We start from the raw sequence: 72089 nt of genomic DNA on the forward strand, positions 1-72089 counted from the left end.
CCCATCGTACAACTGTCATTCTGAGGGATGGAAAATACACATGGTAGTTGTGGGGAGTTTCTGTGTAACCCACAAATACCCCTAACTCTACTATTGGCTCTAGCTTCTTCCTTGATTCTTTAGAGACATGAAAATATACATATGCTCCAAAGATCCTGAAGTGCGACACATCCATCTTCCTCCTCGAGAAATCCTCCTTTGGTGTGATCATGCCAAGAATCCGATGAGGACTCTTGTTCTACAAATAGACAGTTGTGTTGCATGCTTCAACCCACAATTGTAGAGGTAGGCTTTGGTCATATAATATCTCTCATGATTCTCCCACAATGCTTCGATTCTTCCTCTCAGGAACCCCATTATGTTTTGGGTTGTGGGGTGTTGTCAACTCTTTTCGAATGCCTTATTTTGCACATAATTTTTTGAACTCATTCGACACATACTCACCTCCATTATTTCTCTTGAGAGCCTTCACCTTCTTTACCATTTATTTCTCCATTAGTGGCTTGAACTCTAAGAACTTGGAGAAAATCTCATCCTTCTTCCGCATGAAGAAGATCCAACACTTCTGCGAGTATTCATCAATAAAGATGACAAAATACTTGTGCCTGGTAGTGGAGGCTGTCAAGAAAGGTCCACAAACATCAGAGTGGATCCTTTCAAGGACTGCATGTGCTCTGTTGTCCCGATCATGGAAAGTGGCTTTTGTGTACTTCCCCAAGGTACACCCTTTGCATGTGTCTTGCTGCTCTAGTGCTCCTTTGGGGAGGCTTGTGGTAATATGCCGCATGATATTTAAAGCACCATGATGGAAATTGCCAAGTATTGTATGCCAAAGTTCACCAGCATTGCATCCTTGCACCTTCTTCGCCTTTGTGCTTAATGCAACACAATCCTCCACATCCAACTTGTATAGGTTCTTCACACGAACCCTAATCTGCTTCACCTGTCTCGTGGCAATGCGTATCAGTAATTCCTTTCCTTTGCTGAAGATCACATCGTAACCACGATCTTCCAAAACAACAATGTAGACAAGATTCATCTTTAGACCCAAAACAAACATCACATCCTTGAGCTTGAGAGGGGAGCCCATCTCCCTATGAAATGTGATTGTACCAATCCTGGTCACAATGTACCTTCCATCATCTCCCATATCAATGTGCATCTGGAGATCCTTCTCCTCCAAATCACTGAAAAAATCTCTATTCCCCATCATATGGAATGAGGCACCACTGTCGAGGTACCACATGCTTCCCATCACTGTGTTGGCCATGCATGTAATGAGAGTAAAATCAAGCTCGAACTATGAAGCCAAAGCTTCACCCACTGCTCCTCCTGCAGTCTTCTTGCTTGCCTTCTTATGTGGACACTTCGTGGCATAGTGCCCAAATTCATGATGGTGAAAGTACTTGATTCTGGAAAAGTCTTTCTTTCCCCCTTAACTAGATTATGCTTTGGATTGGGATTTCTTCCCTTTCCCTTTCTTTGCCTTCCATCCAAGGCACATTTCTCCTCATCCTCACCCTTGGATGAAGTCTCATCTTTGGTATTCCACCTTATTTGTTCCTACACCAGGTCAGACCATATGCACTCCCAACTTGGCTTTTTCTCTCTACCATCTACCGAATCTTGATAGTTATGCCAGCCCTTGGGAAGGCCCAAAATGGATAGAAATACCAAGTCTTATTTAGGTACATTAATACCGACCCTACCAAGTTCATCATGAAACTTTGTAAACCTGCATAGATACTGTGAAATTGTGTCATTCTTCTACATCTTGATACTTCAAATCTTGTCCTTGAGTTCCAACTCCCTGTGGTCACTATTATTCTCGAACAATTATGTCAGTTTTTTCCATATGGTGAACGAAGTCTCTTTTCAATCGATATTTGAGACAATATGGTCTCGTACTCCCTCCAATATGATTCTCTTCGATTTAGCCACATCTTTCTTCCACTAAGAAAGATTCTAGGCATTAGATGATTGGGGTTTTGCTACATCTGCCTTGATGTATTCTAGAATCCCATTGTCGTCCAATACTTCCTCCACGCGGTCCTTCTATGCAACAATTTTTGAGGTGTCTTCCAAGGCACATTCAAGCCTAAGTCCATTGAAAGCCATTGTCATGCGGAAAGAGTCGTTAGTGCGGACACAACCGACCTCCCTAGAAGCCTAAGACTTTCTAGTGACAAACAAGACAAATAAGAGCAATCCTTCACTAAATATGCCTTTACAATATGAGAAATCAAGTGTTTAGATCCTACCTGTAACCCAACGCTGTTGTAGTAGTCCAACTTCGTTGATCCGGATGAGCTCCTCCTTCCCTTCGAAACCTGCATTCACTAACAATCAAACGATTAAATAGCACCTGAATATCACATAAAATAAAACATATTTAACATATAGACCAAGGAGTATATGAAACAACTCATAAATAACAAATTGTTGAGAAGAATGGACTAATTTGTATTAAAAGGTAACAAAAGGAACCATTACAACCTGAGCCTTGGTGTTGTGCAGGTCCTTCCCAGGGTCCACAAGAGTTCTCCTTTACTCTGATCAGCTCACCCACTTCCAAATAGAACAAGCAAAGATGGTAATCTCTCCTCACAAGCTTCTACAAGGAAGTCCTAATTCCAGCAACATCTACCCTTAGGAATGTTCAGCTTTCAACCTCTCCTCCCTTTGGCCCAATGCCTGTATTTATAGTGCTCTAGAGGAAGTTATTCAGGTCCACCATCAATGGGATAAGCCCCTCTTTGGATGGGATAGCTCCCCTCTTGATGGGATAAGTTCCTCTTTGGTAGGGATACATGAACCATCTGGAGGCGCTTCATACACGTCGAACAAGCTTCTAGAATGCTCTAGAAATGACCACAAGTAACTTTTTTGGAGTGAAACTTGCGCCTTTTGACCTTTACAGGAGTACGCACCCACCCCTTTATATACAGAGCATACAAGTACGCAGGTATTGTGAACTTGGGTTGCGTACACGCAGGTAAGGCTAACAGAAACTGCATACCCAGAGATATATAGATTTTTAATGACTTTCTCTCTTTCTTGAAGTTTGACATGGAGAGCAGAGGTATGAGGCTTGCCAAGGAGGATAGTATGACAGTTGATGGAGCCATACTAACTGCAAAAAGTCATGGTGACAAATTTTAGTGTAACAGATTTCCCCCTAAAGTGCGAAACCTGTAGTAGATAAGGGTTTCATATCATCTAGGAAGGGTGAAGTACTTTATCATTTCAAGGATTATCTTGTGGAGAGCCCAGTCGGAACCTGCAAGTATTCAACACAAAATACATATATATGATCATATCATCGCTGAGGTAGGCATTCCCATACTCAGATTGAAAACTTTAACTAATTGACTATCTACTGCTCTGATACAGGAATGATTCTGCAGTACATCATAATCATAGACTTTTGTAGACACAGTATGGACGCAACCATCTGTTTATGATTAGTCTACTGTATAATGAATACAAAACTCCTCGCAACCTGGATGGTGGAAACTAGATCCAGGGTCTTCATTTCTACTTCCCGAACAGGTACGATTCTATCCATGTGAATAAATGAGTTGATGTCGAACATGGTAGAAACCACTTGATTACCAGTCAATGATGTAAACTGTTAACAAGCGTGAGAGAGACCACCAGTGATGTCAATGGTTCTCAAAGTACCCAGTACAATCCATGAGATGTGAATGAATGAGTTGATGTCGAACATTTCACGGAATCCTTCGATCAAAAGTCAATGATGTAAACTGTCGTCAAAGGCGAGAAACCTGCCATTGATGCATGCAGATTTCAAGGTACTGACGATTCCTAGGTCATCTTTCTAGATAATGTGCTGATGTCGATAGAAAGTGACCCGTTGTAGGCAAGCCCACAACACGAAATCATAGATCAAGTTGAAGAAATGTAGCTGTAAGGACTGACTCAGGGATGGTCAAAATGGATGACGGGTATTTTGCAGATGAATGTTTATTGCAGAGACCTCTTGAACACATAACGACACGACAGATGGCTTGGTGACATTTGACCCAAAGTTAATACCCGGCTAAAGGCTTTCAATGTGGTTTGATCAACTGTGAGGCAAAGGATTTCCCAACCCAGGTGAATGAAAAGTGTCGTGTTCAAGAGTGGTAATAAGGCTTCTTCTGAGACAAAGGATAACAAATGGGCTCATTTTTCTCTCTTTTCCCCCACCATTTCTGGCAAGTACCTCTTTATTTTTTACAAGCTTGAGGAGGATAACATATGCTTGATTATAAGCTCATCCTTCGGATGAGTCCAACTTAGTTTAGATTCGAACCCTAAGAAGGAGTGGTCCGTTCCTGTTTGTAATCGAACAGGTCCTTTACTGTGAAATTTTAACGAGTCCAGTATAGGAGAAACTCGGCGTTTTTCAATTTTAGAGAGTCTGAAAAACTTAAGAAGACTCCAGGGTTGAACTTTTTCGTAAATTTGTGTCTCCCAAGCCCGAAAAAGTATAAAATAATACTTGAGAGAACCGCTTGATCTTTTACGACCAAGGAGTACTTTCATGATTAGTGTCTCTGATCTGAAAAGTAGAAAGTGATCAAGGACACATCGTTTTATTTCCAATATCGAATTTGAAACGACAAAAATCCGGCAATCTTTTCATGTTTTTATGGTCAGAAAAGGGCTGTAAGAGGACCGTCTTTTAATTCCGTTTTAACGAGTGTAAAAGAAACACTCGGCAATCTTTTCATATCTTGAGAGTCTGAAAAGGGCTTAAAAGAGAACTCCAAGGTTTCACTTTTTCGTAAGTTTTAACGAGTTCGAAAAAATGATAAAAATGTACTCATGGTTTCCATTTTTCGTAAGTTTTAATGAGTTCGAAAAAGGGATAAAAATGTACTCATATGGCCGACTTTCAATTTAATTTATGAGCAGGAAAATACGGAAAGAACTCAGTATTTTCATTTGTTTTACGAGAATGAAAGATAGCAAAATAATCTCGAGATTTTCATGAGTTTAACGAGTCTTGAAAATAACTGAAATTGACTCGAGATAGGTTTCATTTGTACAGAAGCTTGAAACAGAGAAAAACTATGCTTCAAAGTAGTTTCATTTTTTCACAAGCTTGAAACAGAAAGAAAACTGTGCTTGATGCCCCCTAAGCGTAACTGCTAGAGCGGAAAGAGTCGTTAGTGCGGACACAACCGACCTCCCTAGAAGCCTAAGACTTTCTAGTGACAAACAAGACAAATAAGAGCAATCCTTCACTAAATATGCCTTTACAATATGAGAAATCAAGTGTTTAGATCCTACCTGTAACCCAACGCTGTTGTAGTAGTCCAGCTTCGTTGATCCGGATGAGCTCCTCCTTCCCTTTGAAACCTGCATTCACTAACAATCAAACGATTAAATAGCACCTGAATATCACATAAAATAAAACATATTTAACATATAGACCAAGGAGTATATGAAACAACTCATAAATAACAAATTGTTGAGAAGAATGGACTAATTTGTATTAAAAGGTAACAAAAGGAACCATTACAACCTGAGCCTTGGTGTTGTGCAGGTCCTTCCCAGGGTCCACAAGAGTTCTCCTTTACTCTGATCAGCTCACCCACTTCCAAATAGAACAAGCAAAGATGGTAATCTCTCCTCACAAGCTTCTACAAGGAAGTCCTAATTCCAGCATCATCTACCCTTAGGAATGTTCAGCTTTCAACCTCTCCTCCCTTTGGCCCAATGCCTGTATTTATAGTGCTCTAGAGGAAGTTATTCAGGTCCACCATCAATGGGATAAGCCCCTATTTGGATGGGATACCTCCCCTCTTGATGGGATAAGTTCCCCTTTGGTAGGGATACATGAACCATCTGGAGGCGCTTCATACACGTCGAACAAGCTTCTAGAATGCTCTAGAAATGACCACAAGTAACTTTTTTGGAGTGAAACTTGCGCCTTTTGACCTTTACAGGAGTACGCACCCACCCCTTTACATACAGAGCGTACAAGTACGCAGGTATTGTGAACTTGGGTTGCGTACACGCAGGTAAGGCTAAGAGAAACTGCGTACCCAGAGATATATAGATTTTTAATGACTTTCTCTCTTTCTTGAAGTTTGACATGGAGAGCAGAGGTATGAGGCTTGCCAAGGAGGATAGTATGACAGTTGATGGAGCCATACTAACTGCAAAAAGTCATGGTGACAAATTTTAGTGTAACAGATTGCCCCCTAAAGTGCGAAGCCTGTAGTAGATAAGGGTTTCATATCATCTAGGAAGGGTGAAGTACTTTATCATTTCAAGGATTATCTTGTGGAGAGCCCAGTCGGAACCTGCAAGTATTCAACACAAAATACATATATATGATCATATCATCGCTGAGGTAGGCATTCCCATACTCAGATTGAAAACTTTAACTAATTGACTATCTACTGCTCTGATACAGGAATGATTCTGCAGTACATCATAATCATAGACTTTTGTAGACACAGTATGGACGCAGCCATTTGTTTATGATTAGTCTACTGTATAATGAATACAAAACTCCTCGCAGCCTGGATGGTGGAAAGTAGATCCAGGGTCTTCATTTCTACTTCCCGAACAGGTACGATTCTATCCATGTGAATAAATGAGTTGATGTCGAACATGGTAGAAACCACTTGATTACCAGTCAATGATGTAAACTGTTAACAAGCGTGAGAGAGACCACCAGTGATGTCAATGGTTCTCAAAGTACCCAGTACAATCCATGAGATGTGAATGAATGAGTTGATGTCGAACATTTCACGGAATCCTTCGATCGAAAGTCAATGATGTAAACTGTCGTCAAAGGCGAGAAACCTGCCATTGATGCATGCAGATTTCAAGGTACTGACGATTCCTAGGTCATCTTTCTAGATAATGTGCTGATGTCGATAGAAAGCGACCCGTTGCAGGCAAGCCCACAACACGAAATCATAGATCAAGTTGAAGAAATGTAGCTGTAAGGACTGACTCAGGGATGGTCAAAATGGATGACGGGTATTTTGCAGATGAATGTTTATTGCAGAGACCTCTTGAACACATAACGACACGACAGATGGCTTGGTGACATTTGACCCAAAGTTAATACCCGGCTAAAGGCTTTCAATGTGGTTTGATCAACTGTGAGGCAAAGGATTTCCCAACCCAGGTGAATGAAAAGTGTCGTGTTCAAGAGTGGTAATAAGGCTTCTTCTGAGACAAAGGATAACAAATGGGCTCATTTTTCTCTCTTTTCCCCCACCATTTTTGGCAAGTACCTCTTTATTTTTTACAAGCTTGAGGAGGATAACATATGCTTGATTATAAGCTCATCCTTCGGATGAGTCCAACTTAGTTTAGATTCGAACCCTAAGAAGGAGTGGTCCGTTCCTGTTTGTAATCGAACAGGTCCTTTACTGTGAAATTTTAACGAGTCCAGTATAGGAGAAACTCGGCGTTTTTCAATTTTAGAGAGTCTGAAAAACTTAAGAAGACTCCAGGGTTGAACTTTTTCGTAAATTTGTGTCTCCCAAGCCCGAAAATGTATAAAATAATACTTGAGAGAACCGCTTGATCTTTTACGACCAAGGAGTACTTTCATGATTAGTGTCTTTGATCTGAAAAGTAGAAAGTGATCAAGGACACGTCGTTTTATTTCCAATATCAAATTTGAAACGACAAAAATCCGGCAATCTTTTCATGTTTTTATGGTCAGAAAAGGGCTGTAAGAGGACCGTCTTTTAATTCCGTTTTAACGAGTGTAAAAGAAACACTCGGCAATCTTTTCATATCTTGAGAGTCTGAAAAGGGCTTAAAAGAGAACTCCAAGGTTTCACTTTTTCGTAAGTTTTAACGAGTTCGAAAAAATGATAAAAATGTACTCATGGTTTCCATTTTTCGTAAGTTTTAATGAGTTCGAAAAAGGGATAAAAATGTACTCATATGGCCGACTTTCAATTTAATTTATGAGCAGGAAAAGACGGAAAGAACTCGGTATTTTCATTTGTTTTACGAGAATGAAAGATAGCAAAATAATCTCGAGATTTTCATGAGTTTAACGAGTCTTGAAAATAACTGAAATTGACTCGAGATAGGTTTCATTTTTACAGAAGCTTGAAACAGAGAAAAACTATGCTTCAAAGTAGTTTCATTTTTTCACAAGCTTGAAACAGAAAGAAAACTGTGCTTGATGCCCCCTAAGCGTAACTGCTAGAGCGCATGCCCCCCAGCTTCATTTCATTCAACTAAGTACAAGCTGGATGGAAAGAAGGTTGAGTTACGAGATCATTTGAAAGACTCGACCTAAAACTGTAAGAAAATTATGCAAAAAACTGAAATAACTAACCTAAATACTTAACATTTATGAGATCTAGTCAATCTCTCGACTCAAGTAAAGGAGGATTTGTTTCATTTTTTAACGAGCTTGACACAGGAAAAGAACTATGCTCGGATTCAATTTCATGTTTACGCAAGCTTGAAACGAAAAACTATGCTTGTTATAAGTTCACATGCCCCCAACATAATGACGCAAAACGAGGTACATGCCCCCCAAGCTTCATTGCATTCAATGAGGTGGATGGAATGAAGCTTTACTTTCAAGATCTTGGAAAGACTTGTGGGAGTTGTTTCATTTTTTAGTGAGGTTGACACAGGAAAAGAACTATCCTCAAAACTCTTGTTTCATTTTTTAAACGAGCTTGACACAAGATAAGGAACTATGCTCATAACTACTCTCTACAATCTACCTAACAAAAACTCTACTCTAAAAACCTTGATTCATTTTTTAACGAGCTTGACACAAGACAAGGAACTATGCTCTAAAATCCTTGTTTCATTTTTTAATGAGCTTGACACAAGACAAGGAACTATGCTCATGACTACTCTCTACAATCTACCTACTTAACCTACCCTTGTTTCATTTTTTAAAGAGCTTGACACAAGACAAGGAACTATGCTCAAGACTCCTTGTTTCATTTTTTAACGAGCTTGACACAAGACAAGGAACTATGCTCCAGAAGTTCGCATGCCCCAGCACAACGATGCAAAGCGAGGTACATGCCCCCCAGGCTTCATTGCATTCAACCAGATGGATGGAATGAAGGTTTACTTTCAATATTTAACTTGAAAAGGGAGTTGTTTCATTTTTTAAAGAGGTTGACACAAGAAAAGAACTATCCTCATACCTGATTCATTTTTTAACGAGGTTGACACAGGAACAGGAACTATCCTCATGCCTGATTTATTTTTTAATGAGGTTGACTCAGTAACAGGAACTATCCTCAAAATCCTACTTTCTACAATCTACCTACATATCCTAAAATCTACCTGATTCATTTTTTAATGAGGTTGACTCAGTAAAAGAACTATCCTCTTGCTAGCCTGTTTCATTTTTTAACGAGGTTGACACAGGAACAAAACTATCCTCGTACTCACTGATTCATTTTTTAACGAGGTTGACACAGTAAAAGGAACTATCCTCGCAGCAGCCTATTTCATTTTTTAACGAGGTTGATACAGGAAAAAACTATCCTCGCACACACTGATTCATTTTTTAACGAGGTTGACACAGTAAAAGGAACTTTCCTCACAACACCCTGTTTCATTTTTTAACGAGGTTGGCACAGGAAAAGGAACTATCCTCGCACTCACTGATTATGGCTTCCAACTGGAAGAAAGACATGTCAATGGACACACCTTGATCATGGCTTCCAAGAGGTCTTCATCAGAAGGAAGAATAGTTCTCTGGAAGGAACACATGTCAAGGGACTCAAAAGGGATAAGAACATCGTGTTCGAGTAATCCCATAGAGTTTTCCATGTCAATTACCGGATCTAAATCAAAGGAAGATGAGCAAACAGCGGGAGGCTCACTTACATCGGTAACTGAAAACATGGGACCAGTTGCCACATAATTAACCCGTGGTAGGGTAGATACCACTTTAGAATCAGGAACATTTAGGGCTGTCATATTATTGGTAGTTGAAACAGGACTAGGGAACGAAAGATGGTCTACAGTCACAATACTGCCATTGTGAGGGAAAGACATCACGCGAAAGAGTGTCGATACGACAGCTTTCATTGCATAAACATAGTCTCGTCCAAGGAGTAAATTGAAATCCAAGGGACCTCGAACTACCATAAGATCAATACAAACAGTTTTACCTTCCAAGGTAATAGAAAAATTAGGAAGGATCCCTAAAGGTTCACTAATGGTTCTGTTAAAAGCTTTCAGATTCTGCGTAATAGGCGCAAGCTGAGGGGAACCCAAAGCTTTCCAAACAGTTGAGGATAAAATACTGACAGAAGCACCTTCATCTACCTGAGTACGATGTATGTCTCTACTACCAGCCTTGACAATGATTTGGAAAGGGATGGAGGAAGGAAGACGAGGTTCTGACAGTTTATTCCAATCAAAGGAAAAGACCTCAATACTTGGAGGGGGTTCTGTAGAAACAGGTGAAATGCCCCCTGGCATAGAAGAATCTGATGTAACAAGAAGAACCTGAGCGATATGAAGTTCACTCTCTAAAGGGAAAGTGGGATCGACCGAATGTGAAATTGAATCGACCACTTGATCAACTAATGGATCATCAACCTGAGTGACATGAATTTCACTCGCCAATGGGAGAGTGTGATCGACTGTACTTGAATTTAGATCAATCACTCCATCAGTTGACGGAAGGTTGGGAGAAAGTTTACGGTAACCAGTTGGAAATTCTTGCTGTGGAACAGTAAGGTTTTCCAACAATGTTGAGGCTTCATCCATGTGAGGGCAAATGTGAGTTTGATGACTCCCTTTGCATAACTTACAAGGAAACCTAACTTTACCCTTTTTCCCAGGAACCTGACTATCACTGGTTGATGGATCAATGGAAAGTTGATGAGATTTTTCTGACCATAATTCCAAGACCTTTGGAATACCAGGACAATTGACAAGGAAGTGGTCACCCTTACAAAGCTTGCAAGGGTATTTGGGTTTATGGTGCATGTCGGAGTTTTCCTCAATACAACTAACACTTACAGTCATGGTTGGTTGGTTGACTTCTTTCTTATCTTGCTTCTTCTTCTTCCCTTTCTTCTTCTTCTTAGACACCTGGTTACTAGCATCAAGGCTTTTACCAAGCGAAGAGGAAGAAATGGAGGAAGAAAAATTAGGCGAAGAAGGTAAAGGGTCAACAGAAGGTTGGTGATGTTGAGATGGTGAACTCTGTTGAGGTGAAGCATCCGGTTGAGATGGAACAATTGGAGTATTTTGGGCCAACGAAGTTGAAAATAACCATATCGGTAAACCTATTGTAAATCCAGGTAATGACAAAGTAGCCATATAAGGAGGACCAACATTTCCAAAGTAAGGAAAAGTACTAGGATTCTCGTTAGGAGGGGTTCCTAGGTTGGTAAATTCCGGAACGTTTGCCATTATATTCAACTTCAGTGAATTTTATTAACAATTTATAACTAAAATTAACAATTCACAATTCACACCTAACAATTAAAATTCACAATTCACACCTATGGTCTCTAAAAGTAAAAACAAACAAATTAACACGCGCTATCAAATCTAGGAGTCAAACCATACACAAACAGTAACCTTCCGGACCAAAAACACTAGTTGGGGATGAAATCCAACATCGCAGAATTCAGTACAGAAGTGGCGGGTGGAACAGTTACCCCGGCAACCTGGTTAATGAATAGACTGGACCAAGTTCCTCCACTTTAACCGTCTCGAGTGAAGTGAACCCCCCAGAAAATCCAAGTGAGTCTAGCCGACGTCTGCTCCAGGTACAGTGGGATCTTCCCTCCACCGTCACCTTGGGTAGAACCCTAAAGATAAAAGTCACTAAGGTCACCAACAGCAACAAATATACCTGGGGGAACAGTCTACGACCCGATAGCACGCAAGGGCAGAGTAACAAGCTCAATCCCCTTGCCGGCTCCTTGACAATAATCCAAGGTTTACCGACAAGTGACCCCAGGCTCCTCGACAATAATCCGAGGTTTACCGTTTGTAGTACGTGCGTATCTGGCGTCTTTCCCAATGAAGGAGGATTGATCCCCTCACTGGTTCGGACACGGTCTCGTGCTTCTCCTTTAAGAGGAGCTTTCCCAGAGTACAAATGAAACAGTTGGATTTATCCTACCACAAGATGAGCTACTTGTTTGGTTTTACTGTCTTGGAGAGTTAATTACTCTCCTACTCCAAGACACTAGCCTAAGCTATGTTGGTGTATCAGAGCCCTAGAAATGTAAAAATTACTAGATGAATTTTAATTAAGCGCTGTGTTATTAAGGCTGTTTTTACTCAAATGGGTAAATGGATACGAAACCAATGGTGTTATGACCCGACTCAACTGAATGCAATGATAATGCAATCCTTTCAATTCGATGAATCCTAATTAAAGTAAGGAGAGAGTTTCCATTCACTTCCGACAATGCAAAAAATTGATCACTAAGAGAAAATATAACAAATTCTCTAATGCACTAATTTTATCAAGAAAAACTAATGCAAATCAATTCCAAACCATTTTTTTTATTTTTATTTTTGTGTAAATTCAAATCAAAGAAAACTGATCTAAATCTACGATTGATTTTTCAGAATGTAAACTATGCAATTGTAATCTATGCACAATTCACTTGAAAAGTATGCAAATGTAATCTATGCACATTTTTCATTCATATTCTGAAAATGAGAATTCTAATTATGCAAATGTGATCTATGCAAGAGAATTCTCAAACACAAGATGATTCTAATGTAATCTAAGAACCAATCAAGTGCAAGTCGAGAAAATTGGGTGAGAGTTCCAAAGATCAAAAAATAAAAACACTCAAAGGCGATTAACACTCGTACACAATTTAGCCCCCCCCCCCCCCGGCGAATGAGGGGGAATTTTTTTTTGCAAAAACAAGAGCAAAAAGATGCAAAATTGTGAAAAGACTGAGACAAACCTCCAAGTAATGACCAAAGGAAATCAAATTTAGAATTTCTCAAAAAAGAGACTCAAAACACCCAATTGATGAAAGCTTAAAGCAGGAATGCCAATGGAATTAACCAAGGAAAGTTTCTGACAGGTAACCAGTGGATCTGGGCAGCAAAAACAAGCTATAAACAAAATCTAAAAGATAAAAAAGAAAAAATTAAAATTTTCTAGGGTTTTGACAGGGGTACGCAGGCAGCCTGTTTGCACAGGTGCGGGTACGCTCTGTGCACAAAGCTGCAGTGCGTACAGGTACGCACTGTGCTCAACGTAGAGGCTGCGTACTTCTAGCAAAACTAAGAAAATCTAAAATCTAATTTAACCCTAAGCTAGCCCACCCAAAAACACAGTCAAACAGCCAAAAACCAGAAAACAAATGACTTTTCTCAGATCAAAAGTTCATACAAAGGAAAAAACATTCACATCAATGGATTCCCCAGCGGAGTCGCCATTTTGTCATGCGGAAAGAGTCGTTAGTGCGGACACAACCGACCTCCCTAGAAGCCTAAGACTTTCTAGTGACAAACAAGACAAATAAGAGCAATCCTTCACTAAATATGCCTTTACAATATGAGAAATCAAGTGTTTAGATCCTACCTGTAACCCAACGCTGTTGTAGTAGTCCAGCTTCGTTGATCCGGATGAGCTCCTCCTTCCCTTCGAAACCTGCATTCACTAACAATCAAACGATTAAATAGCACCTGAATATCACATAAAATAAAACATATTTAACATATAGACCAAGGAGTATATGAAACAACTCATAAATAACAAATTGTTGAGAAGAATGGACTAATTTGTATTAAAAGGTAACAAAAGGAACCATTACAACCTGAGCCTTGGTGTTGTGCAGGTCCTTCCCAGGGTCCACAAGAGTTCTCCTTTACTCTGATCAGCTCACCCACTTCCAAATAGAACAAGCAAAGATGGTAATCTCTCCTCACAAGCTTCTACAAGGAAGTCCTAATTCCAGCAGCATCTACCCTTAGGAATGTTCAGCTTTCAACCTCTCCTCCCTTTGGCCCAATGCCTGTATTTATAGTGCTCTAGAGGAAGTTATTCAGGTCCACCATCAATGGGATAAGCCCCTCTTTGGATGGGATAGCTCCCCTCTTGATGGGATAAGTTCCTCTTTGGTAGGGATACATGAACCATCTGGAGGCGCTTCATACACGTCGAACAAGCTTCTAGAATGCTCTAGAAATGACCACAAGTAACTTTTTTGGAGTGAAACTTGCGCCTTTTGACCTTTACAAGAGTACGCACCCACCCCTTTACATACAGAGCGTACAAGTACGCAGGTATTGTGAACTTGGGTTGCGTACACGCAGGTAAGGCTAAGAGAAACTGTGTACCCAAAGATATATAGATTTTTAATGACTTTCTCTCTTTCTTGAAGTTTGACATGGAGAGCAGAGGTATGAGGCTTGCCAAGGAGGATAGTATCACAGTTGATGGAGCCATACTAACTGCAAAAAGTCATGGTGACAAATTTTAGTGTAACAGCCATCTTTTCAGTACTGAAGAAAATTTGCAACACTGATCTTCAAATTCAAACCTCCTACAATGACAACTTCGAAATCTCTGTTCTACAGTGATTCCATCTATGATACCATGTAGAAATTAATGTGTAGATTCAATATTGCTCATGAAATTTGCTAAATCACAAGACTTGAAGCTACTCTACTGATCTGTGGAAGTTAATTCACCATCTAGAACAAGAATCATAGACATGCAAAAGGAAATATCACACATACACATAGATTTACCTAGGGGAAAGCAACTGCTCAAAACCCCTTACTATCTATATTACATTAATCAATGAATAGAGATAAAATACGTATGCTTTCTCAAGTCTGATCATATCCTGCAAGTTTATAGTCAATCTCTCTGCCTGAATGGCTGACTTTGGCCAAAAATTAGCAAATTTTCAAGCCCTCCAAGCTCTTATTTCCTTGTGTTGTTCCCTTGGGAAATTGCCCCTATTTTTTAGGAATTTCTCACTATTGAATTGTGCAATTCCATAGGGTCCTTCCTTTGACTGCATGCACCACTTGTACACATTGGAATATGCTACAATTGATAGTACACTACCTTAGAATCTCCATTTCAACTGGGTAAATCAAATTCTCTACATGTAACAATTATTTTAGGTTGATTGATCAGTTAACTAGTTGATCAATGAGTGTGGTTTAAGTTCCAATTCCACAACTTGACCTCGACTAGTTCTTCTGACAGTTAGAACTAGTTAAACTGACAATAACTCAAATTAATTGAAATAGGTTGCTATAAATTAGCAATCAAACATGTTGAACTGAACTCAAGCTTCCCCATATCGAATTAATTGAGTTAACTGAGTGACAAGTGCCATGTCACCTTAGTTAACTACCTCCGAGTATTCTGTTGAAATAGAAATTCGAACTTTCTCTAGTTTGACCAAGGCAAAGTCAAACTAAGATTTTCTTGTTGCATTTTCAACAATGTGCCTAATCCATTTTGAATAAGGTAGTTATTAGCATGGAATTATCCAAGTTCCATATATGGCTAGTTTCATACCCCTATTTGCCTAGTTTGAATCTCCCTAGGTTAGGCACACTAATATATGCCATTGGGATTAGTCTACACCAACAAGTTTCCTAGGGATGCCATTGATTATATAGTGATTCATCCCTTGAGTTTCCAATTGTGTTGAGTCTTGTAGGGTTATTAGTTGCAATGCTAGTGGTTAATATCCTTCCATCCAAAAATTTAAGGGGAGAAAAGGGAGTGCTCTACAAGGTAAGGATTATTAACCTTAGTGACATTGATTATTATTGGGTTGACTAAACTTAACTTTGTTCCTTATATATATATATATATATATATATATATATATATATATATATATATATATATATTAAGATCCTAATTAACCTAGTGGTGTTCACTTTCTGTCATCCTCTTTTGTCCTACACTAAGGTTGATTGGTTTGGCCCTATAATTAAGTGCCAACTCCACTCTCATATTTTCCTCCTTTAGTAATGCATGGGTGCTTTCACAATATTCCATCCTTTCCCTTACCCTATGTACAATAACACAAATAATCTCTCTCTCTCTCTCTCTCTCTCCACACACACACATAACAATCAAATCCAAGTTTAGTCAACCCTATATATATATAGGGTTGATAAACTTGGATTTGATTGTTATGTGTGTGTGGGGAAGGGAGAGAGAGAGAGAGAGAGAGAGAGAGAGAGAGAGAGAGAGATTATTTGTGTTATTGTACATAGGGTAAGGGAAAGGATGGAATATTGTGAAAGCACCCATGCATTACTAAAGGAGGAAAATATGAGAGTGGAGTTGGCACTTAATTATAGGGCCAAACCAATAAACCTTAGTGTAGGACAAAAGAGGATGACAAAAAGTGAACACCACTAGGTTAATTAGGATCTTAAGATCCTATTAATGTTAATCTATATCTGAAGGTGATTAGGTAACTCCATTTAGATTCCAAATTAACTTTTAGATTTCAAACTAATGTTACTATTTAAGTTTTAATTATTTTATTTTAATTATTTTTGTTTTAATTATTTTATTTTAATTTAATTATTCTATCATCATCATCATCAAACTAATGTTACTATTTAAGTTTTAATTATTTTATTTTTATTATTTTTGTTTTAATTTAATTATTCCATCATCATCATCATCATCATCATCATCATCATCATCATCATCATCATCATCATCATCATCATCATCATCATCATCATCATCATCATCATCATCATCATCATCATCATCATCATCATCATCATCATCATCATCATCATCATCATCATCATCATCATCATCATCATCATCATCATCATGTTACTATTTAAGTTTTAATTATTTTATTTTAATTTAATTATTCTAATTTTAATTATTTTAAATAAATAAATTATTAATTCTTAACTAAGGAGAGAAGTAAAACTATTTAATTGGTTTAATTAATTAATTTTAATTTAATTGATTAATTAATTAATTAAATTAATTTATAATTTTTGTTTTGATTACATTTCTTTCTTTTTTTATTCTCTTTTATGTTAATTTTAATTTTATTAATTAATTAATTTAATAAATAAATAAATAAATAAATTTAATTAATTAATTCATTCATTTTATTGATTTATAATTTTTCAAAATTTTCAAATGTTAATTTATAAAACTAATGTTACTATTTCAATTTTAGTTATTTTATTTTTATTATTTTTGTTTTAATTATTTTATTTTAATTTGATTATTCTAATTTTAATTATTTTAAATAAATTAATTATTAATTCTTAACTAATGAAAGAAATAAATTATTTAACTGGTTTAATTAATTAATTAATTAATTTTAATTTAATTGATTAATTTAATTTAATTATTTAATTAATTAATTTATAATTTTTGTTTTGATGATTTTATATTTGTTGAATTGAGGCTTCTGTGATCCATATTAAGTTTATGAGAAAAAGTTTTTCCCCCTAAATCACATGATATTTCATTTGTCTACGCGTTTTGAACCAACCAGTGTTGTTCATCATCAGGACAAGGACAAGCTGAAGAATCAGATCTAGGTTGCATGTTAAATAGTCAGAGCAGAACCTCCAGTGTTGTTCATCATCAGGACAAGGACAAGCTGAAGAATCAGATCTAGGTTGCATGTTAAATAGTCAGAGCAGAACCTCCAACGGCTATATTTTACTAGGCAATGACTATATTGAACTGGTAGGCTAGACCTGCTAACGGCTATATTTGACTAGGAACGGCTAGTCGGACTGGACAAGGGACAAGAATAGGAGAGCATAACTATATTTAAATAATCAATAGGAATTAATCACATATATTTAAGTAAAATAAATAAATATTTAGCTAGTTAATTGAAAGTTAGTTAAAACTAGGTAATATATTAAATAAATAAATAAGTTAAAGTTACAGATTTAATTAATTATTAAATCAATAGTAAGTTAGTTATACTATTATTAAATTAAAAATGAGTTTAAAATTATATAATTAAATCATTAATGGGAAGTTATTTTAAAACAATTAAATAAAGTAACATATGAAATATACACAAGAGTTATATAATTAAACATTTCATATTTATTTAAATATTTAGTTAATTAATCGAAAGTTAGTTTTATATTTAATTACCTCATTGTTGTTAAATCTATTAATGAATCTTATTAATAAAGTTAATAATTTAAGTCTTCAACAATAAAAATAATCTTTTTATGTTTTAATTTTTGAATAAATTATTAGGAATTTACTTTCATATATATATATATTTAAGTCATAGAACATATTATCATGTTAAATTTAAGCCTAAATGTAGATTGAATTTCACTATCAAAATAATTAATTTTCTTTTTCATAATTAAGTTAAATTTGTATATAAATAATTGTTTAAAATAAATTTAAATAATAAAGCCTTCTATTTGGAATAAAATTATTTTAATTTAAGTATCTCAAACTATATAAACTAACCCACTAGAAGAGGATTAACAAGGAAGAAAACCAAAGAGGATTAAAGAACTATGGCAAAAGAGAGCAGGTTAAAGGATAACAAGGGGAAACTTTCTCAAGAGAAAACAAGAACAAGCTATTAAAAGAGGGAGGGGAGGAAGGGAAGGACACGGCTAGGAAGTGAGGGCTGGGACCCAACAACTACTTATCTTCCAATCGTCCTCTCTATTGAGATTGCCAAACCTTTTTTCAAATTCAAGGGCTTCCCTACATTTTCGGTGATGGAATTGCGAAACTCTAGCAATAACATTGGCCTCTTCGATACAAACATGATGTTTGGTCTTCTCTGCATGTTATGCTAGGGTGGAAGACTTGGTTCTCCTATGTTTACGGTCAGCAGCGTGCTCACTAATACTCTAATTAATGGAGCGTCCTGTCTCACCAATACAGGGGGTCCCACAAGAACAAGGAATAATATAGACACCCTTCATGTCCTTAGGGTCGATAGGATCCTTCACTGATCGGAGGGACTTGCGAATGGTGTTAAGGGGTCTAAAAGTCGAGGGAACATTATGTTTCTTAAGAATCCTCACAATCTTATCAGTGGTCCCTTGCACAAATGGTAGATTTTCTCTCTTAATTAATGAATTTTTGGCAAATTTGAGGAAATCCTTCTGACGTAGGTATCTACTATAACCATTTTCAACAAAGACATTAAGGAGATGGGATTTCTCCTTCTCAAAGCTCTTTTCATTAGAGATCCTTAGGGCATGAGTAGCAAGGGTGCTAAGAACGCCCAACTTTTTTCTTCTCTTTTTATGTTAATTTTATTTTTATTAGTTAATTAATTTAGTTAATAAATTAATTTAATTAATAAATAAATTAATTTTGATTAATTAATTTATAATTTTTGTTTTGATGATTTTATTTTTTTTTTTTTTTTTTTTAAATTTTTAATTAATAATTAATAAATGTAATTAATTGATTCATTTGATTTATAATTTTTATAATTTTCCAAATGTTAATTTATAAAACTAATGTTACTATTTCAGTTTTAATTATTTTTGTTTTAAATATTTTATTTTAATTTAATTATTCTAATTTTAATTATTTTAAATAAATTAATTATTAATCTTAACTAATGAGAGAAGTAAACTATTTAATTGGTTTAATTAATTAATTAATTTTAATTTAATTGATTAATTAATTAATTTAATTAATTTATAATTTTTGTCTTGATGATTTATATTTCTTTTCTTTTTTCTTCTCTTTTTTATGTTAATTTTATTTTTATTAATTAATTAATTTAATTGATTTATAATTTTATAAGTTTTCAAATGCTAATTTATAAAACTAAGTAATGTTACTATTTTATTTTTATTATTTTTGTTTTAATTATTTTATTTTAATTTAATTATTCTAATTTTAATTATTTTAAATAAATTAATTATTAATTCTTAACTAATGAGAGAAGTAAGCTATTTAATTGGTTTAATTAATTAATTTTAATTTAATTGATTGATTGATTAATTAATTAATTAATTTATAATTTTTGTTTTGATGATTTTATATTTCTTTTTCTTCTCTTTTTATGTTAATTTTATTTTTATTAATTAATTAATTTAATTAATTAATTAATAAAAATAAGAAGCATAATACTGCGGAGAATCCGGATAATGCTACTTCAAAAAACTGCCACAGAAGCCTAAAGTCTAACATGATTTATAATTTTTATAATTTTTCAAATGTTAATTTATAAAACTATTGTTACTCTTTGTGTTTTAATTATTTTATTTTATTTTTATTTTATTTTATTTTAATTATTCTAATTTTAATTATTTTAAATAAAGTAATTATTAATACTTAACTAATGAGAGAAGTAAACTATTTAATTGGTTTAATTAATTAATGATTTTATATCTCTTTTTCTTTTTTTCTTCTCTTTTTATGTTAATTTTTTTATTAATTAATTAATTTAATTGATTTATAATTTTTATAATTTTTTAAATGTTAATTTATAAAACTAATGTTACCATTTCAGTTTTAATTATTTTATTTTTATTATTTTTGTTTTAATTATTTTATTTTAGTTTAATTATTCTAATTTTAATTATTTTAAATAAATAAATTATTAATTCTTAACTAATGAGAGAAGTAAACTATTTAATTGGTTGAATTAATTAATTAATTTTAATTTAATTGGTTGATTGATTAATTAATTTATAATTTTTGTTTGGTTGATTATATATATATATTTTCTTTTTATGTTAATTTTAATTTAATTAATTTAATTGATTTATAATTTTTATAATTTTTCAAATGTTAATTTATAAAACTAATGTTACTATGAAGTAAACTATTTAATTGGTTTAATTAATTAATTAATTTTAATTTAATTGATTAATTAATGAATTAATTAATTAATTTAAATTAATTTATAATTTTTGTTTCGATAATTTTATATTTCTTTTTTTTTCTTCTCTTTTTATGTTAAATTTTTTTTATTAATTAATTTAATTGATTTATAAGTTTTATAATTTTTCAAATGTTAATTTATAAAACTAATGTTACTATTTCGGTTTTCATTATTTTATTTTTATTATTTTTGTTTTAATTTCATTATTCTAATTTTAATTATTTTAAATAAATTAATTATTAATTCTTAACTAATGAGAGAAGTAAACTATTTAATTGGTTTAATTGATTAATTAATTAAGTCAGATTCTATAAAAAATTATCACTATTTAGGATTAATTAGGTTTTTTCAGCACGAAAAAAAAACTATATATTTGTATTATAAACCATGATTGATATACATATACAATGTTTATGTTAATTAGGTTTATATATACGCTGGTCAAAGGATTCCTCTATCAAAAAAGATCATTCATAATTTACCATTTTTGGTCTTAATGATGGACCCCCTATGGGGTTCCAAACGTCGACATGGTAAATATAATACTGTGAATAATCCGGATCATACTACACCAAAAAACAACTATAAAAACTTAAAGTCTAACCATTAATTATATTATTTTACTATACTAATTAATTATATATTCAGACTTATATTAAAATTATAACCTAATCCATTTTATTAGGCATATGGTGTTTTGTCGATTATGGTTTTGTAGAAGATCTTTCATATATTCATTTACTTATTATATTTATATTTGCTTTACGAGATATGACATTGGATCATTGTTTAATTTTGTCTTACTTTCTTAACGCGATATATATATATATAGATAGTAGAGATCAATTGAAATTCTTCTCGTCTTTTTTAAATATTTAAAACTATATATTAATTTTTTAATTTTTTTCAGATATGGTGAGTTCATTGAACATCATGCGTGAGCGACTGGATGATCTCTTTGTTGGCATACTCATTTAAAATCATTTGGAAGCAAAATTCATGTTGTGGAATGGAATTAAGAAATACTTATGTACGTGCCCAGCACATCATATCTCTTCTGCTGCAAACACACTGATCTAATTTCAATTTTGAAGCATGGTACCACGTTTGAGCCCTTCTTTTCCCTTCTCTATAATCCGTTGAACTCTTCTTTTTCTCTTTTGGGATTGGTATAATGAATTTGAATATGTCATGAAATGCATTAATTATATATATATATATATATATTTGATTTAATTTAATTTGATTTGATTTTTATTGTAGATATCAATTTTTCTGATTAATCACATTTTAAGGATTTATCCACGTTTCAAACTAACTAATGTGGTTTATCTTCATAACAAGGTGAGAAATCAATTGATCTGAATAAATAGCATGGATGCATTATTGTTCAGAATTAGCCATTGGTTAATTTGTTATCGAGAAAGAATTGTTTTATATCTAGTTAAAAACTCGCTGTTATGTAACAATCAAATATTTTATTTAGATATTATAAACAGATTATTTAATAATATCAAGTTTTATAATAATAATTTTATCCAAAGGGAGGGAAGGAAGAGTCAAGAGGAGAGAGATGGAATCCAACTTTTACTTAATTTCCAGCCATCATCCCTGTTAAGGTTTTTGGCATGTCTTTCAATTTCAATTGCTTCCTTGAGTTTCCTGTGGTGGAAATGATCAACCCTAGCAATTCTTCAATACAGACATCGTGTTTCGATTTCTTTGTGTGTTCGGCAAGGGCTAATGTGCGGGATCGATTGTGTCTAAGGTCAGCAGCATGTTCATTGATTCTCTGCTTAATAGACCTTCCTGTTTCTCCAATGTAGGGGATACCACAAGAGCAGGGAACAAGGTAGACTCCTTTCGTGTCTTTAGGGTCAATAGGGTCCTTAACGGATCTAAGGGAATTTTTAATGGTTTTGAGAGGTTTGAAAGAAGAAGAGACATTCATCTTCTTAAGAATATGGGCAATCATATCCATGGTTCATTGGATATACGAGAGATGAACCTTAAAGATAGGATCAACTCGGGCGGGATTAACTCTAGGTGCCTTGCTGGCTTTGTGAAAGGCCTTAAGGCTCTGGGGTCTGCTATACCCATTATTTTTAAAAACTTCAAGAAGATGAGATTTCCCCTGATCAAGTTGGCTATCATCGGAGATTCTTAGAGCATGAGTAGCAAGAGTGCTGAGAACCCCTAATTTTTGAGTCGAGAAGTGATGAGAACTGGCGTGGAGATACTGTTATGTGTGAGTATTCTTCCGAAAAACTGAGTGATAGATGGAACCATCATCCCTCCTAGAAAGGAGAATGCCGAGAACGGGAAGGCGATCATTCTCCTCAATTTCCATCGTGAACTTGATGGATTTTGATTGAGAATTAAGGTGGTTAAGAAACAAATCTAGTCTCTTAAGACCATGAGGTCAAATGACATAGGTGTCATCAACGAACCTCTTCCATTTTTTAGGGCGAAATTGAGCAGAGGCTAAGGCCTTGGTCTCAAAATATTCCATAAATAGGATGGCTACGATAGGGGAAAGAGGGGAACCCATTGCAACATCGCAAGTTTTCTCATAGAACTCACCCTGAAAACTGAGTTTTTGGCTAAAAAAACAACAATTATATATATATAATGGTTACATGTGCATTGGTTATAAAAGACAAAGTGTTCAATCATGTAACACCAAAAACATGTTTAGAGTCATATCAGTACGTGGATTAAAGAGACACTGAACTAAGTACCAGCCTAGATCCATCTTAACCCTGGATCTATCAAGTGCCGAGAGCGATCAAATCTCTCAAGGTGCAATTTTTTTTTTTTAGTGCAAAACTTGGGAAAATGTGTGCACCTCGACAGATTTGATGCCTCTTGGAGCTTTATAGATATGGTGTTAAGATGGATCTAGGCTGGTTTCAGTCATGTGTGGTCATACAAAATTTGTTGAACATCTACTTATTTTGATCATTTTAAATATGCTAAATATGTCTAATATTAATTCGGTCAATTTAATTTTAAATTTGTTTAGTTACCTCAATTTTTTGACATGGGAGAGATTGTTAGTAACTTGAATCATGAAAAATGATGAAATAAAAATTTTGAGTGCAAAGTGACAATGTAACAGTTTTGAATGATAGAAAATGTGAATAATAAGAATATAGTCCAAACAATATTCATTGCTATCAATCCGAAATTATTTTCTTCTACTGTTCTTATTGTCACATTGATTAGTTTTGCCATTTTCTCATATCGATCATATGAAAAGGGCAGTTGAAATTATAGACCATTCAAATATTTAACTTGAGCTACTATAGTAAACACCATACCTTGTCTTTTTTTCTCTCCAATATTAATAGTAATTTTCTCCAAAGTTAATCATTGTGACCTATGGAGTGTTAAATCCCAAATAATATTCAATGGTAATTTTCTATTACCACATTTGAATGCAAGTGATTAACAATGTTGAATGATGAAAACTGAGAATAATAAGAATGTAGCCAATTACAAATAGTTTACAGTTTCAAGAAGCAAACATTTCAGGTAAGTGAACATTTTATTTAGGATAAAAATTCAAGTATTATTTATGGTTGAATTACAGTAACACAAAAGTCAGTTCATGTCATAAATAATTTTTATGTGTTTACACTGAGAGAGAGTGTGTATGTTTTGGGGGTGAGGAGAGACAAGTGGAAATAGAAATATAGATGGAGGGGGGGGAGAGAGGGAAGAAGAGAGAGAAAAATATAGCGAGGAAGGAAGATATATATGGAGAGAGAAGTGTTAGAGAGAGGGAGAAGGGGAAGAGAGAGATAGGGAGGGGAAGGGAGGGAGAGAGTGTGTGTATGTTTGGGGGGTGAGATAGAAAGATAAAAAAGGAGATACAATGGGAGGTAGAGATATAGATGGAGGGGGAAGAGATGTGCTTACACTGAAATCAATGCACAATATTAATCTAATTACTTTGAAACTACTATACATCATACATCTAGTTGCATAAAATCAACATCTACACTGAAATCAATGAAACTATTACAAACAATCAAATATGATTAGAAATCAACATCTACATTGAAATCAATGCTTCTAGTGCAAGCAATCAAATAAGATAAAAAATCAATATCTACACTAAAATCAATGCATCTAGTGCAAGCAATCAAACAGGATTAGAAATCAATATCTACACTGAAACCAATGCATCTAGTGCAAGAAATCAAATAGGACTAGAAATCAACATCTACACTGAAATCAATGCATCTAGTGTAAGGTATTAAATAGGATTAGAAATTGACATCTACACTAATATCAATGCATCTAGTGTAAGGTATTAAATATGATTAGAAATTGACATCTACACTGAAATCAATGCATCTAGTGTAAGGTATTAAATAGGATTATAAATCAACATCTACACTGAAATCAATGCGTCTAGTGTAAGGTATTAAATAGGATTATAAATCTACATCTACATTGAAATCAATGCATCTAGAGCATGAGTAGTAAGAGTGCTGAGAACCCCTAATTTCTGAGTCGAGAAGTGATGAGAACTTGCGTGGAGATACTGTTCTGTGTGAGTATTCTTCCGAAAAACTCAGTGATAGATGGAACCATCATCCCTCCTAGAAAGGAGAATGCCGAGAACGGGAAGGCGAACATTCTCCTCAATTTCCATCGTGAACTTGATGGATTTTGATTGAGAATTAAGGTGGTTAAGAAACAAATCTAGTTTCTCACGACCATGAGGTCAAATGACATAGGTGTCATCAACGAACCTCTTCCATTTTTTAGGGGGAAATTGAGCAGAGGCTAAGGCCTTGGTCTCAAAATATTCCATAAATAGGATGGCTACGATAGGGGAAAGAGGGGAACCCATTGCAACATCGCAAGTTTTCTCATAGAACTCACCCTGAAAACTGAGTTTTTGGCTAAAAAAACAACAATTATATATATATAATGGTTACATGTGCATTGGTTATAAAAGACAAAGTGTTCAATCATGTAACACCAAAAACATGTTTAGAGTCATATCAGTACGTGGATCAAAGAGACACTGAACTAAGTACCAGCCTAGATCCATCTTAACCCTAGATCTATCAAGTGCCGAGAGCGATCAAATCTCTCAAGGTGCAATTTTTTTTTTTAGTGCAAAACTTGGGAAAATGTGTGCACCTCGACAGATTTGATGCCTCTCGGAGCTTTATAGATATGGTGTTAAGATGGATCTAGGCTGGTTTCAGTCATGTGTGGTCATACAAAATTTGTTGAACATCTACTTATTTTGATCATTTTAAATATGCTAAATATGTCTAATATTAATTCGGTCAATTTAATTTTAAATTTGTTTAGTTACCTCAATTTTTTGACATGGGAGAGATTGTTAGTAACTTGAATCATGAAAAATGATGAAATAAAAATTTTGAGTGCAAAGTGACAATGTAACAATTTTGAATGATAGAAAATGTGAATAATAAGAATATAGTCCAAACAATATTCATTGCTATCAATCCGAAATTATTTTCTTCTACTGTTCTTATTGTCACACTGATTAGTTTTGCCATTTTCTCATATCGATCATATGAAAAGGGCAGTTGAAATTATAGACCATTCAAATATTTAACTTGAGCTACTATAGTAAACACCATACCTTGTCTTTGTTTCTCTCCAATATTAATAGTAATTTTCTCCAAAGTTAATCATTGTGACCTATGGAGTGTTAAATCCCAAATAATATTCAATGGTAATTTTCTATTACCACATTTGAATGCAAGTGATTAACAATGTTGAATGATGAAAACTAAGAATAATAAGAATGTAGCCAATTACAAATAGTTTACAGTTTCAAGAAGCAAACATTTCAGGTAAGTGAACATTTTATTTAGGATAAAAATTCAAGTATTATTTATGGTTGAATTACAGTAACACAAAAGTCAATTCATGTCATAAATAATTTTTATGTGTTTACACTGAGAGAGAGTGTGTATGCTTTGGGGGTGAGGAGAGACAAGTGGAAATAGAAATATAGATGGAGGGGGGGAGAGAGGGAATAGAGAGAGAAAAATATAGCGAGGAAGGAAGATATATATGGAGAGAGAAGTGTTAGAGAGAGGGAGAAGGGGAAGAGAGAGATAGGGAGGGGAAGGGAGGGAGAGAGTGTGTGTATGTTTGGGGGGTGAGATAGAGAGATAAAAAAGGAGATACAATGGGAGGTAGAGATATAGATGGAGGGGGAAGAGATGTGCTTACACTGAAATCAATGCACAATATTAATCTAATTACTTTGAAACTACTATATATCATACATCTAGTTTCATAAAATCAACATCTACACTGAAATCAATGAAACTATTACAAACAATCAAATATGATTAGAAATCAACATCTACATTGAAATCAATGCTTCTAGTGCAAGCAATCAAATAAGATAAAAAATCAATATCTACACTAAAATCAATGCATCTAGTGCAAGCAATCAAACAGGATTAGAAATCAATATCTACACTGAAACCAATGCATCTAGTGCAAGAAATCAAATAGGACTAGAAATCAACATCTACACTGAAATCAATGCATTTAGTGTAAGGTATTAAATAGGATTAGAAATTGACATTTACACTAAAATCAATGCATCTAGTGTAAGGTATTAAATATGATTAGAAATTGACATCTACACTGAAATCAATGCATCTAGTGTAAGGTATTAAATAGGATTATAAATCGACATCTACATTGAAATCAATGCATCTAGTGCAAGTGATCAAATAGGATTAGGAACCAATATCTACACTTAAACCAATGCATCCAATGCAATCAATCAAATAAGAGTAGAAATCGACATCTACACTAAAATCAACGCATCTAGTGTAAGGTATTAAATATGATTATAAATCAACATATACACTGAAATCAATGCATCTAGTGCAAGGGCGCAATTAGTATTAGAAATCAACAACTAGAATGAAATCAAAACATATATTTTAGTGAAAAACAAAAATATTCATGCATTTCTAGATCTAACTTCTATGTCTGTATTTGTCTTTGTGTGTCCCTTTATTCTTCCCTCTCTTTCCAGCTTCGATTATGTGTCTATCTCCCTCCCTCTCTCCTTCTCTCCCCACTCCCTCTCTCCCCCGTCTCTCTATGTATGCCTCTCCCTCCCTTTCTCTATTTTTCTATTCTTCCCTCTCTTCCCCTATCATCTATAACTACACGCCCCTCCATCTCTCCTTATTTGTATCTCTATCTCAGCCCCCTAAACACATCTCTCTCTCTCTCTCTCTCTCTCTCTCCATATATATATCTCTTCCTCCCTCCCTCTCTTTGTATGTCTCTTATTCCCTCTTGCCCCCTCCCTCTATATCTCTATCTCTCCTTTATCTCTCTATATCATGCCACAAACATACACACTCTCTCTCCATATCTATCTATCTCTCCATCTTCCTCTCCTTTTTATCTCTTCCCCCCTTTCCTCCCCCCCTCTCTCTCTACCCCCTTCATGTATATCTTTATATCCCATTGTTTCTCTATCTCAATCCCCAAACATACACACTCTCTCCCCATATCTATCTATTCATCTTTCACCCCCCCTCCCTCTTCCTCTCCCTCTCTCTCTCTTCCCCTTCTCTCTATCTCTCTCCCTCTTCCACTTATCTCTCCATATATATCTCTCTTCCTCCCCCCTCTCTTTGCCTCTCTCTTTTTCCCTCTCTTCCCCCTCCATCTATATCTCTATCTTCCCTTGTCTCTCCTTCTCACCCCCAAAACAAACACACTCTCTCTTCATATATATATATCTCACTCTCCCTCCCTCTCTCTCTTCCCCTTCTCTCTCTATATTCTCCTTGTCTCCCTCTCCCTCTCTCTCTCTCGCTTCCCTCATTCTCTCCTCTCTCCCTCACCATCTCTCCATCTCTCCCTTGTGACTCCCTCTCCCTCTCCACCTTTCTCTCTCTATGCCTTTCTTCCCCTTCCAACTCCATCTCTCTCTCTCCTCTCTCTCTCTCTCTCCTCTCTCTCCCCCCTTTCTCTCCCACCTCCCTCTCTCTCCACCCTCCAACTCTGTCACTATCTCCCTCACTCTCCCCCTCTCTCCCTCTCCATATATATGTCTCTATGTCTCTCTCTCTTCCCCTTCTTTCCCTATATCTACCCTCTCCTTTTATCTCTCTTCCGTGGTCTCCTCTCTTCCTCATTCAATCTTCATCTCTCCTTACTCACTCCCTCTCTCTCTCCATCTCTATCCTTCAATGTATTTGTTCTTTCATCCCTTTCTTTCCCCCTCCAAATCCATCTCTCTCCCCCCCTCTCTCCTCGTCTCAGCCCCCCCTCTCTCTCTTCCTTCCTCTCTCTCATTGTCTCTCCCACCTCTATGCGTCTCTCCCCCACTCTATTCCCCTCCATCTCACTTTATCTCTTAAATATGATCCCATTGTATTATATTTAAAAAAGCATCTAAATTGAAAAAAAAAAAAAAAAAACATAATTGGTTAAAAAATATTAACCTATATTTTGAATCAATCGTGTAAAAAAAAATACAATAATGAAAAAATTAAAAGAATCATGCACTATGTTTCCTCTATCATTGTTATTCACTTTGATCTCTCTCTTCACTTGGATCCTTGGTTAAACGCATCTCTCCCGGTTCTTTATAATATTATTTATATTATATAAATTTCACATATGTATATATAAAAGTATTCTCACTTTTAATTTATTAAAACCTCAATTTAATCTCTATGGGAATATTTTTAGTAGTCATGAGGAAGGAGGGTTTAGATATACCTCAAAAGTAATAATAACATTTTTGCTTTTAGATTTAATTAAAAAATTATCAAATTAAATTAAAATAAAGTATTTGTAAAATATTTTGATTTTGAAATAAGTTATGGTTTTTGGGCATGTGGTATTGATAAGCTATGGTATTGGCCCATGGTATTGTAATAGAATAATTAAAAGCCTAGATCCATAACGTAATAATCAAAATCCTAGATGGCCCATGGTATTGATAAACCATGGTATTATGATTTTATTCCCTCCTCTCCCTTTCTCTATAGAAGTTAATGATATTGATGGTAAATATTCATAATTAAAAATCTTGTTATATTGTAAATATTAAATTTATATTGCTTATTAATTAAATTTAAAAATGGTTATGGTAAAATGGATGTTAATTTATAAGCATTATTTATATGTTATATATTTTAATGTGATATGTATATTATATTTTCTGTTATCTAAATTTTTTTTAGTAAATTTATTAATAAAAAACGAAATTACTATATAAAAAAAATGAATTTAAAAAATATCTCACGTCTCACATCTCACATCTAACGTTTAACAATCTAACCCTCACCCATATAACCCTTACACGTCTAACACTCACACATCTAATGCTCACCCCATCTAACGCTCACCCATCCACCCTATACTGGGTTGTAGAGCGCCTCTCGGCGTAACGAAAGCTAAGAAGTAGAAAAAATCTGGCATATCCATTGTCAACAAAAGTCGCCTACATGAAATATGGATGAATTGATAATAAAAACAATACGGTCAACTAAACATCATCATCGTAAAAGAGAATGACTAAAGGATACTAAGAGACAAACATAACCAATAATATATGGGTTTCTGTAGAACTAAGAAAATTGTGGCACGACAAGAAAACTAAGCATGGAGGGGAATGTCCCATGCACCCAAGCGCTTATCACCTCCGAAAACCTAGTATTGTATGACACCCAACAACGAGGAGAGTCCAACTTTGGATAATTTGTTTGTCGGTGTTTTGGTGGCATCAGCTGTGTATGAAAGAGATCTCCTCAAAGATCTAAGAGAGTGTCCTAATGCTAGCCAACCAGTAGGAGAATTGAGGAGGGTTGAAATAATTCCTGTGATTGGCCCAATCAATGGTGACTTTAGAATAATCAAAGACAAAGATGGAAGAGATAGATAACCAAATTTCACTATAAATAAGACCCCAAAGGGCTTAGATTTCAGCTTTGGTGTTGGTATCGGGGCCTCCATTCTATTGGAAAAGATAAATTAGACCAAGAGTAGCAAAGATGGAAACATTGCAACCACAGATCGAGTTATGTGCCACTCCATTAAAGAAGCCCATCATATATTTACTCCAACAATCAATGTTCTTGGTTTTCTATTTGACTCCCCTCTCTAGCTTATGCTGGAATTCTAAGAAGTATGAGATGATTTGGCAAACAATGTGATCGTTATGGAAGGGACAATTATAAAAAAAATTCCATTCCCGCCCTTCCATATACCCCAACAGATGAAGATGGGAAAGGCACTGAACTCTTTGAATTTTTTGAAACAGTCCAAATAACATTCACTTATGAAGAGATAATCCTTGAATGAAGAAATATTTAATTTATGTTGAATGAGGTTCCAAATGGCAGTGGCTCCTAGACATTTGAGAAAAAGATGAATATGGTCCTCATAAGCATACATGTAGATAATACACCAGTCTAGTCCTTGGAAGCCATGTTTTGATAAATTTTCCCAAGTGCGAATTTTATTGTGCCCCACAAGCCAGCTAAACATTTTAGCTTCAATGGCATGTGCAACTTCCACATTTTTTTGTACCATTTCAATCCCGCTGACATAGGAGTAGAAAAAGAAATAATTTTATATATATCATCAACCGAGATAGAGAGTGTGGATCACCCATGCCATGATAATAAATCTGGCCGATTGATGAGAGTACTAATCCCAAGATCATATAGTTTTTTTATATAGCTTGTCCATATATCGACCAAGTATCCTTCAAGTCCCAACAAGGAAGCACCGACCAAAACAAGGAATAAGCCTAAAGGGTCCACATCAACAATCAATTGTTTTAGTTTGTATCTTCCCTATAAATTTAAATGTTGAATAATTTCAAAAGGAAGATTAAAATAACCACCAAGACCTTGGATAGGGTCCAAGCCGACCTTAATCAGATCGCCTGAACCAATGACCCATTGAAGATTAAGTAGGAACCGGTGTTTGAGTTTTAAAAAACTGTTCTAAATATAAGAGCAGTATTTAGGGGTGCATACCCTGTTCTGAATCCAAATGTGGATTGGTTGACCCTTCATATATTTATCTAAAATGATATTTTTCCATAAGCCCTCTTCAAACATTGCCCGCCAAAAACTCTTGATAATGAGGGCCTAATCGAAGTGTTCTAGGTGTTTGATACCCCAACCCCCTTCATCCTTGTTGTGGGAGAGACCTTCCAAACTAATAAGGGGAATTCTATCCATGCCACAAGCTCCAAACCACAAGAATTGTCGAATGATGGAATTAATATATTTGATTATCTTCTTGGGAAAAAGGAACAAATATGTGTTGGTTATGATTTGGGCTAACTTAGGTTCGATCTATATTGTGCACCAACAAAACCCTTAAGCACTGGCCTTTTCAGCAACAACCTATAAGCAGATGGTAGTCTCACCTGAAGTGACTATGGGAGGATACAAAACCAGGTTTTTGTAGCCTTGAGGGATTATGCGATGTGCATTTTTATGTTCTTTTATCTTTAACATACATAGATTACTTTGTTGCATTCATTCAATCACATAAACATGCCATCTAAACCCATAAATCATCATTGCGTTGTAATAAAATGCAACTGTAATAAACTTCTACGCTACCACAGATAATAGACAAATACACACATGAAGACATAGATTTTACCGTGGTTCATCCCAATGTGGGACTACGTCCACAAGAACTATTGTTTATAATAATAATTCTTGTACAAAAAATAGTTCTTGACCTGTGCACTAAGCTGCAGGTCATCTGTGCACTCAGCTACAGTTACTTTCCTTCGCCACAAACTACAGATCACAATAACTCGACCATAAACACAAATCTGGAACATAAAGATGATTCTTCTTCTTATTATTTTACTCGATATATACTATTACATCAAGGGTTCATCGTTACAATACCATGGTCCCAATACCATGGATTCCCCTAATACAAGCTACTATGGTCTGAAAACCATTCATCTTTTAATATATTACTTGCTTTATAAAAAAGGGAGGGCCTTCAACCCACTCTGATGCCCTTATACCACGCGATATATTCCAACTGCTTTGTTGCGCAATCCTCTTGGCACTTCTCTACTCCACTGCGTGGTCCACTTCGCGCTCAACTACATTCTTTACTTTGCACTTCACACCAAAAAATGTAGAGTATTCACCAAAATCTAGGCCAAGTTGGGCTACGCCCAACAGGGCCCCAACACTCAGCTGATTTTCCTCTAATTTTTGTTTTGATGATGTTGTAGGCCTCGTTGAACTTTTGCACAACCTCTGTTACCTAACTTTCGTCACTGCGAACTTCCTCCAGCAGTGCCTTTGTCACATGTTTTTCAGCCTTCTATACCAACACTGTCTCCCTCTATCAATATTGTTGAAGCTTCTCATATAATTCCTGCGATAGTTGGAGGGCCTCATCTTGTCAAGGCTAAGTCCTCTCTGTTAAAATTTGTTCCTTTCTTCAACTCCTCAATTTCCTTCTAAAGGGCCTTTGACTCATTGATCTTCACAAGCTTTCGCAAGATTGGTAAGGTCTTCCCAGATGCCCAAATTTATTCTAACTATTGTTGCTTCTGCTACATTTCTTCCTACAATTTCTGTACATTTGGATCTTCCTGTAGCAAAGTCCAAATTTGTAGACTTTCATCCAAGAGTTTTCCATAGTCTACCACTGCTGCGAAGATGCTGGCCATTGCAATCTTTAGGCCAGTCTCCCTCTGATCCCGTACTTCCTGTGACATAGTTGGTTGTAGCTTCATTTGTAGCTCATTGATATGCATTTCCTACTTAAACTATAAATATGTAATCTTGTACTTATATCCTTTCATTGCAAGGCTGAGCTTTGCGACCTTGCCCTCCACTGATTCTTTTTCACAGACATCCAGGTCCGAAATCTCTTTACATGTGGCTTCGACCATGTCCTTGATCTTCTATTATTACTGTGCTACTTGATCCCTTTCTTGGATCACCTATTCAAGCTTCTGCCAAAGTGAAACTCGCTCTTTTTATACTTGACTATTTAGCTGCGAGGTGTGTTATTCGCGCGACTTCAACTCCTCTGTAACTTCGAAGTGCAACTTGTGTAATCTTTGTAATGACATTGCTGTGATGTTCATATTGACATGCTTCCATTCCTTAGCATATTGTTGTAGTTTGGCTAAGTCAAATTGTAGGGATCCTACAGGTATTTGTTCTAAAATCTTTGCAAGCATAGGCCCTATCCGCCTTTCTACTCCAATGCTTTCCTTTATCTGTGATGTTGTCTGACCGTCTGCGCTAGTATCTTCAATTCTTTGATCTGCTTTGTGACACTTGTCAGAAGTGTGCAATATATATCTTCTACTTTGTTATGGGATTCAGTTGTCGCCTCCTGAATCCTATCTCTAATCTGCTCCAAGTCCCCATTAGTAAGGACCATTGGTGTGACATCCTTCGTTTTATCTGCCTTCTACTTTTTCTTGATCTTTATGTCAGCCTTGCCCTTTTCTTTTCTCTTTTCTATGGTAGCTTGTTTGGTTTCTTCCTTTCAACCTCCTTGTTTTTCTTATCTCCCTTAGGAGGATCCTGGAGACCCTCATCATGTTGCTCCTCTTCCTCTGAATCATGCTCATCCTGATCCTTGTCCTTGTCTTTTCCACTCGCTTCACCATACTGCGAAGTGTCCTCCTCTTCTTTTGTTGCACTGTCTCCTGCTTCTGCCTCCATCGCAATCATACACTATGTAGTCCATTCTAAGATATCATCCTCTACAACAAAATATGGCAGGGGATTCCATTTCTTGCTTGTATCCCTACGAGCTTGTATATATACTCTGTGAAAATCAGCCTTGAACTTCACCACAGAGCTATACTGCTTGTATAAGCTCAGCAAGAGTTGAGGGTGTCGGTTCACTAGCATATACAAGTCCATGTGATACAATACGAAGAACATCCAATTCTCCATTGCTTGTGATGGTAGGGTGGTAAACCATAGTGAGGCATACCGCGTGGCTTCAAAGACATCTAATGCTACTAGGGGGGACTTCAAATTCTTCGTCCCTCTCCATGATAACATTGCAATAATAAAAATTAACCACGCATAATGGAATGTGGTACCTTTCTCTTGGAACTTTGCAGATCATCCAGAAATTCCTTGCACAGGTAATCGAGCCAGTTGTACTGAACCCCATTGGCTCACTATGCGACTAATGAAACCACTGACGTAAGAACTTCATTCGCCTAACGCTTTCTCATAATATTCCTAGCCAATATGTGTGCTACAAAGCGAACTACTTGGTCGTTGATTGAATTGATGTCATTGATGAGCCACGATATTGCAACAAGAATGCTGCAACTCCCAAGGCCACCGACTTTAATTATCAACTCGGGGTTCATAGAAACTTAAGAGGTATCAACACTATATGTGCAGCACACAATGTGTCCTTCCTTTGTTGTCATGATGTAATGGAGTGCATGTACTGAAGTCAAATCCTAAACTAATTGTAGAGAATGAAATGTTCGAAATGGAACCTTAACCTATTACAAGAAAGAAAGTACTCAGAAAGAGACTGAAATCAAATGATAAAACACACCATTTTCTAACTAACTGCTAAGAGGCTTTGCTTCAAAATAATGCTAAGTTAGCATGTATGCAATCCTATTTTCCTAAGCATGCAAATTCAAAACATCAAACATCACTACTGTGCATGTAAAGGACTGAAATAAATATGTTTTTTTCTTTTTATTCTTTTTATGGAAAAACAAGTTTGAAAGCTAATCTCTTTTGGTGATGTGGCAAGTGGCTTGGAGATGATGGTGTATGGTTGGAAGGCTTGGGAGACCCTTAGGTGACCTTGTTTGTCTTCCTAGAGTTTTTCCCTCAATTCAGCCTCAAAAATGGACACTACAGGAAAACCTACAGGGTGTACTAAAAACCTACAGGATCCCCTGAAAACCTATAGGATACAGCCAAGAGAAAAGGGATGGATGTTGAAGGTGATGGAAATCTTAGGGAAGGTGGTTGGTGGATGGAATTAGGCAAGGGAGTACCTAGGACCACTTCAAAACTCAAAACCAAAGATGGGAGATGGATGGATTTTCTCAAAAAGATTGGAGAAGTTTCCTTGTGAAATGATGAAATTGGTGAGGGTTTAATGACCAAGAAAATCAAATCCAAAAAGATTACTAGTCAAAAATCTAAAAATTTGAGAACTAGTGAGCTAGTAAACCTAAAAAATGCCTAACCAAATCAAGTGCAAAATCCATTGGGGTAATTTTTGTTATGAACTAGAATGTTTTTGTGATCTAATGCAAGTGGAATCAACTCGATTGAAACTCGTTAGCATGCTCTAAAAAATAGAAGAAAGTTACTGTTCCTTGCTAAAAAGGAGGTCCAACAATCTAGATTTGGGAATAAGAAGACTAATCAAAGCATCTCAATGATTACTATGAGCTTCCAAAGCTTTTCCAAGGATGAAATAATGCCTGTGATCCTGAAAAATAACTTACATCAACCATTTAACTTGATCCTACAACAAGAAATCATTAATTCTAAATGCAAAAATAGAAAGAAATAAAAACAAGAGATGCAAGTGACTAAGCATTGAAAAGAAGGAAAAAAAATGATACAAAAGGGCTTTGAGATTTCTTGGATGGCCAAGCCCAAGGAAACTTAGAGACCTATGGAGGAGAACAAGATTTAGAAGCTAAACATGACACCAATCTTCATTATTCCATCAATACGATTACATCCCTGCAAGAAAATACAATGGAGCTGCAGAAATACAAGTTCTCTCCATAAGAACACTAATGAAAGTCTATCGCTAGAGGAAAATTTGACTTGGTACTTATACAAAATGTTTAAGAATCATTCCCCATGAATGGAGGAAGCTTTCCCCACCAAAATCCCTTGATTAGTGGATCTAGTCCCTTGATTAGTGGAACACATTCCTAGATTTTCTCAATCATTGGAGTTCCACAATCTGTGCCATAATTCCATAATATCTTGTTGATTTATTGTTTATTATTGATCCTCCCGTAGTAGGGAACAAGTCCCTAAATTATCTCCTCCTCCAAATCTTCATAATCTGCCCTATATTCTCATAACATTCCACAAAAATAAATAATATTAGGCACAAATACGCAATTATTCATAAATATTCCTAATGAATATATTAAAGTTAAAAATAAATTATCTAATGTAGAAAGAGAGGTTTAATGTGCTGAAGGATGGTCATAAGCCTTAATTTATGGTTTAATTTAGAGGCATGAGCCTTAATTTATATCTAATTTAGAGGCCTATCATACCCCCTACTGAAAGTGTTGCTCATCCTTTGAGCAACTTAGTGACCTCATTGTGCCTCATCCATGGCCTTGGTGGCCTCTCTCTTGTGCATTAAGAATATTGGCTACAAATTCTGCAAGGACAAGCCCAAAAACATATTTGTGCAAAGAAAAATCATTGTTTATTGAGACCATTAACTTGCCTTCTTCCCCTTATTCAAGATGGGTTCTTGAATATTTTTCATTTTGACAAGGTCTTCCACATCCTTATCAACCTTTTGCTACCTTGTTCCACCATTTGGACACCTCTAACACCTTCAAAATGCATTTAGATGAGAACTAGGACATCCTGTAGTAATTCCTGTCAAAACTACAGGAAACCTATAGGAAACCCTGTTAAAACTACAAGAAACCCATTTTGATCATAAATGATAGTCTGAGGTTAGGGCAGACCCTTACTTGACTTCCATGCCTTTCTCCCATTTTTATAACATCTTTTAGGCCTTGGACAAAAGCTAGAAAGAGATTAGAGACCTCTTGGAAACCCTCTTTTTATCACTGCAGTTTGAGTTCTATTTTCATGGTGAATGCCTCATTTCCTTTTGTTGCCTTCTTCTTCTCTCTTGTGGCCTAGATGATTGCCTAATGGCCTTGGAGTTTTCTATTTGATTAGGTCTCTCTTAAGCTTTGCCATCTCGACGTTTAACATAATTTTTTCATTTCTTCTTTCTTGTAGCAACATTTTTCCTTCTTGTAGTAGTCATTCCTCCTCTTTCAAGGTATTCTAACTATATGGGAGTGAAATGATGAAGAGGGATTGGATGATGATGCTAGGGTTCAAAGGGAGTAGTGTAGGTTTGTGAAAATGGAGAGGATGCTCTTCTTGTTTTTCTCTCAAGAATGAAATGGGATGGATGAATGATGAATAGATAGTGAATATGAAGTGGATGGAGGACTTGGAGTGCTGTGGTGACTTGGCCTTTGAAAAAATTTCTTCTTTTCACTGCTGTCCTCATTCCTTGAAATCATCACCCTTCATAATTTGACTTTTCAACATTGCATGAGTGAAGGAGTGAAATGCAATCAACTAGTTGAAAGCCACTGAGACTGCTGACCCATCCTTAGCTTATAAAACCTCATCTCTCATGCATTGACAACAAAAATCTATGTATAATATGCTCAAGAGAAGAGGTTAATAATATTGCATACCTATACCTACTTGATGGTTGTTGGAGATACATGCATGTTACTGCTGAGTTGATGTTTATGTGTAGGTGTTGGATGGTGATGTTGATGATCCTGATGTTGTTGCTAAGCTCTGTAGGAGCTTCTTTGACGTCTGGATCTCCATGCTAAAGCTGATTGTAAATCTCTAGCTAATTCATCATCATATCCCCTCAATTTTCAAAGAAACCCATCCAATTGTGCCTTGTGAATATATCTAGTACATGAGGGTGTTGATGAATCCTCACTATGTTGATGGGTTCCCCTTGTCATTTTCTCTGATGGATGGAGGTTTGTATATGTATGATACCAAATTTAAAATTTCCATGTATACAATTCCCTTATGCTCCAATCACTTTCAACAAACTAGAAGGGTTTTTTATGTTCCTTTCACTTCGAAAAATGTGGAGAAATGTAGAGCCTACCTACGGAACACTGCTTGATGAAGCCAACCTCTATTTTTCCCTTTTAAAATTGCTCACTGCTAATCCTGTAGGTGTTGTTCTGTATCTTGTAGGATCTCAGGGAATCTTGTAGGTTTTCAAGACAACGATTTGTTTTGTCCATATCTCCCAAACGGTAGAATGGATTGACCTGAAACTTTCTGAGCATGTTTCCATCATCATTATACACCTCCCCATAAAACAAATTTGGTCAATGGATGCACGGATCTCAAGAAAAACTAAAAATGGTTGAAGGTGATGGAAGTCAATTTCTTAGAAACCATGCATTGGAATTTTCTGAAATTTCTTGGGCATGTTACCATCATCCATATGCATCTCCTCATGAAACAACTTTTTAAATGGATGCATGGATATCAAGAAAATGCAAAAATGGTTATAGGTGATGGAGGCTGATTTCTCGAAAATTGTGCATTGGAATTTGCTGAAATTGCTTGAGCATGTCACCATCATCCATATGCATCTCCCCTTGAAAAAACTTGGAAAATGGATGCATGGTTTTCAAGTTATGGCAAAATTTTTTTCTGCTCTATGCATTTTTGTATTCTGTAGTAAAGTAGAGCATCCTTTAGTTTTTAGGACAGCAAGCAAATTGAATGGTAGAAGCTTGATAATTATGGGTGGATGGTGGAAATAGATAAGGGTGATGGATTGGCATGGCCTTGGATTTGTTGGAGCATTTGAGCAAAGGAGGAGAAAGTCAAAATTTGACTTCTTTTGACTAGGCTTGACCAATTTTCCATTCTTTGGTGACAACTTGTTTTTGTTCCTTGTAGATGTTGGAGAGCACCTACATTCATCAAAGAGACAAATGGAGGAATAATTTTTTTATTTTTTCTCTTTTTTTTCTTCTAGGCCTACTAGCCGCCCCAAGGAGGTTTTCAACTAGTAGGTCTGTCTAGGCGCCTCAAAGGAGGTTTTCACCTAGGATCTTTTCTTTTTTCCTCTTTTTTTTCAAACCCATTGACCGCCTCATGGAGTTTTTCAATCAACGAGCCAATTTGAGGCTCCTCAAGGGAGGTTTTCACTTGATATTTTATTTTTTATTTTTTATTTTTGTATTTTTTACCCTACTCTATTTGAAAAACAAAATCACTTTCAAGTATAAGAATACTTCCAATGTAGCCATGTGCACATCAAGATGACATACAAAATGATGTGGAGGCTTGAAATGTATGCTTTGACATGTACCTGGATTTGAAAGATCAAATGATTTGAATTTGATGATATCAAGCACAGTTGAAGAAGAGGGTATTGCTACAACTTAATGACTGTCTGGAACCATATTTCAATATAGCTGTGATGCCCCTGGTTCACTTGTTAATTTGGATCATCTTGGATGTATTCTTCTACCATGACCTTCAATTGTTCCTATTTTTGTTGATTGATGTCTTGAATACATGGAGGATTTGATAGTAACCATGAGGGGGATTTCTGAATCTCTGATTTTGATGTCTGCTCTTCATCAAGTGCATCCCATGATTCTTTGATCTTCTCTTTCAAATCTTCTTTTTTCTAGATGTGGTCCTTCAATGATATCAAGATAATATCTTTTTTTCAATACTCTCCCTGAGCTATGGTGAATACCATTGATCTCAAGAGGAGATGTTTGGAAGTGTTGTACCTCAACATTGTAAGTGGGCTGAGTTACTTCAATGTGTGGGTTTGGAAATGGTGGTACAGGTAGTTGAGTGGGAAAGTATATTTGAGATGGATGTGGATGGGGTTGTGGTTGTGGTGGAGGTGAATGGTAGGGATAACATGGAGTTTGGTATGGATGATATTGAGGAAAATACTGAGGATATTGTGGATGGCTCCCATAAGTTCCTTTCCAACCTTGTTGCCAAGATTGGGGTTGAGATGGCCAATGTTGCCAAGGAAAAGGCGTGTTCCAATTACTTTGAGGTGTATATTCATAACATTGAAATTGTGAATTAGGCTCTTTTATCATATCACGCTGAATAGGCTACCATGGTCCTCTTGGAGCTACATAACATAACTGCATTGGCAATTGAATTGTTCCATTGTCCTCTTGGTAAAATTTCTTCAACCTTGGTAATGATGGACAATGTTTAACATATGTGATTCTGCAACACAAATATCAACATTTTCTTTTCCTTCATCTTGCATTCTTAACATTTCTACTTGTTTTGTTAGATTGCTAAGAATTTCTGTTTTAAAATCATCAAACAAATTTCCAAGTTTAGCTTGACTTACCGATCTTGATGTTGATTTACCTACTCTTGCTTTTCCTCTTGATATGTGTTTGCATGTTCACAAATTTCCTCAAATGATAATTGATATACATCACCTCTACTCATGATATTAAGGAGATCAATCCATTCATCCCTAATTTCTCTAAGTAAGAGGGGTTTTAGTGTGTCGGATCCTAAATGATGTAGTTTTTCCCTCTTAACATTATACATGAACCTATCTATTAGATCCTCTAGACTCTCATCTTCTCTTTCATTCATTCTAAATATTTCTCCCTTAAGATCATGATCTTTATATTTTTTCTAGAAATATCTTTTGCATATCATTCCATGATCTTATTGAATTAGTCCCTAAACTCATGAACCATTTAAGAGGTTTATCCTTCAATGTTGCCGAAAACAATCTTAGTTTTTGAGTTTTTAATAAGTAACCATAAGATATACAAACAATCTCAAATTCAAAGAGAAAGGTTTCTGGATCCTCTGACCTTAGACCATGAAACTTTGGAAGAAAATATGGAGGGATATTCTTCATGTGCACATTGATACCAGCATTTTGAATGGGAAATCCAAGATGATCTTCCTCATTGTCATCATATCCATCCATTTCTTCTACATTCTTTGCTATATCCTTCTTCTTTTATTTTCAAAAGTGGATGGTGATGTGGCTCTTACTGCACCAAGTGATCAAATGTTGGGGGGGGGGGGTGGGTTGGTGTTGGAGATTTTTTTGTTTTTATGATTGAATGAAAACACTAATGCAATGCACTTTCCTATTTTTGAAATGAAATATGCCTAATGCAACTATTTTTTTTTTGTTTTTTAAAAAAGTAAAAAGAAATGAATCAACTAGGGAAGAAACCAATGCATATTTTGACACCTCCCTGACAACGGCACCAAAAAGTGATGAGCCTCGGTATTGCAACAAGAATGCTACAACTCCCAAGGCTATTGACTTTAATTATCAACCCAGGGTTCGTACAAACATAAGAGGTATCAGAACTATATGTGCAACACACAATGTGTCGTTCCTTTGTTGTCATGATGTAATGGAGTGCATGCATTGAAGTCAAATCCTAAACTAATTGCAGAAAATGAAATGTTCGAAATGGAACCTTAACGTATTGCAAGAAATAAAGTACTAGGAAAGAGACTGAAATCAAATTATACAACACACAATTTTCTAACTAATTGCTAAGAGGATTTTCTTCAAAAGAATACTAAGTTAACATGTATGCAATCCTACTGTCCTAAGCATGCAGATTCAAAACATCAAACATCACTACTGTGCATGTAAAGGACTGAAATAAATCTATTTTTTTCTTTTTATTCCTTTTATGAAAAAACAAGTGTGAAATCTAATATCTTTTGGTGATGTCGCAGGTGGCTTGGAGATGACGGTGGATGGTTGTAAGGCTTGGGAGACCCTTAGGTGACCTTGTGTGGCTTCCTAGAGGTTTTCCCTCAATTCAGCCTCAAAACAGGCCACTACAGGAAAACCTACGGGATCCCCTGAAAACCTACAAGATACAATCGAGAGCAAATGGATGGATGTTGAAGGTGATGGAAATCTTAGGGAAGGTGGTTGGTGTATGGAATGAGGCAAGGGAGTGCCTAGGACCACTTCAGAACTCAAAACCAAAGTTGGGATATGGATGGATTTTCTCAAAAATCTTGGAGAAGTTTCCTTGTGAAATGATGAAATTGGTGATAGTTTAATGACGAAGAAAATCAAATACAAAATGGATGGGACAACTTTTTTTTATTAACTAGGATGTCTTAGGTCCCTATTCCAAGTGGAATCACTCAAAAAGACCTCTGTTAACCCATGCAAAAAAAAAAAAAAAAAACATTACTAGTCGAAAATCTAGAAATTCGAGAACTAGTGAGCTAGTAAATCTAAAAAATGCCTAACAGAATCAAGTGAAAATGAAGTGGAGTAATTTTTGTTATGAAATAAGATGTTTTTTTGATCTAATGCAAGTGGAATCAACTCAATTAAAACTCATTAGCATGCTCTAAAAAATAGCAGAAATTTATTGTTCTTTGCTAAAAAGGAGGTCTAACAATCTAGATTTGGGAATAATAAGACTAATCCAAGCAGCTCAATGATTACTATGAACTTCCAAAGCTTTTCCAAGGATGAAATAATGCTTGTGATGCTGCAAAATAACTTACATAAACCATTTAACTCGATCCTACAACAAGAAATCATTAATTCTAAATGCAGAAATAGAAAGAAATAAAAACTAGAGATGCATGTGAATAAGTAGTGAAAAGAAGGAAAGAAAATGATACAAAAGGGCTCTGAGGTTCCTGGGATGGCCAATCCCAAGGAAACTCAGAGACCTATGGAGGAGAATAAGACTGAGAAGCTTAACATGACACCGCTATTCATTATTGCATCAATACGATTACATCCGTGTAAGAAAATACAATGGAGCTGCAGAAATACGAGTTCTCTCCACAAGAACGCTAATGAAAATCTATCCCTAGAGGAAAATTCGACTTGGTACTTATAAAAAATGTTTAGGAATCATCCCCATGAATGGAGGAAGCTTTCCCCACCAAAATCCCTTGATTATTGGATCTGGTCCCTTGATTATTGGATCACATTCCTAGATTTTCTCAATCATTGGAGTTCCACAGTCTATGCCATAATTCCATAATATCTTGTTGATTTATTATTTATTATTGATCTTCCTGTAGTAGGGAACAAGTCCCTGAATTATCTCCTCCTCCAAATCTTCATAATCTGCCCAATATTCTCATAATATTCCACAAAAATAAATAATATTAGGCACAAATATGCAATTATTCATAAACCTTCCTAATGAATATATTAAAGTTAAAAATAAATTATCTAATGTAGAAAGAGAGGTTTAATGTGCTGAAGGATGGTCATAGGCCTTAATTTATATTTTAATTTAGAGGCATGGGCTTTAATTTATGTCTAATTTAGAGGCCCATTAGCCATATCCCCTCTTTCCTTTTTCTAGCCCAAACTTCTTATTCATACTGTCCGCTATGGCACAGTCTTGATCAGTTTTGAAAAAATATTATGCGGGGTTCCACCCTTGGTATGGTAGTCTCATGATCCTCCAGATCAACATTGGTTCTATAGGGATATTATTTCCCATCCATAATCCTCTGTCATGCACTAGCACAAGCAACTATCGCACACACACTGTGTTCCCCGGACTTCTATCGAAGTGCAACACATTTAACATATTCAATAATCCTAATTGCGCCAACCCATTTTCCCACTACTATGGTTCTAGCCTTGTTACTCTGTTGTCTGGGTAGTGCACTTGTTTCAAATATCGGCCTGGTGCAAACTGAGGATACTTCTTCTTGTCGTTAAAGTCATAATTTGTGAACTTCAGTAGCCGAATTTTTCCTAAAACTTCTCCTGTAAATGGTACCGATTTCGAAAATAAGGGTGTAAAGGTTCCATACTTCACATCCTTCGAGTCTTTGACTAGTTTAGCATTTAGTTTCCTTGGTGGAATGTATGGTGGTAGAGGCGATGAAAATACTTCACCACCTATTTCCATATGCACCTCCTCCACTCCTTCTTCGTTGTCTTTGGCTTGCTCAGGTTGTGGTTGAGGCTTCATAGGTTTCTTATCCTGTTTCTTTTTTATTCTTTCTTCCTTGGAGATCTTTGTTGTTTTCGTGTTAATGTTGTTGTGGTTGATGCTACTGCGGGCATCTTAGCTAATGTTGCGGGCATATCAATAGTTGTTGTATTGGTTGCTTCCATGACTCCTTCTAAGCCTCTCTCATTGAATATATGCACAAATTCTTCCCAAGAATGCTCATACGACATACGAAAGCTAAAATTCTACAATTTCTTCGCACTCTCAAGACTCGAATTCTTAATTCAACAAAGTGTTCGATTTGGGTGGGGGGACAGCTTTTTATAATGATTTCAAGTTTCTAACCTCATAATTAGCTTAGATTTTTTCCATATTGCATTCAAATTGTGCTCATTAATTGTATATCTATCCTTAAATATTGCTAATATGTCCTCATAAATGCAACTTTTCACATATTTTTCCCTTTTAATGGTCATATTTCTATTTTCCGGAAAATTTTGACACATCCATATTGTAGTGAACATCCCTTCTTACATCTCGACTCCTACGAACTCTGACAGGCTTCGGATTGTAGAAAAGTAACATCCTACATCGAAGCTTTTTCTGCAACATAGATTATAGTCCAATGCCCACTTTCAACTGCAGGTGGCACTAAGACTCTTCTTCTTTGTTTCTTATAGCGAGGTTGTAGGGACAGGGTTGTTTCTGTACAACTTCAACCTACTGCCATTTACTCTTCCCTGAATTAATTCTCCATTTTACTTAGCTAATTGAATTGTGTCTCCATCAGTAACATTCTTGATTACATAGAGGCCCAATCAATGCATCTTGAATTTTCTTGGAAATTTTACAAACTTATTATTATAGAGGAGAACAAGGTCTCCTACTTGGAACTTCTTCTGCTTAATATTTCTATCCTTCCAGTCCTTTCTATTTCTTTTTGTACCTATTGATGGAATCCTGCTATAAATCTATCTTCTTCCAAAGCAATCAACTGCGACATTCTTTCCTCGATTATGTTAGGGCCTGCCATATTTGTTAAAGCTGCAATCCTCAAGCTAGACACAATGTATTCCATGGGAATCATAACTTCTTTCCCATAAAATAATATGAAGGGTGTTTGACTTGTCAACTTCTTACATGTGGTCATGTAAGCCCATAAAACTGCTAGAATTCTGAGATCCCAGTCATCTCTATTCACATTGCATACCTTAGTAAGTGCATTCTCCAAAATCTTGTTAGATTATTCCACTGTTCCATTGGCCCGAGGATGATAAGGGGTACTCTTCTGATGATAAACATGGAATTCCTTAGTCAATGCTTCAACATTTTTATTCAGGAAGTGGGAACCTTAGTCACTCATCAAAATCTTTGGACGTCCAAATCTAGAAAATATGTATTCAAAAAAAAATTCACAACAGTCTTTGAGTTGTAGTCCCTTACTAGTTGTGCTTCGGCCCATCTTGTCAAATAATCAATTGTTGTGATTATGTAACTCACACCAGTCCTCTTTCCAGGTGGGTTGATAGGTCCAACAAAATCAATAGCCCATTTATCAAAATCCTATAATATAACTTGTGGTACCAATGGCATCTCATATCTTTTTGAAGGCTTCCCTATTCTTTGACACATATCACATGCTCTGAAATATTCCTTTGCATCTTTATGTAGTGCAGGCCACCACAAACATGCTATCAAAATCTTCTGTGCAATAGCTTTTCATGCATAGTGTCCACTAGCTGTGCCACCATGATCTTCTGCTAGAATCATCTGTCTTTCATGTTCAAGAACATATCTACACAGTATCTCATCAGGTCCCAACTTATCTAATTGTCCTGCTATTAATGAAAAGTCACTTGTCTTAACCAACAAGTCCTTTTGTTGTGTAGTATACTTGAAGGAGCCATCCCTGTGGTCAAAAACTGAATGATATCTACAAAATGGTCATTTGCAACTCTGATTGCAAATAACCATGCATTAGCTATATTATCCTCTATGTTGGTTGATTCTTCCCCTATTTCCAACCTTGACAGATGGTCAGGTCCTGCATTCAACCTTCCTAGTTTAACAATGATCTCAAAATCATACTCCAGAAATAATAGTAACTATCTGCAAATATTTCCTCCTAGGAAAGGCTTATTAACCAAATACTTTAGAGCAAAATGACCTGTAAACATTTTAAACTGTGATTCAAGAAAATATCATCTAAATTTATACAAATCATACACCATGGCCATTCCTTCCCTTTCTGTAGTGGTATAATTCTTTTATGCCTTAGATAAATTTCTACTTGCAAAAGCTATAGGGTTATCAATTTCTCCTGCACCAGGTTGTGCCAATACTACTCCCAAAGCTATACAAGAGGCATCCACATGGACATGGAATTCCTTATTCCAATCAGGGAACACTAATATAGGTGCAGCTACCATCTTTTCTTTCAATATGTCGAGGCTCTTTTGACATTCTTCATCCCACTAAAAAGTTACTTCCTTCTTCAATAATTTCTCCATAGGCGCAATAATCTAAGCATACCCCTTGATGAATTTCCTATAATACCCTGTATGTCCCAATGTAGTGCAAATTTGTCTTATTGGCTTAGGTGGAGGAAAGTTCACAATGATAGAAATCTTAGTAGGGTCCGCCATTAATCCTTTCTTACAAACAATATGTCCCAATAATAAGCCAAAAGGTACACAAAATATGCACTTCTTTAGGTTCAAAGAGATCTGATATTGTCTGCATGTGTCAAGCATAAGTCTTAAACTTCCAACATGTTTGCTTAACAACCCAAATACTATCCAGTCATCAAAATATACTTCCAGAAACTTATCGATATATTCCTTAAAATTTGCAACCACCATTCTAGAAAATATACAAGGGGCATTCTTTAATCCAAAAGGTGTTCCTGTGTATAGATATGAGTCCCATTCTATAGCAAATGTAGTGTTATGGCAATCTTCAGGTGCAATCCTAATTTGATGATAACCTAAAAATCCACATGTAAATGACTAAGCTTCCTGACCTCCTACATTATCTAGTACCTCATCTGTGAAAGGGGTAGGGAAGGGATCATGTAAGCATGCATCATTCAACTTTCTCAAATCAACAAAGATCCTTATTTCTCCATGAGTTTGTTTTTTCTTGCACCACCATAGGACTCACCCATTCTGATTCTTCTACTGGTTCAATAATTCATGCTGCTATCATCTTATCAAGTTCTATATTTAATTTCTCCTTATACTTTGGGTTCAATCTGTAATCTCCTTACTTGAATGGCTTCACATCAGGTTTAAGGGGAATCTTCATGACTCCTAGGTCTCCTAGTATACCCTTCATCTATGAAAAATTGGTGGGAAACAGTTCTTGGTATTCATGAAGTAACTCTGTAACTTTACCGACTATCTCTTCATCCCAATAATCTCTTATTGTTGGAAACTTGGGCTCCTTCTTTTATCATATGTTCACCTTCTTAGTCTTCAGTGGCTTCATTATATATGGTATCTCTAATTCAAGTCCATTTACTTTGCAATATCCTTTTGATTATGTTATGTCGATGTTGCAGGGATATTCTTCTTATTCTGTAGTAAGGTTACACCATTCTAGTGAATTTTCTATCCATGCAACCCAATCAGGTTGATGCCATGTCACCGAGGTTGCATTCTCAAATATCTTCTTCTTAATTGTCTGAAGAGCCAAATCTATGTATGGGAAATCATCCTCAAAATTGAATTTTAATATGAAGCCATCAACCATGTCTTTCCATTTTACTATACCATGTCAAAGCTCTATTTCTAAGTAACAGTTCTTAGGGAATGTCTCTAATGTATGAATCAATCCATGTACCCATTATTGTTGTGGAATCTCCTTCCATGATGTAAAGCATAGCTGGGTATGCTTCCTAGGATTAGTTTCACCATCATATTTCATCTCAATTTCTGTATCTATCTATCCAAACCTTATCCACATCAATATTCAACATTCTTTCCAACCTTCTATTTTATTCTTATGTGCACCCCACCATCTAGCAGGGGTAGCTTTCAAGGCTACATCCAAGGCTAACAACCTTTGATTCTATGGAACCTGTTCTTCATAATCATCAAGAAAAGTTTTCATATCACCTAAGCCATCATAAGAAGGTAGGTTACATAACTAAAATTTCATACAACGAACTGATTTGGTAACTCTTGCACAACGCCTTGTGGATAATTCATGCAACCTATTCTTCCAGTTTTACAACTCTTCTTCTGAGTCTAAGGTACAAGAACTATCATGCTCCCAAGCTAGCTTGCCATCTGTAGTAGGGTTAACAAAATCCTATTCCTTGGCTATCATCTGATAGATATTATCTATATCAGTTGCGCAATACTCTTCTTTGACTGGTTTTGTATATCTTACTCCTTCTAATGGATCCAAGGGAACAATTACTCTCATATTTCTTCCTTCAAATATCATTTTTCTCTTCTTCAGATTAATTATGGCCATATTATCAAATTCCCATTCAAGTCCAAGCAATGCAGGATAAGGGTTACTATCATCAACGATCTCTATTACTTCAAAGTCAATAATAGTGCAAACTCCTTCAATATTCACTGTTACATCTGGTAGTCTTCCTAAGGGGAAGATATTTTGATGATTTTCCATCCTTAACTGAATAGGTGACCATTGTAGCTTCGAATTACCCATTAATTCCCATGTCTGTTTTGTCAAAACATTAGCATCAGATCCTAGATCTAGAATAATTTGATCCATCTCATATTCTCCTATTTGCGCACTAAGCCTCATTTCTCTTCCAGTTCTCTTATGTCGATGCAAATTATTCACTGTGCGCATATCAAAAGAGTCTATCAACTACTGAAGCCCTTCTACAACCTTTTGATCTCTTAATAATTTCATACAAGTTTGTAGAAAAGCCTTTAAAGTAACTCCTTGATTTGCTAACTCCTGGTCTTGTGTCAAAGCTCAATTCTGCATCGAAGCTTGATTCTGTGTTGAAGCTAATGATGCGTCACAATTGATTTTCTAATCGGCCTTTTCTAATTGGAGGTTGAAGCTCCATCATCCATAAAGCTTCGATTTCATTCCATAAACACTTCTTTTTCCTTTTGAATATAAAAAATAAGAGCTTTCTCAACAATATCTCTAACCCGTGCAGTTTTAGATTCTTTCCTTCCATCTGCTTTATCACTACTAGTTGCAGCTCCACTTCTAGTAACAATACTAATTCATGGTTTGTCATTCCTTCTTTTAGCGGTCATCATTTGAATATTCTGTGTCAGCTATTGATTCCTTTTTTCTTGCGTTTTTTCCATAAGTACAAGACATTCTTCAATTACATGGTCAAAATATTTACAATACTTACATATTTTAGTATGGTTCTGACAATCTCTTGCAAAATGAGCTTCTTGGATGCAATTATAGCAAATAATTTGTCCTCATCCTCGACCAGCTCCAACACTTCGACCTCTTCCTTAGTAACCTTATTGATCACCACATTGTCCACTGCCTTCATGTCCATGTTCTTCTGCTTGAATTCTATAAGTATCAACACTGTGATCCATCATTAGTTCATAAGCTCAACAATTATTATCATCATGTCCTACTGATTTACATCACTTGCAATATAATTTCCTTGGAGTCTGCACATATTTATGTAACAATTAACAATCTTCTGAGCGATGTTGGCCTCTTGTCTTACAAATCTCGCACCACAGGCTAGATCATGCATTTAAGGAATTCGGTGCCCCACTAGCCATGTAATCCCTAAAGATAGGATGTTGTTCTTTGGAATGGCCCTCCAGTTTGCACTTTGTACGCAATACTTATTCTCTGACTTCTTTGATTTTCTTGATATCTTGTATTTGCAGGGTTAGGTTCACCAACTGACTTTGAATCTGTTCCATACCTGCATTAGTATCTCCTATAGGTGAAGCTTCCAACTTCATCGCAATTTGTAGAGCTTCGTCTTGACTTGTTATCTTTTATTGCATCAATGGTAATATGATATGCGGTAACAACGCAGCTATAAACCATTCTTGATGTTGTTGCGGAGCTATTTCGAAGCTCACTTGATCCAACAATTCCTTAAATCACTAATCAAATTCCTAAACAAACTCAGTAGGTTTCTTTTTAATTTCTTTTAACTCATTGATGCACTGCGACTCAGACTTCGACTTCTTAAATTATCTTATCAACATTGCTTTAATATATGCAAATGTTCTAATCTGATTATTTGAATACTTCATATACCATGTCAATTCTCTATCTCAGAGTGTCATAATGAGTTGCGCTTTATTTATATTTTCATCATTAATTTGCTTCGCGATCCATACAACTTCACATAAAAACCAAAACTGCTCTAGATCTTTCGATTCAGTTCCTTTGAAAATAGGCAGCTTAATATCGTCAGCCATATTTCTTCTTGGAGGGGGAAGGGGAGGGGGAGGGGGAGGGGGAGGGGGAGGGGGAGGGGGAGAGTAAAAAAATACCCTAGCTCTTGCTGGATTCTGGCTTCTGCAAACTCTCAGGCTTGGAAGGTGAATACTGCAAAGCTACCTAGGGTTTATCAGGGTGGCTATCTTCCTTTTCACTTTCAGACTCACTCAAAAGAGGACTATACTCAGTCTCTACAAAGGTCTTCGAATATTGTCCATAAGATCTCTTTCTGGTATCTATTCTATATCTTTTTCCACTTCTCATTATTCTAATCTCTTGCTTAGATTTATTTTCTTTTCTTCCAAACATATCTAAACTAGGAATCTAGTTGCATCTGTAAAACTCTTTTTTCACACAGAAGCATCTTAATCCAGAGTTTCAAAGATTTCAAATACTTTGAAGAATCGTCATTCTTTTTTGTTGTAGGACACGGTCTGGTCTATTACAAACTCAGTAATAAATCCTCCCAAGATGCTACCAATCCAGAAATCAACACCCCTTGAAGTCTTGTTTTCAGTGATCTTGAGTCATTGTACCAATTCAGGAGTCCACATCGTAGGTTCTCCACCTTTAAAATGTGTCCTTATTTCAGTCAACCTTGATATCCACTCGTACAATTCAACAAGAAATGATATGAAGAAAATTTCATATTGATCTATGAAAATATATCTCTGTAACTATGCTTCAGACTTCAGATGAGGATTTTTGTTCTCTTGATATGCAAATTCTCATTCCTTCGATTCTAGCCAATATTGAATCTCATTCTTTGACGAATGCCACATAAACATATCCCTCATTAAGGGAATTTTGAGGTCTAAAATGGGCCTCCTAAGAAAAATGTACAACCAAAATAAACTTTATAAGAACAAATAGGATTCAAGATGATGATGTCAACCATTGGGGATGATTCACCATTTTTGGAGTAAAAAAGTAAAAAGATTAAAAAGTAATAAAATAATGAAACTACTTTTTCAACTCATATTTTCAACTTATCTCCCTAGGGTTTTACTCAAATTTCAAGTAGCAGTACTTGTTGGATGTAAAATTTAATTCCTCATCCAAGGAGTACCCATGTTGCATACTTTTCATGGACCCTGCTACACACAAAAATGAGAAATACATGAAAAAACGTGATTGCAATCATGTTTTCATGTACTTCTTATTTTTTGTGTATAAGGTTCCATCTAGAGTATGCAACATGGGTACGCCTTGGATGAAGAATCAAATTCTACATCCAACAAGTGTTGTCGCTCGAAATTTGAGTAAACCCATAAGGAGATAAGTTGAAAATATGAGTTGAAAAAATAGTTTTTCTTTTTTCCCTCTAAAATTTGATGATGTAATCTAATCTTATTTTATTATTTCCACAATTATTTTATTATTTCCTTAGGAGGCCCATTTTAGACCTCAAAATTCCCCTAATGCAAACAGATCCTGACCTTGGCAATGAAACCATTTGTTGGTTATGATTTGGGCTAACCCAAGTTCGATCTATATTGTGCACCAACAAAACCCTTAATCACCGACCCTTTCGGAAACGACTTTCAAGCAGTTCGCAGTCTCACTCGGAGTGACTATGGGAGGATACAGAACCAGGTTTCTGTAGCCTTGAGGGATGATTTGATGTGATATTTTTATGTTCTTTTATATTTAGCATACATAGATTACTTCACCGCATTCATTTAATCACATAAACATGTCATCTAAACCCATGAATCATCATTGCGCTGTAATAAAATGCAACTGTAATAAAATGCTATGCTACAATAGATAATAGGAAAATATACACATGAAGACACAGATTTTACAGTGCTTCATCTCAATGTGGGACTACGTCCACAAGAACTATTGCTTATAATAATAATTCTTGTATAACAAACAGTTCTTGGCTTGCACACTAAGCTGCAGGTCATTTGTGCACTCAACTGTAGACTAAGGCCTCTGCGCACTCAGTTGCAGAGCCTTTCCTTCGCCACAAACTATATATCACAATAATTCGACCATAAACACAGTTCTGCACCATAAAGATGATTCTTCTTATTAGTTTACCCTATATATACTATTATATCAAGGGTTCATCGTTACAATACCATGGTCCAACTACCATGGACTCCCCTAATATAAGCTACTATGGTATGAAAACCATTCATATTTTACAAAATTAATTTCTTTTTACAAAAATGAGGGGATTCTACCCACTCCGACGCCCTTATACCACACAATATATTCCAACTGCTTTGCTACACGTTCCACATGGCGCTCCACTACATGGTCCACTTCGCGCTCCATTGCATTCTTTACTCCACACTTTTCTCCACAAAATGCAGAGCCTTCACCAAAATCTAAGCTAAGTTGGGATGCGCCCAACAATGTACCCAATACACTGATATACTTTGAAGAAAAAAAATAGTGAGGGTTGATCTTCCACCCAAAGACAACCAACAGTGAGACCAAGATCTTATTTAGTATTCGAATTGCTGAATGAGCCATAACCAATCCCTTATTTGGTATTTTTGAGCTTTCATATGGAAACCGAGATATATAAATTTGTTGTCCAAAATTGTTGTGTTGAAAAAGAAAATAGAAGTGATTTATGTGACCCAATCATGTTGTTCTGAAGCAAAGATAAGGGAGGACTTCTGCTAATTCATGTACAAACCAAAGACTTCCCCAAAATCATTGATAACCCTATATAGATGAGACCACTGTTCCATTGAAAACTTCCCAATAATCAAGACACCAACAGTGAAAATAAGATGAGAAATAATTGTATTCCCGTAAACCTTTACACCAAGGAATATCCCTTTTGTCTTACATCAATTATTTCCCAACTCAGTGCATCAATAACTAGAAGGAAAAGTTATGGGGAAAGGGAATAACCTTATCGTAGACCTCAAGAAGCCCAGAAGAAGGTGCTCCATTGATTTGAATGACATAGTTAACTGAGGTAACACATGCCATTATCCATTCCACCATACTCGTTGAGAGGTAGATCTTATGATGAAGCAGTCTAAGAAAACCCCAGTCATATGCTTTATGCCGATCAAGCTTGAGCAAAAGGGCCTCTTGTTTCTGCACCTTGATTGAGAGAATACTCTCTTGCGCTATGGCCACAACATCCTATATCCTATTTTTAAAATTTCCTTTCAGATTAATCACATCAAAATTATTTGTTGGTCGATGTTTCAAACCCTCTAATGTGGTTCATCCTTATGACCAAGAGGAAAATCAATCTATCCTTAAGATTAAATAGCAAATATGCACCATGTTCTAGAATTAGCCATTATAAATTATAAATTATTTTAATCAAAATAAGAACGTTAAGAAAGAGTCTAGGTCAATGTTTAATAAAATATTAAAGATAATTGGTCAAGAAGAGAAAAATAAACAAATAAGTAAAATAGAATAAAATAATAGGTTAAGGAAACTAATGGCTAAGATAGAAAAATCACGGAAAAAATGGTTAATTTAGAGAAATAAAACAATTATATTATAATAATAAGACTAAAAACGGTCACATGAAGGGAAAATATAATAATAATAATAAATAATAATTATTAAAATATTAAAATAACCAATAATAGTAATAATAAATATTAAAATAACGAATAATAATAATAATAAATATTAAAATAACCAATGATGATAATAACAATAATAATTATTATTTAAATAAAAAAATAATTCAGGTAAAAATATTTTGGTTGATTTAGAGATATATAATGATTATATCAGTAAATAAATATATTATAATAACAAGACTAAAAACAGTCCATGAAGGGAAAATATTTAAATATTTAAATAATAATGACAATAATAATAATTTAATAATTTAAAATTAATAAAATTAATTTTAATGAGATAATATAACAATCAAATAAATGGAAAATAAAAATACAAATAAGTATAAGGAATATATATATATATATATATATATATATATATATATATATATATATATATAATATATAATATATATATATATATATATATATATATATATATATATATATATATATATTAAAAAAACAAGGAGGAAGAATGGGGAGAAAACTAAGTAATTAGGAGGGGAGGGTAGGAATCCAACCTTACTTAATGTCCAACCATCGTCTTTGTTGAGATTGTTTGCCCGTTTTTCAATTTCAATGGCCTCCCTTAACTTCCTATGGTGGAAATGATCAATCCACGTAGTGAGCTTGGCATATTCAATGCAGACACGATGCTTAGTTTTCTTCGTATGTTCAACAATAACCAAGGAACGAGAACGATTATGTTTAATGTCTGTTGCATGTTCTTGAATCTGCAAGTTAATGGAGGACCTATTTTCCCAATGTAGGGAATCCCACAAGAGTAAAGGATTAAATAAACCCTTTCATGTCCTTAGGGTTCACAGGGTCCTTAATAGATCTAAGGGAGCTTCTAATGGTACTAAGGGGCTTGAAGGTAGAATAGAAATTATTATTTTTAAGAATATAAACAATCTTTTCAGTGGTCCCTTGGATGAATGGAAGCTGAACATTGGAAATTTGATCATCAGGAGATTTTTTAATCTTAGAACCTTTACCGGCTTTTTCAAAATGCTACAAGACCTTGATTCCTCCTATTTTTGAGAAACCCAAATTGTTTAAGGGAGATGTGATAAGATAGTCAATCCTTTAGTCAAGAGGCAATGAATTTTGATATCATTTTGTAGGATATGTTTCACAGTGATATGGGCATGTATTCCTTGAAAGTCGTATCCTTTGAAGTCTTAAGGATCACTACAATAAAAGTAGAATCAAGAGATATCATAATGTGTTGATGGATCCTCGCTTCTTCCACCATCATCCTTAAATAAAGTCCATGATGTCCAATAAATGTATGAAAAGTTCAATTGTCTAGTCGTCCATCCCAAGACGTTTTTACAATGTAAAGAACTTTAGGGAATGTTCAATTTCCATCATAGTGATTTGTCTCCCCAGGATGTGGTCATCGACCTCATCAAACATCTATGGATAAGAATGGAGGAATTTGATTTGTTTGTCCAAATCTGCCCCTAGACATGCCCTGTATAATGCTCCAAAATATTTCAAAGCCTTAGAATGCATCTCATTAGTATTTGTGTGTTTTTTCCCCATGTCATCCACAGTTTCCTAAATTGAATTAATTTTCCTCCTGCCAGAAGTGAAATGGTGAAATAAATTAGTGTTATTATCTCGTGCAACAATCCAAGTTGCTTTGCTTTTTAGACATCATGATTCTTCATGAAACTAGAGGATGTGTCTTTTTTTGGTCTCCAAATCCTGCAACTTTTGTTAGGATGTTTCAAATAGGAAGTCATAACCATCCAAATCACATAAAAGTTTCATCTTGTTTTCAATATTATTCAGTTCATCCCTAAATCCTTGTTTTTTAATTTCTTTCCCAAGTTTTAACAACCATTTTTAGATTCCTTGGTTTCTCGCTCACATAATCCATCCAATATGAGTCCATATTCTTTTGCATAGACAACCATATGCATTGCACCATTTGTATGAAGTCATGTTCCTTCAACCAAGAGTGGTTGAATTTGAAGGGAAGGCCTCACCATATATTCTCGGCTGGGAGTGATCCCAAGAGATGATATGTCCAAGGTTTTCAATCATATTCTCATCAATAAGGAATATTTCCAAGATTTTGGCTACATTTTCTACCCCCAATCTGTCATTACACCATGTAGAAGCGAGTGGGGTTAGCTCAATATCCACAAGGAAGCATTTGTCAAATAGTTCCCTCAAAATAATCCTTCAAAGGGCCCATTTTTCCTTTGGGACCCCAAATTTTTGTCCTATATGTAGTAAGGTTTAGATCTCATGCTATGATTAGGGAACTGATTTTCATAATTCTGAAAGCATCTAATTTGGTTCAGAACGCCTCTCTGTTGTCATAAGGGGCATAAATATTCGAAATGTGTTTTCTTTCCTATAATCCCCTAATATATTTAGTTAGTAGGATACCTGCAAAAGTGTGGAAATGTTTGAATTTAGCCAAAGAGGGGATCCATATAGAAATTGATCCACGAGATAAGTTTGTAGCATCAATGGCAACAAAGTTCCAACTAGGAAATATTTTGTGAAAATATTCCTTTAACACTCAAAACCATAGTTTCTTGTAATAAGATAATGGTAGGAGAAATGGAACGTAATAAATGAGCAAGTGAGGAACATTTCAAGGCATCCCCAACGCCCCTCATGTTGAAAGAGATAATATTCATGATGTGCTCTTTGTACTCGATGCATAAGCTCCAAGGGCCCAAGGTAATTAGTATATGATTATATTAAAAATGATTTTTCCCAGTAGTAGTATGTCATTTTTATGTAAAATATAATGCATAAGTCTTTATTAATAATTTAAATAACATATTTTCCTTAAAAAATATGTATAATTTTAGAGAAAGCACTTTTTGTGGTAATGTTAATTTAAATTATGAAATTACAAGGTCTTGCATTAGTGCACGATATGAGGGTATTAAAATAACCAAATAATTTTATTCTCTTTTTAGATTGTAAATCTTAGTTGGCTTATATTGTTGCATCATATACTTTTTTGAAAAATGGTCAAGGCAAAATATATCAAAATAGTAAACAACATTATTATTTTTAAATTACGTATTTGGACATAGTCAACTCTATATGAATGTGCAGCTTCATCAATGATTCATTTGTGTATCCTATACGAAAATAATGTAAAAATGAAGATATGGGTCTCAAGGCCCTAAAGATGGTCAAGGGAGGAAACATGGGATATAAAATAAGAAAAATCCAATTATAGCTTGAGTTGTATCCCCTCTTATATAACCATTCATTATCGAGAGTATCCATGCATATCATGCCTATCAAATTAGGAAATCTTAGTGAACATCTCGACCCTAATGGATGGATAAATTGCCTATTATTTAAGGAGGCTTGTATCATCGTTATTACTTCATAAATCAATAAATCTTGTTAAAAAGTTGTATCAATGAGAAATAAGAAGGAAAGTGTGGAGGGATTGGAAAAACAAAGGCAATGGAAGGTAACTCAAGTGCTAAGAGCTCCCCTCTATAAAGGTGCTTATGGATAATTGTTTTACATAACCTAGTATAACACTATGACACCTTCATGAAATAAACCCCATGTCATCACACTTATCAATTGTACCTACCATTTGAAAGGGTTGGCTTAGGAAATGTCCCTCCCCTTAGGGTTTGAAGCACCTAAGTGTGTTAACTTTATCACAATTATAAGCTAGTAGGACAATTGAGGATGATATATCTGAGAATTATTTTGATGGCTTTGGCATTGAATATGATTCACCTTTATTCATTTATGGTTCTTGCACTTATGTTGATTTGACTTGATTTGTTGAGTATTTCTTAGATGATTCTTACGAGTTCAATTGAGATCCCTTAAGGGATGGTATGATGTTTCTCCAAAACTTTGTAGAGGATGTTTAGCCACATTCCATGATGATGCAATCAATTGGAGGATGATATTAGAGCCTCTTTGAGGAGAATTGGCCTTAATGGGAACTTAGCATACATAATATGACCCTCCTCAAGCCCCAAGACCTTGGACATTGACTTTTGATGTTAGGATGTTGACTTGGAGAGTTGGTGTACCCCTATGGCAAAAGGATGCCCCCAAGTTGGAATTATACCTTTTTTATGGAACTTTCCCTTATCTTGACAGTGATTGATGGTGTTCGTCACTTGAGACCCTTTGGAGGGGTAAATGTACCTTCTACCATGACGAAATCATGCCTTATTATCATGACACCATCTTAGCACCTCACTTGATGATGAAATGAGCCTTTAGAGAATGCATGGGCTTATAAAGGTTATTTTGGTGACGTGGCACCTCATTTGGGTAAAGAAGCATTACTATGGAATAAGATGCATCCCTTGGCCCATTGATTGCACCTTTCATGGAGAGACATGTTGAAAATAGCAACAAGAAATGCTAAAAATAGAAGTGCTAAAAATAGCACTATTATAAATAGCAGTTTGGGTACCAGTGCTGGATTGAGCAATAGGGAATGAAAAATGGAAATGCTAAAAATAACATTCTATTTTTAGCAGTTCGAGATGGATTCCTATTTTAGTCAGTCCCTAAACTAAAATAGTGAAGTAAAATTCGAATTTGAACTTAACAGCTGTTTTAAAATAAATTAATTAATTCACCATGAGTTAATTAGTTAAGGAAAATCAAACTTGAAGTCCATGTGGGGACATGCAACAATTTCTCCATTAATTGTGGAATTTATCCATCAGTTAAAGAGATAAGGATGAGTTCTAAATTGAGTTGTAATTAGTTGGCTCAGTTAACTGAGTCAAGTCCAGTTAGATTGATTTAAACAGTTTGTTTAAATTAATGTGAGTTCAGTTAGTTAATGCATGCTTGCATATAACTGCTACACTTTAGATAACTGAATATTCTCTTATGAATAACTCATGCATGTCAGTTCAAATGGAGACCCAGTTGAGATCAGAGGAGGGACAATATACTATCAGTTGGATGGATTTTTCCTATAAAGGAAACTCATCCATGGAGAAGGATTTATCTCCTTCAGGAGTGCGTAGTTGGATCAGAGGTTAGTGAGTGTGTGAAGAGGTCAATTCACACAAGTGACAGCACTGGACCCCAAGGAAAATTGCACAAAGAAATAGGAGGCTTGGAGGGCAGAGGAGAAGGTTTGAGAGAGGCCTTTGACTGTCTATGAGTAGCAGAGGGATTGCAAAGAGAACAAGATAGCTTGTGAGTTGATTCTTTTTGTAATCCGGACTATATTTCCACTTGTATGATAATACAAAGATTGGGGTTTTAGGCTGAGGCTTTCCCCGGGTTATTTCTTATGTGTTATGTGTGATTGCTTCTCATTCTCAGTTATATGTGTTCTCATTGATCGTGCTCAAATTGATTAAGCTTCCGCAAAGTGTTGTAGAAGTAGATCTTGTATTGTGTTTTAGTATATTGCATAATCTGTTGATCTACAGTGGGAATTTCTACATGGTATTAGAGCTAGTTGATCTGTAGAAAAATTCTACATTGTATCGGAGAAAAGGTGATCAAAGCGGAGAACAATATACTAGAGGAGATTCCGAAGATTTGAGTTTTGGGCCACGAGTTTTCAGAGTAGATCTGATAATTTTTGTCCAAAATTTTCAGAAACAAATAGCAGATCTGGATTCCTTGCGGAAAAATACCCAAAAAAAAAAATCGGTTGAATCGGAGTTCGGATGAGGGAGATATCACTGATTTAAAATCACCTTTTTTTCCAGAAAATTTCATGACGGTGGGAAAGATGAAATAGATTGGTGTGGTTTCCAAGAACCTTTATGAACTTGAGGTACAAGATGCATGCAAAGCCTTGAGGAGCAAGGAAAAGGTTAGATACTTGGTGGTCAAGAGGGAGAGTAAATTACCTCTCAACATGTAGCACCAGAAGAAGTCTCAGACCACTATGGAGGAGCCAAAATTGGTGAAGCAGCTTCAGGAGGTTGTGGAGCAGCCACATCTGGAGAAGACGAGAGGAGACTGAGTGGAGGAATCCACTCATGCAGAGACCTCTAGTAGGGGGAAATTTTGAGCCAAGTGGGCAGAGGGATCACATGCAGCCATACCTCGAGGTGGGAGGTGGGCCGATGTGACGTGACAGTCCCAAGAAGGCTAGAATGGGGGCAAGATCCTTGAGGTACCCAACCTCTTTGATTTGAATTTGCTACAGGAGTCCCGATGAGGAGTAGCATGACTGGCTGAGTGGGTAGAGATAGATGTGGATGGAGTGGCAGAGAGTGCTATAGTGCAGGAGTCCCAGGACTGTGTAGAGCTAGCAGGCTACAACAATGTGAGAGGCATAGGAGTGTTGCACCAATGCAGGATGGCACAGAGAGGTGTGCAATGGTGCGAGATGCATGGGGTGTTGCAGCAGCTCAGAGGTCAGAGAGGAAGCACTTGTCAGCAGCAGGTAGAGCTTCAACATCAGAGTATGTTTCTAGCCCAACAGAGAGGTTAGTGGGGAGTTTTTTTTTGTTTCTAGAGTTGCTGGAGCAACCACACTTGGTAGAAGTGTTGCATGCAGAACATTCCAAAGGTAGAGGATTGAGTTCAAGTTGAATGCCTTTCTTGTTGAGAGGGAGTGTTGAAAATAGCAACAAGAAATGCTAAAAATAGAAATGCTAAAAATAGCACTACTTTAAATAGCAGTTTGGGTACCAGTGCTGGATTGAGCAACAGGGAATGAAAAATGGAAGTGATAAAAATAGAATTCTGTTTTTAGCAGTTCGGGATGGATTCCTATTTTAGTCAGTCCCTAAACTAAAATAGTGAAGTAAAATTCGAATTTGAACTTAACAGCTGTTTGAAAATAAATTAATTAATTCACCATGAGTTAATTAGTTAAGGAAAATCAAACTTGAAGTCTATGTGGGGACATGCAACAATTTCTCCATTAATTGAGGAATTTATCCATTAGCTAAAGAGATAAGGATGAGTTCTAAATTGAGTTGTAATTAGTTGGCTCAATTAACTGAGTCAAGTCAAGTTAGAATGATTTAAACAGTTTGTTTAAATTAATGTGAGTTCAGTTAGTTAATGCATACTTGCATATAACTGCTGCACTTCAGATAACTGAATATTCTCTCATGAATAACTCATGCATGTCAATTCAGATAGAGACCTAGTTGAGATCAGAGGAGGGACAATGTACTATCAGTTGGATGGATTTTTCCTATAAAGGAAACTCATCCATGGAGAAGGATTTATCTCCTTCAGGATTGCGTAGTTGGATCAGAGGTTAGTGAGTGTGTGAAGAGGCCAATTCACACAAGTGACAACACTGGACCCCAAGGAAAATTGCACAAAGAAATAGGAGGCTTGGAGGGTAGAGGAGAAGATTTGAGAGAGGCCTTTGACTGTCTATGAGTAGCAAAGGGATTGCAGAGAGAACAGGATAGCTTGTGAGCTAATTCTTTTTATAATCCAGACTATATTTCCACTTGTATGATAATACAGAGATTGGGGTTTTAGGTTGAGGCTTTCCCCGGGTTATTTATTATGTGTTATGTGTGATTGCTTCTCATTCTCAGTTATATGTGTTCTCATTGATCGTGCTCAAATTGATTAAGCTTCCGCAAAGTGTTGTAGAAGTAGATCTTGTATTGTGTTTTAGTATATTGCATAATCTGTTGATCTACAGTGGGAATTTCTACAAGACATTCATTTTGATGATGATGTCAGCCTTAGAGAACTCCAAAATTGTGTGTATGAGTTAATTGTGACTTATTGATGAGCGCCAGTATTGTAGCAAGGATGCTGCAACTCCTGGGCTACCAGATTTACTTATAAACTCAGGGTTCGTAGAAAATTGGAGGTGACAGTGCTATATGTACAAGTAGAAGTGAAGGTCCTTCCTGTTGTCACATTTTCATATGGTGAGAGACCCCAAGGGTTCCAAGCCAAACTTCTATAGAGTTAGAAGAAGCTTCATCTTTTGATGGAAGAAGAGAGAATCTATTCTAAGAGAGCTACTCTACTGCAGTAATGAAGAAAAAAACATGTAATGCTAAATCACACCATATCCTAATTAACCATTTAAACAGCTATGCTAAGAAAAATTGTTAAATCAACACTAACCTAATGCTGCTATCTAAGTTACAGAAGTAAAGAGCATCAAACCAAATTAATGTGTAAGCAAGGAAACTAGACTAAATATGTTTTCACTTTTCTAGTTTTTTTGATGATCGAATAGTGTTAGAGTTTGATTGAATAACCAAATTGAAACTTAGGAGTGGCAACGTTTAAATGATATGTAGAACAAAGTTCGGGAAGGAGTCGAGCAAAAAAGCAATTGAAGATCGAAATCAGTGAAGGGAGGACGTAATGAAGCAGCAGTGCATAGGAACCGTTGGATCAATCAGCGAATAGTAAAAATGGAAGATGAGTTGTAGAGATCTTATCGCAGGAGATTTACGTGAATAGATGGACAAACAGGATGAACATGAGATGAATGGCAGAGATATTATCTTTGGAGATAGAGTTAATAGATGGTTGAATAAGATTAACAGAAGATGAGCAGCGAAGATCCTATCGTGGAGTTTAAGTGAATCGATGGGTGAACAAGATCAATGGGAGATGAATGGAGGAGATCTTATCGCAAGGGATTAAGTGAATACATGGATGGATCACACCAAGTCACGTGGTGATAGAAGGAAAAAAAACATGCAGAATGATGGAGTGGTATTCGTAGGTGGTAAACAGTTTCTCACGCGCCCTCAAAGGTGTAAGTGGAATTCCTAAATTTTGCACGATTAGCCTAAGGGAGTGACACATAGCATGGGAAAACCACTTTTCTCGTGTGCTCTCAGGCGGATATCGGCCATGCAAGAATTCAAGCGAGATTGTGCGATAGCCGTTGGATCATGCGGGATTGATCAACGGTGGAGATCGACCAAGCTAGTTGGCGATTGGGTGATGTGATAGTCGTTGGATCAAGTGAGACAGATCGACGGTGGAGATGTGGAGCACCTAAAGTCAAACATTGAAATGAATATAGGTGGTAAGCAGTATCTCGCGCGCCCTAAGGGTTGTAAGTTGTATTTCTAAATTTTACGTGATTAGCCTAAGTGAATGACACGTAGCATGGGAAAACCACTTTTCTCGGGTGCTCTCAGTCGGGTATCGATCATGCTAATTCACGTGAGATTGCAAGATAGTTGTTGGATCAAGCAAAACAGATCAACGACGGAGATTTGGAGTGCCTAAAGTCAAACATTGAAATGAATATGCGACACACAGTTAATGAAGATTGGTCATGTTTGTTATGGATCGGATGGTAAGGAGATCTACTGGTATAATTTGATTAAAACGTGATTCATTAGCTTCCGCCTATATTATGCATGAATAAAGTGCTGAAGGAAATGAGAATATGAGTGAGATCTTATTATAGAGAGATAAAGATGAAATGAACTAAGTATTGAATCAAGACGACAAACTCCAAAGCTCATGCGAAAACTAGAAATCTATGTTTTTGGGGTTGTTGAAGGGTATCTTCCTCAAGTCATGGTCCCAAAGGGAAGAGGTGAGGCCAAGACACCTACTGAAAACCTTATGGGGATATTTTTCTCCTTGCTAACCTACTAATTGAAAGAAGGCACAAATGGAAGCAAACTAAAACATAACTGGGGATCTTTTTCTCCTTTCTAAATTGCTAATTGAAAGAAGGCGCAAATGGAAGCAAACTAAAACATAACCAATCTACACTACACTAGTGTAATGGAAATGCAGCTACTTAAGAAAATGAATGATTAAACCATGAATCTATGCGCTACACTGCTGTAATGGAAATGCAACTATTTAAGAAAATGAATGGATTAAACCATGAATCTACGCTAGCATACATGTACAATAAAGAGGAGGCTTAGCTACTAGGGTTGGGCCCTAGCCCAAGAGATTTATCCCTCTGAGTTAACTCAGTGTTGGCTCAAAACAAAATTCATTCTTATTATCAAAATAATTTATTACATCAAAAACTGTCACAAGTCTTGCAGCTTGAAAATAGAGTAGAGTTTTACAATCAAAAGTCTAAATCCTGCTTAGGTCCTAGGCCTCTCTACTTATACATCTAAGGTCTCCAATGACTTCCTTAAAATTAGGGAGGCTCGTCTCCCAAACTCAAGTTAAACTAGTGCTTTGACTTTCACTTGCTCGACTGCCTTCTAGTCCTCATGATTTGGCTGTTTGCACTCTGAGCTGATGGAGGAATATTCGAATGGAGGGGTAGTAAATGAGGAGGATTTCCCTCCTATAATTCCTCTCCCTTGTCCCATTCGAGTTTTGACCAAGGTCTTTGCCAAAATTCCTTGCTTTTATCCTTTAATCCCACGTTAAATGAACATTAGACCACAAAGCAAAATATCCAACTCTAACTCATCTCATAAACAAAATATAATCAAAAGTATGCAATAAGTTGTGAGAATAGTTAGTTTGACTAAGCTAGGAGGTGAATTAAGGCCCATATAATTACCCAATGATGAGGCTCATCATCACCCCCCTACTAAAAGTGTTGCTCATCCTCTGAGCGTCTTAGTCAATGTCCATATCCTTCATGGATTTGGTAGCCTCTTTGACATCCCATGCCTGTGTTGTGGTCTCTTCTTCTTGTTCATAGAAGCTTGCTTTCCTTTCTAATTCTTCCCACTACCTCTTTTCCTCTTTTTCTTTTCTCCCTTCTAGCATCCCTAGGAGTAGTGGTGGACTAAGTTTTAGGCCTATCCAATTAACCTTCAACCTTTGCATTGATTGCTTATACATATGTGTCCTATTGAGTGCCTCTCTCAACCTTTGAGGGGAGTGATATTCTCTGATGTTCAGGCTGTGTGAAAGTGTGTTCCATCTCCTGAAGCAGTCATGTATAATATCATCTCCTAGCAGCCTAAACATATCCTAAAAATGTGAAATTGCTTGCTCTTGGGCAACAAGATATCTAGGTGCCAGCTGAGGAATTTGCAATTAGATTATGGTTGCTGATTAGGGCCATGGGATTTGATTGTTCAGCTCTGACGAAAAGAGGTTCATTTTTCTCTTTGGCCAATATTCTTTTCATTTGTGTAGCCCTTGACTCCTCATGGTTCATCCATGATGCCAAAGCCATTAATTGCATATCTCCTAGCTCGGCATTAGGATCCCAAACATTCATGTCTGTGAGGACCATGTTGTGTAAGTATAACTCAACTATTTTGGCCCTATCCTCTAGTGTACTTTGATCAAAAAGATCAATAAACTGCTTGTAGTCCTGAAATGGCACGGTGCCCCTTTGTGCTAGTGTTTTACTCTGAATTTGTAGCCATTGTTCTCTGAGGTAAAGAGCATAGGATTTAGCTGGCATCCTACACTGAATGGCCTCCAAGGAGAGGCTGGCCATACATGCTAGTTGGTTTTCCCTTTCCTACAACTGTCCTCTCAACCATGCATTTCCCCTCTCAAGTTGATCTCTCATTATTGCTTCTCTGTCCCTTGGTGTAGGGGAATATTCAATCTCAATGGGGATTTTTGTTCATATTTGTGGCTTCCCTTGTTTGATTCTTGTGCTCTTTCTTGTTCTGAAATATAGAGGGGTTTGCCTTCTTCTTTTCCCTTTTTGCTTGACTGGGGTGCTGAAGCAGTGAGGGCAGCAGCTACCCCCCTCTCAGGGGCCTCTGGAGACACCCTGGGTGACTCGTGTTATTCCCTTCTTTTTCAATGCCTTCTTCCTCTCTGTTTTTCTTATCTTCTTCCTCTTGTTGTTCTTTCTCATCTTCATCAGTTTCTTCCTTAGTTTCCTCCTCTATTTCAGCATCATCCTCCTTCTCTTCTCCTTCATCATGTTCCTCTATATTATTTTCTTCTTCATCCATCTCATCCCCATCTAGCTATGTATCTTCTGCTTTTTGTTTTGCATCCTCCTCACTGACATAAGGACTAACATCATAGGTGAGCGTTTTGATGTCATCCTCTGCTAGTAAGTCTCCGAAGACTGACCATGTTATAGGGATCCAGAGGTTTTGGAGGGCATCCTCAATGAGGATACTGATCAACCCATGGTGAGCCAATTGTTGGGAATTCCCTTCATTTAATTTGTTGTTGGAGTCTATGAGTGATTGCATCAAGAAATAGGGTATGCTAAGTCTTTGGTGAACTAGTGTTTCTACCCCAAATCTTAATTATTTAAGCATCCTACAATGGTAGCCATGAGCAACACTGTATCTATGGAATGGCAGATGAGGTGAAGGGGTATGGTGAATGAGGTGGACGGTAATGAATGAGGGTGGTGGATGACGTGGAGGAGATGAGATGGAGTGGAGCGATTAGGGTGGCCCGCTACGGAGGTAGGGAGTGTACGGGATGTTCATTCGGCTTGAACCCCCCTGCAGCAATCTTACGCTGTAGATCTCGATCAAACACCTTGACGTCATGGTCAAATACGGGGGTTGAGCCTGAGTTATAACTTGTGCTCGTTACTCCCCCACAGAGCAATTTATCTGCCTCTCGAACCCACATTTACTTAAATTTTGTGTTATCGCTCGAACTTTAATATGGGTTGGGGCCCCACCTTACATCGAATTTGAATGCCATAAAAAACAAATCACTATTTTCGGACTCTTAAATTCTCTTTTATTTTAAAAAGAATTTCCTTTTTGCCACCTGACTATCTACTTTGTTGAAGGTGGCCAAGTTAATTGGCCACCTTTTCACTTATAAACCAACTACCTAGTAACCTTTACAACTTTTGATCAAATGATGCATATGAGTGAGTGAGCGGGATACTTACTTGTGGTCTCAATGCCATGTTGTAGTTGTCGAGGATCAGAGGTGCTGCGTTGTTTATTTGCTGCATGGTCATTCTTCTTTCTCCTCTGTTGTCTGGAGCTCTTGGATCATCTTGGTGAAGACCTGTAGCTGATGATTGATATTCTGTAGGATAGGCTGCTACAGGATTTCCTATAGAATCATCTTGTAGGTTTTCAGGGGATCCTGTAGAAAACACAGTCTACGCATAAATTGAAGTAGTGGAGTGGAAAACGATAGAAATGATGGAGTGATGCATGGTAAGGAGTAGAGGAGATGAATATATGTGAGGCAGGGTTCCCTTTGGATCTTATCTTTTCTCCTTGATTGTCTTTCTCACCCACCTGCAAATAACAATTATGTCTCTTTTCTCTCTTTTTTTTTTTTTTTGAAAAACACCTAAGCTGCCTCAGAGTGGTTTTCACCCTAGATGTTTGCCCTGGCCACCTCAGAGCGGTTTTCACCCTAGATGCTTTCCCTGGCTGCCTCAGAGAGGTTTTCACCCTAGATGTTTTCCCTGGCCACCTCAAGGAATGTTTTCACCCAGGGATCTTCTTATTCTTCTTTCTATATTTTCTCATCCTTGGGCCGCCTCACGAGGTTTTCAACCCAAATATGGGACTCAGGTGCCTCATGGAGGTTTTCACATGAGTCCTCTTTTTTTTTTCTTATTCTTCTTTCTATTTTTTCTCATCCTTGGGCCGCCTCACAAGGTTTTCAACCCAAATATGGGACTCAGGTGCCTCATGGAGGTTTTCACATGAGTCCTTTTTTTTTTGGTTTTTTTTGTTTTTGTTTTGTTTTGTTTTGTTTTTTTTTCTCAGTGACCTGATGAGGGAGGAGCTGGAATTTGCTCCACCATCATCACTCTTTTATTGATATTGTTAATGAACTCTTGCTTTGATAAAGGCCTCTTGTATATTTTCAATTGGTGTCCATTAACAAGCAATGGAATGGCTTCTTCATCTATAGTTTTGATTTGCACTGAACCATTATCATGGCATCTTTCCACCACATAAGGTCTGAGCCATCTTGTCCTTAGCTTGCCCTTGAAGTCCTTATACCTAGAATCATATAAAAATTCCCAATCGCCCTCTTGAAATTGCTTCTCCTTAATATGTCTGTCATGCCAGATCTTCCTCTGAAGCTGAACTATTTTTGTATGTAGGAGGCCCTGCATTCTGAATTCATCCAAGTCATTCAAATGGAACAATATTTCTTTCTGTGCATGACTGAGATCCAAATCTAGTTGTGCTACCATCCTCAATGTGTTATATTCAAACTCAATGGATAGCAAAGATTTTTTCGCATAGACCAGTTCATAGGGTGTAAATCTAGTGGTGGTCTTCCATGTTGTATTATAGGCCCAGGTGGCCTCAACTAGTCTCTCTACTCAATCCTTCCTGTTGTTGCTCACTACCTTGGTTAAGATTCTCTCTAGTGCCCTGTTGGTCACCTCCACTTGCCCATTAGCTCGTGGATGATAAGGAGTGGAGGTCCTATGCTTGATTTTGTGATGGCTGAGCAGTTCTTCAATCATGTTGGAGGTAAACTAGTTACCTTGGTCTATGACTAGCTCTCTAGGGTACCTAAATTTCTAGAATACATTCTCCCTTAGGAACTCAACTACCTTCTCTTCTATTGCTGCCTTAATCACCTTCGTTTCAACCCACTTAGTCAAATAATCATTGCACACAATAATGTATTGTTTTTTCTTTGAAGGAGGGTTGATAGGCCTAATGAAGTCCATTCCCCACTTGTCAAATGGATCGAAAGTCACTTGAGGTTGTAGGGGCATTTCATCTCTTGGAGTAGGCTTTCCCATCCTCTGGCACCGATCACACTGACTAATTTACTTTTTCACATCCTGATGAAGAGTGGGCCAATAATAGCCCACTTGTAACACTTTGAATGCTGTCCTCTTTGCTGCAAAGTGACCTCCACAAGGCCCATCATGATAGGTCAGAAGGATGTCAAAAAATTCCTCTTCCCTTACACACATTCTCAAGATTTGATCTGGGCCAAGTTTGAAAAGATTACCCCCAATCCAGGTGAAGGGGACGCTCTTCCTGACTATCTTACTCTTTTCTTTGGAGGGCAAGTTTGGTGGGAATTGTGTTGATACCAAATAGTTTTCTATGTCAGCAAGCCATGGGGAGAGAACTGAAATATCAAACAAATGCTCATCTAGTAACTGGTCATCCACCATTCCTTCTTCACCTGCATGCAGTTTCATCGTAGATAGAAAGTCTGCAACAACATTTTCCTTACCAAGCTTATCAACAATAGTTAGATCAAACTGCTATAATAAAAGCAACCATCTTATAATTCTAGCATTCACATCTGGTTTGTTCATTAAATATTTGATTGCAGCATGGTTAGTATGCACAAATGTTTGGTAGCCTATAATGTAATGCCTAAATTTGTTTAATGAATGCATAATAGCCAGGAGTTCCTTTTTGGTCACAATATAATTTAGCTCAGCTTTTGACAGGTTCTTACTGATAAAATAGATGGCAAAGGGTAATTTCTCCTCTACCTGACCTAAGGCTACTCTTATGGCTTTGTGTGAGGCATCAACATGAATATGAAAAGGGAGGGCCCAGTTCGGGCCTCGAAGAATTGGTGCAGTGGTTAACTTACCCTTTAGAATGGCTAAGGCCTCTTGACAACTTTTTGACCATATAAACTCATAATCTTTGGCCAACAACCCAAATAAAGGAGAGGCCAACTTGTTGAAGTCCTTTATGAACCTTTGATAGTATCTAGCTAACCCAAGAAACTCCTGACATCCCTCTTCTTTTGTGGAGGTGGGACCCTTTGGATGATAGCTATTTTGTTTAGGTCCACCTGTAGTCCTTGCTGAGATATTGAATGACCTAGAACGGTCCCTTTAGTCATTAAGAATTCACATTTTTCTGGATTGAGAGACAGGTTCATTTCAATGCATTTGTGCAATAGTTTTCCTAGGTTAGTTAGGGATTCTTGAAAACCACAGCCATAAGGTGTAAAACCATCCATATAAATTTCCACGACATCATGTACTAATTCATAAAAAATACTCAAGACTGCTCTCTGGAAAATGGTAGGAGCATTGCATAGGCCAAAAGGAAGGACCCTATAGGCAAAAGTACCCCAAGGATAGGTGAATGTGGTCTTATCTTGGTCTTCTAGGTAGATTTGGACTTGGTTGTACCCACTAAATCCATCTAGGAAAGAAAATAACTTCTTCCCTGCCAGGCCATCTAGCACTTGGTCAATGAAGGGTAGGGTAAATGATCCTTCTTTGTGGCTTTGTTCAACTCCCTATAATCAACACAAATCCTCCACTTACCATTTTTCTTGGGAACTAACACTAAAGGAGAGACCCAGTCATTGTTAGAGATAGGGTAAATGAATCCTGCATCTAGCAGTTTTTGCAGTTCTTCTTTGACTATGTCTTTAAGAGTTGGATTCATCCTCCTTTGTGGTTTCTGGACCGGCTTGAAACCTTCTTTGATGTACACACTGAGGGGTGTACTCCCTTCATTTCCTAGTAACTCCAAGCGAAAGCTTCTAAGTTTTCTCTCAACATGTTGCATAACTTTTCCTCTTCAAGAGCAGAAAGAGATGGATCAATTTTCAAAGTTTTATCTGGGACAAATTCTATGGTTTTGACAAGGAGTGGATTGGAATTGGCCAAGCATAAGTCAATTGGATGATTGTTCTAATTTTCCCTTACTTCTTCTTCTAATGGTAACAAACTACGAGTTGGACTTTGGAGCAAGTGTTCAATTAAGTCATCCTCATCTTGCTATCCTCCTCCTATGGTTGCTTCCAAAGCATAAAGTTGGGTTGAATAAGCCTCATCTTCCTCCTCCTCCTCCAACCATAAAGGTAAATCATGCTCTAGAGAAGGTTCAGTAGAAGGGTATAGGACTAATTGCTTGGACATATGCCCATTCTTGATGGTCATATTCCCAGCTCTGCCGCTAATGTAAGCATAGATTATGGCCAACCATGGCCTCCCAAGGATGAGAGGGTAACCAGTAAGCATAGCCTTAGGTTGGAGAACTAGAAAATCTGTAGGGTACTCCCAGGAGTCAATGGAGATCATCACATCCTCCACAATTCCCTTATAGGTGATTGTGGAACGGTCTGCAAGTTGCAGAACTGTTGTGATTTTCCTCAATGACACTTGTAGGTTGAGCTTGAGCATGGTATCCTTGGTCATCACATTAATGGCAACCCCTAGATCAATCAGAGTGTGTGGGAAAATGGTGCCATTGATGTGCACATCTACTATAGGGCTTCCAGGGTCCAAATATTTCGGGCATATCACCTGCCCCAGCATTAAGTCAGACAGCTGTCCAATGACATTAATGGTAGGGGCATCCATTTTTCTTCTTCCTGGATGCTTGAAGCATTTATCCTTAATCAAATTATTGTAAATGGGAACATCTTTTATTTCCTGGAGAAGGGGGATCTTTATACATATATTTTTCAATCCTCCCAAAAGTTCAGTTTCTTCTGGGGTAGGCTGGAGTGGTTGGGCTAATCTCTTAGGAAAGGGTGGATTTAATTTAAGGTTACTTTCCTCTCCTTCTTCCTCAAACTCCCTATGTGGAGAGGGAGGTTGGTTATCCGAGAGAATTCTCCCAGATATTAGGTTGACCTCCTGGATTTCTACAACATAATTTGGGTATGATGTCGCTCCAC

Source organism: Pinus tabuliformis, chromosome 3_2, assembly GCF_031772625.1.
Source record: "Pinus tabuliformis cultivar Carrire ecotype Pingquan chromosome 3_2, CPIR1, whole genome shotgun sequence".
NCBI classification, from domain to species: domain Eukaryota; kingdom Viridiplantae; phylum Streptophyta; class Pinopsida; order Pinales; family Pinaceae; genus Pinus; species Pinus tabuliformis.